Genomic DNA, 72,089 nt, shown 5'->3' with positions numbered 1-72,089 from the left:
GCTTCATATAATTAATATTCGCCTTTCTTCTCATAGAACAGCTTCAATATAAATTGCAAATCATCAAATAATACTACGTGGTGGCATCATTGGCTCACACACAACGAAATCCTCATCATCATCATAAAAACTACCTTATAAACTAAAATTCACATCCATTCTTTCACACTCATTTCAGCACAATCATTCACTCATGCTGGCGTATAGTATAGCATTCTGGTGGCTCTCAAATTCATCACAGTTATTAACATAATAAAATCTTTTTTCTTGTACATAGTTTCCTGTTCTAGAAAATGCCTGTTTAAGGAGTAAGTTTGGTCGCTAACTTCGTTGTCCTTGGCTAGTAGTCAAATTACTCGCAGCATAGTAAATATAACGTAGATTAAATAGTTCTTGGATTGCATGTAATGTTTAACGTAGATTTGATATAGTTTACTGCGTTATGATTCTTTGCATTGACTAACAATTAACACTAACATTTTAGCTGTAACTAGCACATCCTTTCTCTTTCTCTTACTTTACATACTGCTTTAAGTGGTGGTGGGCGTAAAGTCCTTTAACTTTCTGTGTTGTAGGGTATGCTAATAAATAACATCCATGGTGAGGAATATCGACGATCCGGTATGGACCTGAGTAAACTAATTGCCATTTCTTAAGCAAACGTTTTAGCCTCGTAGATTTGGGATGGGTTGTGAGCAATACCAAATCATCAATTTCGAACACACGTGTCGGTCTGACCCGTTTATCAAATTTTTTCTTCCGGAGCTCCGCAGTGTGTGCCAGGGTAATGGCAGCTTGCCTTACCTTTTCCTGCAAAGAAATATCGTTCGAAGACAACTTAGGCAGGGGACTTGACCATGAGTTTTTTTCTGGTTCGTCTGATAATAACTCGGCAGGTGAGAATCCGGTTGAACTATGTGGCAAATTGTTCACAATGTACTCGAACGGAGCGAGGTATTCTATCCATTTGGAATGTTTTGTAGAAGAATGGATGCGCATAAATTGATTAAATTCTTTAAAAATTCGCTCAACGGGGTTACCCTGTGGGTGAAATCGGGAAGTAAGAACATGTTTAATATCGGAATCTTGCAGAAATGATTTCCACTTTGCACTCGTAAAGTACGATGCATTGTCCGTTAGGACAGCGACAGGTTTTCCGACGCGGGCTAGGTAGTCGGCCGAAAAGCGTCGAATGATAGCCGCAACAGTGGCTGTGCGCAAGGTGTACAATTTCACATACTTAGTAAAAACGTCCAATATAGCCAAAATGTATTTAGCACCACCGCGGGATTGTGGATAGGGTCCGCCAATGTCTACGGAAATCAAATCAAGCGGTTGCTTTGGAAGAATGGGATGCAATTCAATTGATGCATGTTTGTTCAAATATTTTGCCTTCTGGCAAATGATACATTTGCGAATGACCTGCAGGACTCTACGTCGCATGTTAGGAAAATAGCAGAAGCGTAGGATCTTGGCGGCACATTTATTAATGCCATAATGTCCCCAGGCTTTGTGGGTGAACAAAATGAAGTCGTCAACATAAGCTTCCGGTAAACATACCAACCAACGCTCTGACACGAGATGGGAACGATGAAACAGTACACCATTGTTGATCTTGTAGTAATTTTGAAGATTAGAATTTGAATTCTGACATAATTTTGTTTTTACTGTAGACCACCTAGGATCGGCATCTTGTAACTGTGCAAAATCCCTGCTGATTCGGTGATAGTAGCGGTTGTAGGATTCGTCATACATTAACATGACCTGAAAGTCGGAAGTTTGCTCATGCAAATCTGAAAGATTTTTCGCATCGTGCGGAAGACGAGAAAGAGCGTCCGCAACAATATTGGTTTCGCCGGAGATGTAAATAATTTCGAAATCGTATTCTTGTAACGACAAACACCAACGAGTGAGCCGGGAATGAAGTAATTTGCAAGACAGTAAAAATGATAAAGCTTGGTGGTCTGTATAGATGCGTGTATGTTTTCCCCAGAGAAAATATTGAAATTTTCGCATAGACCAAATAATTGCAAGAGTCTCGCGTTCCGTAACTGAATACGATCTCTCGCATTCAGTTAAGGTGCGACTGGCAAAACTGATAGGTTTTACTATTGTTCGATCATGTTCAACAGACAGTTGAAACAAAAAGGCCCCAAGTCCATAAGATGACGCATCGGTCGATAGGCAGAAGTCTTTTGACATGTCCGGATGACAGAGGAGTGGTGCGTGGATTAATGATTGTTTAATTTTTTCAAAATCGGCTTGACATTCTGTAGTCCATCGCCAAAGGGAATTTTTCTTTAGAAGATTTAGAAGATGTGGGCTGTTAAGAGCTTGCTGTGTCACGAACTTTCTGAAAAATGACGAAAGACCCAAAAATGCTTTAAGTTGTTTTTTGGTTCGGGGTGCAGGAAAGTTGCGAATTGCTTCAGTCTTTTTAGAGTCCGGCCTGATGCCTTCCGACGTGATGATGTGGCCAAGGAACTTAATCTGTTGTCGGGCGAACCTTGATTTTTCCAAATTGATTGTCACGCCTGCATCGGCGAATTTAATCAAAATTTGTCTTAGAAGATCGACATGTTCTTCCCAGGTGGCAGTCGCCACAACTAAATCATCCACATAGGGAGTGATTTGTGAAAGTAAATCTGGCCCGAGGACGTCGTCAAGCGCCTCGATAAAGATTCCTGCACTTATTCGCAACCCGAATGGCAAAACACGGAATTGGTATGATCGTCCTTCGCACAAAAATGCGGTATATTTACGTGATTCAGGATGTAGAAGAACCTGGTAGTAGGACGATCGCAGGTCGATATTAGTCAGAAATTTGGCGTTGTGAAATTTCAGGAGTTGTTCGTCCAGATTTACAGGGCGAGTATTTACCGGTATAATAATTTTGTTGATTTCGCGTGCATCGAGAACAAGACGCACGCTTCCATCGGGTTTCGAAACTGACAACAAAGGGTTGCAATACGGCGAGTGCGAATTTTCTATGATTTTCCAACGTAGCATTCTGTTAATTTCCTGCATAACCGCTGGTTTTTTAGACCACGGTATATTGTAGTGTGTACGACAAAATGTTAGGTGGGGTTTGACATCCATCTTGTACACTTACCCACGGTTGATACCAGGTTTATCTTGAAAGACTACTGAAAATTGTTGAAGAAGGTGAAACAGATTCTGTTTTTGCAAATCAGTTAGATGGTAGTCTTCGGCACACTTTTCCCACAGAGTTTTACTATCAGCATTGTAAGAAGAATTGCAATTGTTTGTCATAGAAAAATTAGTGATGGGCACAGATTGTACTTTCAAGTGACGTACGTCCCGATAAGAATTGTTGTTATTAATTGTTTTAGATAAAGGTATCAAAATTCTTTGCTTTTCAACCGTCAATTGACAGATACCATTCCCTAAGTCAATCACTGCTCGATACTGATTTAAGAAATCGATGCCGAAAAGACATGGAACTGTTAAATTATCCACAACAAGGAAATGATAACGAACATGCACGTTGGAAACAACAAAAGTTAGAAGAGCTTGTAATTTGACATTTTTTGATTTGTTTCCAGTGGCACCGATGATTCGGCAGTTCTGCACTGGAAACGTCGGAAGTTTAGAACCTTTATCTAGATCCAAGTACAGGGAACTAGAAATCACGCTTGCTGACGCTCCAGTGTCGAATAACACTTCTACAATGGATTTCTCTAACGATAAAACAGCAGTTGCCTGAACCGCTACCTTTACTTTGTCGTTATTACTAGACTTATTATTCTCAGCAAGAAGGTCATGTTCCATAGTGTGTCCGTCTTGGAATCTCAAAAAACAATTTGCAAGATTATTTGCGCCCGTGCTCACGTTCTCGACCGGGGGTTGGGCGCTTACGCCGGTCTGCTCATGTTTTCCGCCGCGTTATTAGGCGACGCATTTTGGTCATCACTTACCTCAATAATATTTATCCTTTGTTCATGGACATGTTTGGTATTCGGTGGAGTTTGATTACCGCAGTCCTGATTATTAGCATTGTTTGTTGGTACAAAGTGTCGTGCATTCGGAAACATATAATTGTAGTTGTGTGGTGTATAGTTCGGGTTTCCCCACTGCGGGGGTGGATAACTGACTCTAGAATTTTGACAATTTGAATTATTCTGCTGATATGGCGAATTTCTCTCAAAATAACCAGGGTTGTATCTTCCATCCTGACGTCTGTTTTGATTGTTGTTGTTTCGGTTACGGGTTGTTGTTGCCTCTGGAGTACTGATTGTTGTTGAAACTACCATTGCGTCTGTTGCCATTACTATTACTTTTTTCGGTAAAATTGACCATTACCAAAACTGTTGTAATTGTTGGAATTTTGGAATCGGGGATCGCAAGATTGCTGCGAATATTGTGTGAAGTTGGGCTGTTGTGATTTTTGCCCCTGATTTTGAGGAAGCGGGTTTGCATTCCACATGTTACCGCTGTTGTTATTTTGATTGAAATTATGGCAATTGTTTTGGCGAGAGTTGGAATTAGCATTATAAATATGTGGAGTGTTCCCTGAATCTCCTCTAAACACAAGGTCTACTTCATTCAAATAATCTAGAAATTTCTTGATGTTAGTTTCCGGAACACCAATTAATTGTGTCCGGTAATGCAGGGGTAAATGACTTTTTAAGGTGTTAATCACATCGGCAAGATCGGCCGGTTTTGACCAATAAAGTGTTTTGTCCAGGTATCTTTCAAAATATTGACGCAAAGTTTCTTTACGAGGGTTGTATGGTTGTGAACTTCACGTCGAAGTTGTTTTTGCTCATGTTCTGACCAGAATTCCTGCAGAAAAGCCTCTTCAAATTGCTTTTGCCTTTTTATTTCAGCTCCCCATCTGGATGCTCGCCCCCTCAACAGATTACTTACAAAAAAAATCTTTTCCGCATCTGACCAGTTGTGCGGAAACATTCCGTCAAAAGATCTAATAAAAACAATCGGGTGCACCGCTTGGGTATCATCGGAACTGAACGTTGGAAAATAGGCATGTTTAATCATGTTACCGTCAACAATACCGGCAGGCACTATAGGGCCTGAACTATTGTTCCCTGGTGAAACTTCATGGCACAAGGGTGGTTGAGAATTACTGTTTTGTGCGATCACTGAGAGCGGCTCTGTTTGATGTTTTTCGCTCGCAAGTGATTCGCTGTTAGACTGTGGAACAAACTGCACAGTGAAATTAGGCGGTGAACTCGTTGTGAGTGGGGTTGTAGGCGGAACAGTAACTACGTTAGAATCGGGAGTTAATAACTGAGAAATTTGGTTTTTTAAAGTGTTGGTCTCGGTTTGCACCTGCGACATGGCCTGGTGTAAAATCTCTTTTGTAGCGGTTTCTACCCTTTGCTCAATGAGCTTGTTGCAAATACCACATTCGTGCACTAATTTTTCTGCAATGTTTGCGTTACACTCTAAAGAAAGCGATTCTGTTTTTTCCTGCAAATGGGAAATTTTTTCTTTCATTTCTAATTGTTGTAAGCATACTACGCTAACTTGTTGAGTAATACCTTCGATATCCATCGAAATTTTATTTTGTGAGGTGGTTTGATTTTGCACGAAATTCTGAACTAGATCATTGACCTGAGCCTGAGCGTTCGTGACCTGATCCAACTTGGTTTTACATGACTGCATTTCGGAATTTGTCACTGTTTGATATTTAACAAAGGAATTTTCGTGAGTGTTTACACGACATGACAATTCGTTGAAACTTTCGGTCAATTGTGTCGTTTTTGAATTAAGTTCTGAGATTTGGTTAGCCTGTTTTTCCAGAGTAGATGTTACCTCAGAAGACAATTGATCGATTTTGCTGTTTAATTCTTTTGTACTCTTCTCCTGTTTATCAAATCTAGTGTCTAGTTTATTAAACCTTTCATTAAGGATGCTATCCATACTTCGCGTAAGAAGTTGTATTAAAATTCCGTACTGATTCGGATCAATGTTTGGATCATTGTTCCTTTCACTAGAGTTGTGCAAATTAGGATCGGAGTGGGAAATCCCTGGATGGACACGTCTACTATCGTTTTCCATAGGGTCAGGATTATTGGGTGTGTCACCTGATGAATTACTTTCGTTACTTAGTATTATTTGATGTGATACACCTGCAGTAAATTCCAAAGATTCCGGGCTGGAAAAGCCTAGGAAAGGGGATGCTGATGATACAGTAGCATCACCGTTATCAGTTTGCTGTTGCTGTTGTTCCATTTTTGCCAATAATTAACAAACGTGAAATATACAAATAGTACACCCAGAATGGCGATGGCTTGCAAAGTACAAAAGATAAATAAAATTTAAATAGTTAGACGGTAATAACTATTACTTGATAGAATTTCCAAAAATGTCTGAATTATTATTGTGGTTGTAACCGTATTCGCGTAGCTAATCTGAAAGTGGTGACATGACGTAACAAACAGGATTGACTCATAACAATGACTTCTGCATATCTTACTGTTGAATTTCAATGTTACAATAATAGAAATTCCATTGACAAAGGGTATGATTCTTGTTTACGGAAAGGCATGGGAAATGGGAATAAAAGTTAGCATAGGCGGGAGGCGCACGCTGGACAGTGGCATAGCAGAACAATTGCTTTTGCACTACTCACCGCGCTGCGTTGAAGCTTGCAGAAATCTTGTTAATCTTGAAACAACGTTAGCTCTCGTTTTCATATTGGGCATGAAAGAGAAAATTACAGTTTTTTAGCCAATGTACAAGACAACAAATATTACTACACGTATGATTTTACTTTAATTTGCCCTTGTTAAGTTCATTCCAGTAAAATCCGAAGATTGGCGTCCTGTCACGGTCGCCAGTGTGATATCCGGAATTAAAAAAAAAAAAAGGGTGGGTGGTAATTTTTTGTTTTTTGTTTGTTGAAAGGAAAGAAAGAAAAAAGGGTGAATAAAGGTGAAGGGATGTGGTTCTATTTTTACTGGAATGAACTTATTGATGGACATCACAAAAATTTATTTTACCTATATTTTTTTTTACTCATCGAAGAAGACAACACAACACATATAAAAGAAATCATCACACTAATATTATCCACAGAATGATCGTTTCACAAGACACTTTCTAGCTCGACTGACTCTTAAGACTGAACAAGACTCGACTGACTCTACTCTCTCTCTGGACCACAGCCTCTTCACGTCCCTCTGGACCAGAGATTTCAACTGTGATTAGCACGCCGATTATTTAATTAATCGTACAGCCGCTGGGCGCGCGCTTGGCGCGTCATTTAAATGGGGTTAAACGCACACCGCGAGAAGCGTGGGCTAGCGGTGTGTTACAGGTATCGCCACACCGGACAGGTGTAAAGAGTACATTGAAAGGCTCTACGATAGAAGAAGAAACAGAAGTGGATTTAGAAGAAATACGGGATTCACTATTAGAATCAAAATTTAAAAGAGCTTTGGGGGTCATGAGGTCAAATAAGACAGAAGCGATAGATAAAATTCCACCAGAATTTCTAAAATCGTTGGGGTAAGTGGCAACAGAACGACTATTCACGTTTCGGTGTAGAATGTATGAGTCTGGCGACGTACCATCCAACTTTCGGAGAAATATCATCCACAGAGTTCCGAAGACTGTAAGACCTGATAAGCGCTATAATTATCGCACAATCAGCCTAACAGTCCATGTATTCAAGTTGCTGGCAAGATGAATATACAGAATAATCGGAAACAAAATTGAGAATGTGTTAGATGACGATCAGTTTAGCTTTACGACAGGTAAATGCACGAGGAAGGTAATTCTGACGTCGCGTTGATAATGGAAGCAAGCCTAAAGGAAAAGGCAAAACACGTTTTAGGATTTGCCGACCTGGAAAAAGCTTTAGACAGTGTAAAATGGTGCAAGATGTTCGAAATGCTTAGAAAGGTAATGATAATCTATCGGGAGAGTCGGGTAATATACAATACGAACATGACCCATGAGAAAATAGTAAGAGTGGACGACCAAGAACGAAGTGCTCAGATTGAAAAGGGTGTAAGACAGGGATGTAGCCTTTCTTCCTACTGTTCAGCCTGTATATCGAAGAAGTAATGATGGAAATTAAGGAAAGGTTCAGGAGTGGGATTAAAATTCAAGGCGAAAGGATATCAATGATACAATTCGCTGATGACATTGCTGTCTTGAATGAAAGTGAAGAAGAATTACATGATATGCTGAATGTAATGAACAGACTAAAGAGTACGGAATATGGATTTAGAGGAAATCTAAGAAAGACTAAAATAACGAGAAGTAGCAGAAATGAGGACAGTGAGAACCTTAACATCAGGATTGATGGTCGCCAAGTTAAGGAATTCTGCTACCCAGTCAGCGAGATAACCAACGACGGACGGAGCAAGAAAGACATCAGAAGCAGACTAACTGACAAAAAGAACATTCTTGGCCAAGAGAAGTCTACTAGTGTCATAGTCCTTAATTTGAGGGGGAAATTTCTGAAAATGTACGTTTGGGACATAGCATTGTTCTATAGTGAAACATGGACTGTGGTAAAACCGGAGCAGGAGAGAATCGAAGCGTTTTGAGATGTGGTGCTACACAAGGATGTTGAAAAGTAGATGGAATAATAAGGTAAAGAATGAGGAAGTTCTGCGCAGATCGAAGAGGAATGGAAAATTTGAAAAACAATGAAAAGGAGAAGGGACAGGATGACAGGAAATCTGTTAAGACCTCCATGTTATTAGAGGGAGCTGTAGAGTGCAAAAATTGGGGAGGAAGACAGAGATTGGAATACATCCAGCAAATAATTGAGGACGTAGTTTGCAAGTACCACTGTGAGATGAAGATGTTGGCACAGGAGTGGAATTCGATGCAGGAAGCATGAAACCTGTCAAAACACTGATGGCTCAACAAAAAGAAGAGAGAGACATAGAGAGAAAGCAAGCTGCAGAATTCTAACCTCGACCTTGGAATGAGATAGTTGAGCTTTGCCTTGAGAGTGCATAGGTTGTAATAGACCATGACAAAAAGCTAACTTAGTGTGCACCGCTTCGATCTGATGGATGTTACGTATATTCATTTGAGATATGTTGCGAGTTGGGCTGGTCCTGGCATTTTACTATTATACCATTTAGCGCACTGAATGTATTACAAATCAACACTTTTGTGTAAAAATTAAGGGTGAAAGGAACTTTCGCATGATGTATCGGTGTAAAGTAACATAGTTTGATGAAACATGGACCATATGTAGAAAGAACTGCTACAGTACTGTAAAGAAGATAATAGAAAGAAATTGCCAATAAGACGGTTGGCAATGACACTTTTACTCAAAGCCACGGTGGTTCCTTATGTTCACGTAGACATTGAAAAAGTCGGGACATGGTTCTTAATAGGGTATATGATCACCATGGATGGCAATGGATGCTCTAAAATACGCTCTCATGCTTGCCATAAGATTTTTAAATTCTTGTGTCAGGGCGTTCAATTCCTCCGCCAGCACGGTTGACAATTGTTGTGTGGTCGTCGTCGCATGTGGACGTACTGCAATACGTTTCCCCGACGCATATCATATGCCCTCGATGGGATCTAAGTCAGTGGAACAGTAAAAAAAGGCGAGTCCATTCGCTGAATACCATCTCGTTCCAAGAGCTCCACCATCTGCGCTGCTCGATGCGGTCGCACATTGTCATCCATAAAAATGAAGTCAGAGATACATTCATTCCGAAGATGCAAATGGGGAAGGAGCACAGTGTCGCGATAAGGTTGACCGGTGAGTGTATAGTGTTCAAAGATTTGGAAGCCACTACGCCCATGCAGCATAAGTCTTCTCACATCATAACAGCTGGACCACCAAGACGGATCCTCGTGATGGTGAAAGGCGGGAACACCTAACACATCCAGAAACATTAAGTTTTGCACATGAGAATAGTTTAATTCATTCACGCTCATTTGTCCATGTCTCTATAATTAGCCACCACTACCACTTCTCAAACGCTACAGTGTGGCATACGCCCCCGTGTATGTCAGGACTTCCTCAAAATGTTCCATAGCACCGTGTCCACTTTTCCGGCTGGTGATGTGGAGGATGAACCTGAACTCCACCGACAAAATTTCGAAGATTGTCGTGGGACTTTTTCTATGCATTTTGATACAAGTGACTCGTTACAGAGAAACTGCAATTCGTCTGATTTCTTATCCCCAATTTATGTTTGTATCCGCGTTGCACTTAAAGTATCTGCACAACGCTTCAAATTTAGCAGGTTTCCGCTGCGTGCCTTGTTTGTTCCATTCAGTCAGCCAGCCGCTGTGGCCGAGCGGTTCTAGGCGCTTCAGTCGTGGACCGCGCTGCTGATACGGCCACAGGTTCGAATCCTGCCTCGGGCATGAAAGTGTGTGATGTCCTTAGGTTAGTTAGGTTTAAGTAGTTCTAAGTCCAAGGGACTTATGACCTCAGATGTTAAGTCCCATAGTGCTCAGAGCCATTTGAGCCATCCATTCAGTCACGGCACTTCCTGTTGACAATCTTGTTATCTATACTGCTCTTAACCTTCACGCTTCAGTACTGCTCTAATATCTTGGGTTCGTTTTTAGACAATGTTGCTTGTGTCAGCTTGCTATTCACGGAATGGCCCAGCAAACCATTCAGAGAAGCTAACTGAATCTGGGTGGTGTTGCTGATACTCTTCTACCTGTGGTTTCCAGTATTGTTGACAAACAGATGACGGAGGTCGTCAGTGGGCGTATAACGTCACCTCTGCCTCTTTTCCTGAACTCAAATATACTGAGGTGACAAATGTCATGGGGTAGCAATATGTACATATAAAAAGGCGGTAGTGTCGCTTACACATGGTATAAAAAGGCAGTACACTGGCGGAGATGTCATCTGTACTCAGGTGATTCTTGTAAAAAGGTTTCCGACGTGGTTACGGCCTCACGACGGGAATAACCGGTCGTCGAACGCGGAATGTTAGTTGGATCTGGTCCCACAGGGCACTCCGTTTCGGAAATTGTTAGGGGATTCAATATCATGAGATCCACAGTGTCAAGATTGTGACGAAAATGCCAGTGGCCGACGGCCTTCACTTACCGACAGAGAGCAGCGGCATTTGCGTAGAGTTATCAGTACTAACAAACAAGTGAATAAACAAGCAAACGTGAAATAACCGCAGAAATCAATGTGGGACATACGACGTAGATATCTGTTAGGACAGGACAGCGAAATTTGGTGTTAATGGGCCATGGCAGCAGACGACCGAAGCGAGTGCCTATGTTAACAGCACTACGTCACCTGCAGCGCCTCTCCTGGGTTCGTGGTCTTATCGGTTGGACCCTAGACGACTGAACACCGTGGTCTGATCAGATGAGTCCCGATTTCAGTTGGTAAGAGCTGATGGTAGAGCTCGAGCGTGACGCAGAGCCCACGAAGCGATGGATGCAAGTTACGAAGTCGTTGTGCAGTCTGGTGGTGGCTTAATCTGGTGTGAGCTATGTTTATACGGAATGGACGGGGTCCTCTGATCTAACTGAACCGATCATTGACTGCAAATGGTAGTGTTCGGCTACTTGGAAACCATTTGCAGCCACCCATGGGCTTCATGTTTCCAGACTACGGTGGAATGTTAATGGAAGACGATGCACCATTTCACTGTGCCACAACTGTTCTCGGTTGGTTTGGGGAACAATCTGGACAACTCGAGCGAATGATTCGGCCACCCAGGTCGCCCGACATGATCCCAATGGGACATACTTCTGCATCTACACTTACATGATTACTCAGTAATTCGCAATCAGGTGCCTGGAGAGGATTCACTGAACTACCTTTCAGTTATTTCTCTAACGTTCCACTCTCAAACAGCGCGCGGGAAATATGAACACTTAAATCTATTCGTACGAACTCTGATTTCTCTTATTTTGTTATAATGATCACTGCTCCCTATGTAAGTGGGCGGCAACAAAATATTTTCACACTCTGAGAAGAAACTTGGTAATTGAAATTTGAAGAGAAGCTCCTGCAGATACGAAACACGCCTTTGTTTTAATGACTGCCACACCAATTCGTGTATCATATCCGTGCCACACTCTTTCCTATTTCGAGTTAGTGCAAAACGAGCTGCACTTCTTTGAACCATTCCGTCAGCCCTACCGGATGCGAATCACACATCGCACTGCAGTTCTCCAAGACTGAACGGACAAGCGCAGTGCAAGCAGTCTCTCTGGCAGACGTGTTACACTTTCTAAGTGTTCTGCCAATGAATGGCACATTATCTGCATGACCGTTCCAATTTAAGCCAATTTAAGTTATTCGTAATTGTAATCCGTAAGTATTTAATAGGGTGTACAGTCTTTAGATTTGTGTGATTTATCAGGTAACTGAAATTTATCGGAGTCTTTTTAGTGCTCATGTGGATGACTTCACACTTTTCGTGATTTAGATTCAATTGTGAAGCTTTGCACCATACTGGTATCTTGCCCAAACCATTTTGCAATTCGTTCTTATCATCTGCTGACATTACATGATTGTAAATGACAGCATCATCTGCAATCAATCTAAGAGGACTGCTCATATTCTCTCCTAAATCGTTTGTGTAGATCAACAGAGGCCTATAACACTTCCTTGGGGAACGCCAGGTGTTACTTCTGTTTTACTCTATGACTTTCTGTGAGTTAATACGAACTGTGACCGTGCTGACAGGAAATCACAAATCCTTTCACGCAACTGAGACGACACTCCATTTGTATGAAATTTAATTAGTCGTTTCTGACAAACGGTGTCAAAATCCTTCCAGAAATCTAAAAATATGGAATCAATTTGACGTCCCCTGTTAATAGCACTCATTACTTCGGGATGATAAAAAGCTAGCTGTGTTTCACAACAACGATACTTTCTGAATTCGTGTTGGCTATTTGTGAATAAATCGTTTTCTTCGAGGTGATCCACAATATTCGAGCATATTATAAGTTCGAATACCCTACTGCAAGTCGACGTTAGTGATACGCCTCTGTAATTCAGCGGATTACTCATATTTTCTTTCTTGTACTGATGTGACTTATGCAACTTTCCAGTCTCAGGGTACAAATCCTTCTACGAGCGAACGGTTCATTATGACTGCTAAGTATGGAGCTATTGTATCAGCGTACTATGAAAGGAAACTAACCGGTATACAATCTGGACTTGAAGGCTTGTCTTTTCTAAGTGTTTTAAGCTGCTTCACTATACCAATGACATCTGTTAGTAAGCTATTCACGTTGGCAGTTGTTCTTGATTCGAATTCTAGACTATTTACTTCGTCTTCTTTTGTGAAGGAATTTCGGAAAACTGTGTTTAGTAACTTCGCTTTAATGGCGCTGTTATCAATAACATCACCATTGTCATCGCGCAGTGACGATAATGGAATGCGTCTTGCCTCTGGAATACTTTACATACGACCACAATCTCTTTGGGTTCTCTGACAGATTTCTTTGTAGACACAGTTAAAAACATCTCGCATTCAAGTTCACGCTTAATTTCGAGCTTGTGTGAATCTTCGCCAATATTCGGGATTTGGCATTCTTTTAAGTTTAACATGCTTTTATCGTTGCTTCTGCAGTAACGTACTGATCTAGTGACGGAGTCCAATGGAACAAGAAATGATTAAATTCACCTTGAGTAATTCTTTCTGAAATTAAAGCTTCTGCTTGCTGTATACGGTCGCCACGTTCTGAAGGAACGAATTTTGAAAAGCGAAATTTGTTGGTTCGTTTGGAACAGCTATCAAAGTTAGTTTTTAATAAAGTTAAAATTTGCTTTCGAGGACCAGATATTTACTGCATGTTTACTGGCTTCCTCTCACTACTATAATTCTTTTCAAAATCCTGTTAAAGTTAATGCTTGCCATTCGCCTACAGAAAAAATATTCTCGAAACTTAAAGAAAGCGACTGCATGCAAATGAATTTCACTCAATTGATGTACCAAAACAAACCATCAGAAATACCTCATACTCTGGCTCTTTAAATTTGAGCACTGCTGTTGCTGATATTATTTATCGTTGCATTTGAACATAACATGTAAGAAAAATGAAATGGATTTTAAAAACAAACAGTAATACTCAGTAGTTGTAAATGACATAATGTTGAACAAAAACACACCTGACTACCGAACTCGTTGAATAAAGGTTAGCTCTCCTTTACAGTAACGAACATTAGCTGGTTCGTAGCTGGCCTTGTTATGTGCAGTGCTGTTGAGATTGTGGAACCAAAAACACATCTTTAAATTCTTCACGGGTCTGGTTACGACGATATAACAATGGCGTCGCCAAGACTGCACGCATTCAGTCTGCTTTAATACCGCTGCAAACCTATAACTGAGCCTGGTAATTCTTGCAATCACCTCCGATAATTACCAGAGACGACTTTTTACTATAGAAGTGTTAATAAACCTCTTTCTCCAATAATTTGTCCAGATGTTAGCCGAAAGGGTAAAGTCCTGTGGAGCACACCAAAAAACATGATCCTTCACTGCCACTGGTGTATTGCCACTTCTGTCCAGCTCAGTCCAGCTGTGGGAAACGTTTTTCCTTATAATAGGTGTCCCCAAAACGGAACCCGACAAGGCCACCCATTACCCCTGTCTCAGCGGTATCCCCTAGGTCTACCTACTCCACCTTTACCGTTGCAGGAAAGATGTTTACGAAATGGGCACCTCATTCAAGCCTAATGGCTTCCTTCTTACTTATCCATGTTCTTATTTTTATTGCAATAATAATTAATAGCAAGTTAAAGATGAGCTCAGACCGTACCTAAATGATATATTTAATATTCTTAACTAACTGAGTACACTGTCTGTTTATATATTTATTCAAGTCTTCTATCAGTCCTTCTTCTCCTTCCTCTCTGCCTGTTCGTCTCCTCCTTTCCCCCCTCCCGCACTCCATACCGCATTCTTTCCACCTCCTCCACCCCCACTCTCTGTTCACGTCCTGCACCTCTATTCACTACTGATCTCCCCCTACCCCTCTCTCTGTGCATCTCCCAGAGCCTCCTCCATTCTCTCTCTATCCTTCTCCTCCTCTCCAACTCTCTCAATCTCCTTTTACTTCCTTTGCCTGTCCATCTCCCCCTCTGCCCTCTCTCCCCACTTCCCCCTCCTCCACTCTCTCTCCATTTTCTCCTCCCCATTACATGCATCTTCCCCTTCCCCTTCTCTGTCTTTCCATATCCTTCTCGCTCTTCTCTCTCAATGTTATTAGTCCCACCCCAGTAGGAGAATAATCGTTCTTACTCTAAAGTATATCTTTCCAGATCTTAACTAATATGTTTGCTGAAATCCTTCCAGGGACTTAAAATAATCTTTCTACCCGTTACTTACCATATTTCTTACATACTTCACGCCTATTTGTACAAATATTTCATACGTATGTCCAGCGAATGTCTCCCTACAATTTCATTTTCAGGCAATTTATGTGTTATATCTCCTGAACTATGTGTCGTTGAATGATATAATTTTGCTGGTACATTCAGTAGCATATGTGAATACTTTGTGCAAATTTTGTCGCTAACATGATCAGTAGTAAACAAATGTTAAATTAAAATGTTGTGCTCCGTGTGGCAGTTTTAATGATTCAACCACGAAAATGTAGTAAGCGATAATTTATTTTCCTTTCATCATTTTGTTGAGGGTTGTCAGGGAGAAAAAGTTTCGTGAAGGTTCGAAATTATGTGTAAAGTTGGTTGCAAGTCATTAAGTGCTCTCATCTAAAATACTGTATGACTAAATTATGGGTATTCGTGCGTCGTGGTCTACACTGATTTTTCACTCCCACCCCGACCCCTTTGATAGGTACATGGTTCATAACCAAAAAGCGATTCTTTCCGGACAGTAAGTGATAGCTTGGTTGATATCCGTCCAGTGGTTTAGGAACAGATGTGTAGTGGAACATACACATGAAGTTACATTTAAACGTATGCCCATTTTCACAATATGTGTAGATTCTATAAAAACAGTTTGACCGTGTATTTATCATTGTAATTAAACCTTTACAGAGCTTACCAAATACCCACTTCAAATTTGGACAACAAACTATACTCATGCACATAAATTAAGGATAATTACAGAATGTGGTGCCACAAAACGTGGCACTACACAAAACTGGTGCTAATAGCATAAGCACATAGTGAACACACATGACACACATCTGTAAGTATACGGTATTGGTGATAAGTTGAGAAAACAGACCCGAAACACTTGTGCTGCAAAACTCCTGAAGTGTCGTAGGGGTTTTACGTCGACCGAGAGGATCCCAGACATTCTCGATGGGGTTTAGGTCTGGAGAACAGACAGGCCACTCCATTCGTCTGATATCTTCTGTTTCAAGGTACTCCTCCACGATGGTAGCTCGGTGGGGCCGTTCGTTATCACCCATCAGGACCCACTGCACCCCTGAAAAGGCAGACTTATTGGTGCAAAATGACGTCCCGATACACCTGACCTTTTACAGTTTCTCTGTCAAAGACATGCAGAGGTGTAACTGCATCAATCATAATCCCACCCCACACCATCAAAGCACGACCTCCATAAAGGTCCCTTTCAAGGACCTTAAGGAGTTGGTATCTGGTTCCTGGTTCACCCCAGATGAAAACCCGGCGAGAATCACTGTTCAGACTATACCTGGACTCGTCCATGAACATAACCTGGGACCACTGTTCCAATGACCATGTACTGTGTTCTTGACACCTGGCTTGATGGGCTCTCCTGTGACCAGCTCTCTGGGCGAATAAACCATGTCTGTTCAGTCATCTGTAGACTGTGTGTCTGGAGACAGTTGTTCCAGTGGCTGCTGTAAGGTCCTGAACAAGGCTACGTGCAGTACTCCGTGGTCATCTGCGGGCACTGATGGTGAGATATCGGTCTTCTTGTGGTGTTGTACACTGTGGACGTCCCGTACTGTAGCGCCTGGACACGTTTCCTGTCTGCTGGAATCGCTGCCTTAATCTTGGGATCAGACTTTGTGGCACACGGGGGCCTAAGCTACAACCTGCTGTGTTTGACAAGCCTCCAGTCACCCCAGTATTCTACCCCTCGTAACGTCATCAATATGTGATCTTTGAGCCATTTTTAACACACAATGATCATTAGCACGTCTGAAAACGTCCGCACACTTACTCGCTGCACCGTACTCTGACATGCACCAACACACCTCTGCGTATGTAGACTGCTACCAGCGTCACCGTGCGATGACCGCAGGTCAAGTGCACCGCGCGGTCATACCCCGAGGTGCTTTAAACTCGCAAACCGCCCACCAGAGCGTTGTTTCACCAGGTTTCAGCGTTAACCTTAATTTATGAGCACGAGTGTAGATAGATAGACACTAACATTGTTTCTTTATAGGCAGACAGTGCCGAAGCGGATGACAACGCCATCCTCACATGGCGGGAGACGGCGGCCTCCGTTCTGAAGGTGAACGTGCGCTGTCTATTCCTGTTTGGGTCGTGGCCACTTGTCGATTCGTGGCTGTACCACATCTTCTTCGCCGTCGTCTTCGTCTCGAACCTGGGAAACATGACGGAGGCGGCCCTGGGACTCTACCTCGGGCACGGCGGGCTCCAGGAGATCACGCTGGTGCTGCCCAACACGCTGACCGTGGCCAGCGGCGTCTTCAAGATGGTCTTCTTCTACCGCGACCGCGGCCGCTACTACGGGCTGGTGAGGCGCACCGACCGCCTGACCGTGCTGCAGCTGGCCGCCCCTGGAGAGGACGCGGCGGCCATCGTCCGCGACGCCGGCAGACACTCGCTGAAGCTATCCTCCTCCGTGTACGCCTTCGTTTCGCTGCAGATCATCGTCTGGTTCCCGATGCCGCTGATCGCCTATCCCGGCCAACGCAAGCTGCCCTTCGTCCAGCTGCCCTGGAACAACAACACGGAGATCCCCGTGTACGAGCTGTCCTACGCTCTGCAGTGTTTCTCGTCCTTCACCATCATCTTCATCACGCTCGGCATGGACTGCCTGTTCGCGGTGATCATGATCCACGTGGCTGCTCAGTTCGAAATACTGATCACGCGTATTCGGAATCTGCGTCTTGACTTATCAACGAGTGTAATGCAGCAAAAACCAATGTTGTCTCAGCGCAGCCGAAATTCTGGGACGTCCATGAATACCCCAACTGAGTCTAAGGAAATCTTAGAATTCCAACATCAAATAACAGAAGCTCATGATAAAATGTACAGCGACCTATGTAACTGCGTCGAAGTTCATCAAGAAATTATCAGGTAAGTAAAATACTTTACATTTTTTCCTAGCAGCACTCATTCACAGGCAGAAATGTGGGCGTCATAAATATTGTTGTTGTGGTTGGTCTTCAGTCCGAAGACTGGCTTAAAGCAGCTCTCCTGTTACTCTGTCGTATGCAAGCCTCTTCATCTCCGAGTAACAACTGCAACCTACGTCCTTCTGAATCTCCTTACTGTTTTCATCTCTTGGTCTCTCTCCATGACTTTTACACCTCACGCTCCCCTCCACTACAATATCGACGATCTCCTGATGTCTCAGAATATGTCTCATCAACCGATCCACTCTTCTAATCAGGTTGCGCCTCAAATTTCTCTTCTCCCCAGTTCCATTCAGTATTTCCTCATTAGTTACGTGATCTACCCATCAAATCTTCAGCATTCTTGTGTAGCTCCACATTTCAAAAATTTATATTCTCTTCTTGTCTAAACTGTTTAAAATCCATGTTTCACCACCATACAAATACTTTCAGAAAAGACTTACAAACAAATGAATTTTAAGTAGGCTGTTTAGGTTTTTATGTTGGTAAAGCCACGTAGCGCTCTATATGAAAATCACTGGATGGGCTGTGTGCAGTCAGTGGCTGGTTGGCATTGTTGTAATATTCGCTTTTGTAGCGTTGGGTAGTTGGCTGTTAACAGCGCGTAGCGTTGCGCAGTTGGAGGTGAGCCGCCAGCAGTGGCGGATGTGGGGAGAGAGATGGCGGAATTTTGAGAGCAGATGATCTGGACGTGTGTCCATCAGAGGCAGTAAATTTGTAAGACTAGATGTCATGAACTATATATATACACTCCTGGAAATTGAAATAAGAACACCGTGAATTCATTGTCCCAGGAAGGAGAAACTTTATTGACACATTCCTGGGGTCAGATACATCACATGATCACACTGACAGAACCACAGGCACATAGACACAGGCAACAGAGCATGCACAATGTCGGCACTAGTACAGTGTATAGCCACCTTTCGCAGCAATGCAGGCTGCTATTCTCTCCCATGGAGACGATCCTAGAGATGCTGGATGTAGTCCTGTGGAACGGCTTGCCATGCCATTTCCACCTGGCGCCTCAGTTGGACCAGCGTTCGTGCTGGACGTGCAGACCGCGTGAGACGACGCTTCATCCAGTCCCAAACATGCTCAATGGGGGACAGATCCGGAGATCTGGCTGGCCAGGGTAGTTGACTTACACCTTCTAGAGCACGTTGGGTGGCACGGGATACATGCGGACGTGCATTGTCCTGTTGGAACAGCAAGTTCCCTTGCCGGTCTCGGAATGGTAGAACGATGGGTTCGATGACGGTTTGGATGTACCGTGCACTATTCAGTGTACCCTCGACGATCACCAGAGGTGTACGGCCAGTGGAGGAGATCGCTCCCCACACCATGATGCCGGGTGTTGGCCCTGTGTGCCTCGGTCGTATGCAGTCCTGATTGTGGCGCTCACCTGCACGGCGCCAAACACGCATACGACCATCATTGGCACCAAGGCAGAAGCGACTCTCATCGCTGAAGACGACACGTCTCCATTCGTCCCTCCATTCACGCCTGTCGCGACACCACTGGAGGCGGGCTGCACGATGTTGGGGCGTGAGCGGAAGACGGCCTAACGGTGTGCGGGACCGTAGCCCAGCTTCATGGAGACGGTTGCGAATGGTCCTCGCCGATACCCCAGAAGCAACAGTGTCCCTAATTTGCTGGGAAGTGGCGGTGCGGTCCCCTACGGCACTGCGTAGGATCCTACGGTCTTGGCGTGCATCCGTGCGTCGCTGCGGTCCGGTCCCAGGTCGACGGGCACGTGCACGTTCCGCCGACCACTGGCGACAACATCGATGTCCTGTGGAGACCTCACGCCCCACGTGTTGAGCAATTCGGCGGTACGTCCACCCGGCCTCCCGTATGCCCACTATACGCCCTCGCTCAAAGTCCGTCAACTGCACATACGGTTCACGTCTACGCTGTCGCGGCATGCTACCAGTGTTAAAGACTGCGATGGAGCTCCGTATGCCACGGCAAACTGGCTGACACTGACGGCGGCGGTGTCCGGAGCGAGTATGGTGGGTCTGACACACCAGTGTCAATGTGTTCTTTTTTCCATTTCCAGGAGTGTATATATATTATGGCTTTTGAACACTATTAAGGTAAATACATTGTTTGTTCTTTATCAATATCTATCATTTGCTAACTATGCCTATCAGTAGTGAGTACGTTCAGTTTTGCTCAGCTGTTTGAAAAGCAAATAATGTAAGAAGTTTATCAGCACAGTCATTTATAAATTTTTCTAAGGGGACGTTTCAAAATCTATTAAATGAAACAACAAGTTTACTGTTACCAGTCACCTTTTTATTTATTTCCGCGGCCCGTTTCGAAGGTTTAAAACTCCATCATCGGGTGGATTTACATTAGGCTATTTTCGAGTACAAAAACAGTGCAGAAAAGGTCACAATGACGAACCTTGCACCCAGCAGGTTTCAGACGCCATATTTGTTTACATATATGACAGTATACATGTGATGTGTTACGAAAGCGAAATGAACCTATGACCACTGGAGGTACTCTAGTTAACTTGTTTTATGTTTACCATTAGAACCAGTTTAATTTTTTTGTCAGCAGAAATCCAAAACCATGTTCTGTAATAGTGTCTTGTTTCTCCACTAGACAGTGCCACAAGTTCCTCCAAAAAATCGTAACACAACACACATACAAATGTCATACTAACTAATGTAAATCTACCTGATGATGGAGGTTTAAACTTTCGAAACGCGTCGTGGAAATAAATAAAACGGTGACTGGTAACAGAAACTTGTCTCATTTAATGTCAATAACAGTCGCGGTAAAGCCTAACCTAAAATGTTCGCAGTTAGATTTAAATCTATATTCAGTGATAGCAAATTTCTTTTATTCAGAAACGCTTCTTTTGCCATTGCCAGTCTGTGTTTTATATTCTCTCTCCTTCGGCCATCGTCTGTCATTTTACTGCCCTAATAGCAAAACTCATCTACTACTTTCGTGTCTCGTTTCCTAATCTAATTTCCACAGCTTCACCTGACATGATTCGACTACATTCCATTATCTTTGTTTTGGTTTAGTTAATGTTCATCGTAATTATCCTTTCAAGATACTGTTCATTCCGTTCAACTGATTTTCCAAGTCACGAAATCACAATTTCATTGACAAACCTCAAAGTTTTTATATCTTCTCCCTGAACTTTAATTCTTATCCCCAATATTTCTTTGGTTTCCTTTACTGCCGGCTCAAAGTACAGATTTAACAACATTAGGGATGGCCTACAATCCTGTCTCACCCTCTTCTCAACCACTGCTTCGCTTTCATGCTCCTCATTCTCTATAAGTTGTATATAACCTTTCGCTCCTTGTATTTTACGCTTTACACCTTCAGACTTCAAAACAACGTATTCCAGACGACAATGTCAAACGTTTATCCCAAATATACAAAAGCTATAAACGTAGGGTTTCCTATCCTCAACCTATCTTCTACGATAAATCGTAGGGGGTCAGTATTGCCTCACGTATTCCTACAATTCTTGATAAATAAATGGAGCTATTTGATCTCTCAGGTTTTCTCGGCCTGATTGATCGACAGTGTACTTCCGGATTGTTCAGTCAATTTGTGTTTTCCATTTTATACACATATTTTTTTCTGCCTTCAACAAAGATAAGAAATCTTTTTTGTAATGTTATGTAATTAAAAAAGGGCCCGAATTGCATGCGAACGTAGCATGCCTTACATGGAGCAGTCTATTAGAACTGTCGAAGAGAGATGGGAGAAACATCAGTGACACATCCGACTAAAATAGTGAAGCAAATCAGTTGTTCTCAGAGTATTGTTTCGAATATAATCGTGAAATGAAGTATTTGAGATAAGTATGGTGCAAACGTCAGGTTGCTGTGACAATTTGCAATCTTACCGTCGGTGGTGCTTAACGGATTTCATGACTAAATGAATTTCAGATAATCCCCAATTCTTTCATAGTTTTCGCTGAATTCATACCCCTGCAACTTGTACTTATACCTTTCACTACCCTCAGATATTTGCTATGCGAATCTCAACCTCTTACAGTGTGTCGCGTTTGTTGGTACCATCGTTTTCTTTGATAAGAACGACCCGACTTTCGACTACATGTTTATTGAATCTACATGGAATCTGAAACTCTAATCAGTTTAACAATCCAACGGATAACGCTAACTATACCTCGAGCCAACATATTCAGTAGAAAACGAGGTTACCATTTTCATTTTTTTTTTCATGAGCACAATTAAGCTACTATTGACTTCAATTCCATTAGCTCTCTAAATTTTTCTTTTCAGTGCTGTTGAACACACTCTGCAGTGAATGAAGAAAGGGAGCGTTAATTTGGTTATACAATAGAAAAATGTGATTCTTTACAATTATCTACTTTTATTATTCTGACAACAGCTATGAATATGGGGTTACATAATGAAGATTCTTGGTATGGTATTACAAAGTAGAAAAGTATGGATTCTCGGTATGGTAACCACATTTGAAATAATGAAAACAAAATTTTTACCTTCTTTGGTCTTCTACGTACAAAAGAGACTTCAGTCACAGTATAGGACAGGGGCATGGATTAACCTCAACGTTTTTCAGTGTAACAGTAAACAGTATATAACATTCACAAGCAAGCCGGAGTGGAGTGACCCAACAAATAAAATGTAACTCGAAGTTTAAAATATGAAATATCTTAATGAATTTGGCTTTGATTGGCCATTATTTCATACCAAGGTATTGAAACAAACTACTTGAAAAAGCATGGGAAAAGTAACACACAATGGTGGGGACACATGGAGTCCATTAGAGATCTCAAAAACAAATCACCGAAAATTGCCAAATTGTTATGTGAAACAAGGCTGAGGGCCATCAGAATCACTATATTGAACATCTATATGATTGTCGATTTCGGTACCACATGAACTACTACTACACATATGGTCAGATCTCGCTTCCAACCAAATAAGTTAAACTTGAGCGAAAATTCTCACAAAAAGGACCTTACATTTTTCAGAGTCGCTTATGGGAAACATTATAGCAATTTAACACAGTCTAAACCTCACATGAGGTTAGAACAGATTTTACACCTACACGTGGTGATCGCTTTAGCTCCAAAAAAATTCTCAGAGAAACGATACAAAATTCACGAAACAACTGAATGAAAATTCTCTAACCCCGCTTCCATTCACTTTCGCAAACATTTGGCATGATTTAGCACTCGCAGTGCTACGAACATCTACTCGGGGGTCTCTAATCCCAGAGCTGGCGTGAGCATGTGCTCATGGCCACGTTATAAGAAAACTTGGATAAAATCCAACTATAGTTAAAATGCCACGTCCTCACACGTTCTCTCAAAGGGACCAACAATTATTCACAAAATAGGGTGCAGGGCTGACAGCCAACACTCAGTCTCAACGGTCACAACCACAATTTTGCCTTTTACACTATATCATCAAAATTATGACAATTAAACCAACCATCTTCCAACGCTTCCCTGACTACACTCACTTTTAAGGACATTATCGTTGGTGATATAACTCATTTTATACCTTTTTTTTCGCTATACCAGCAAGAGTTCCACAAGAGCGTCCACAGTTCAGGTCTGCCCGTCTAACAGTACCGGAAACATGGCGAACTTCCAGAAACAACGTCTCTTTGTTCAGGCTACTTGGAGGGAAACGCCTCATATTTGCTGTAGCCGCCTGATGCTCTCTAGTCTCAATTCTGTCGATCTTTAAGGAAGCCCTCAGGCAATCTCTTCGCTTAGTTTTTCCCAACCACCCTTCAACTATCATTGGTTAGTCCCTCACCTATCTGTACCCCATAATATTCAAACCCCATGTAATCAGATATTCTTGGAAAGGTGTAGGCAGGACACGGGAAGTGTGACGCATTAAAAATAAAACGACATTACAAGAGTTTTAAATAGAGAAAATTGTTATTATGCTATTGAGTACCACGGCAATCAATCTAGTGACACTCAAACATCATCGGCAAGCAAAAGTTGCAATGGAGAGTACTAACGGCACCGTTTCAAGTGTAAATAAGGAGTCTCTCGAAATTAATGCTTCGGAAAACATAATGAACAGGGATGGAGGTTTCATTGTAAACATGACTGGGAATCTGGCACCCAATTTACAAGAATTAAGATCTCACTGGCTATCACATCCACAAGAGCTGGGAAACGTAGCCGGCCGGTGTGGCCGATCGGTTCTAAGCGCTTCAGTCTGGAACCGCGCGACCGCTACGGTCGCAGGTTCGAATCCTGCCTATTGCATGGGTGTGTGTGATGTCCTTAGCTTGGTTAGGCTTAAGTTATTCTAAGTTCTAGGGGACTGATGACCTCCGATGTTAAGTCCTATAGTGCTCAGAGCCTTTTGAACCATTTGGAAAACGTACGTTTCACGGGATATCAGCGCGGGTTCTGAAAAGCAAAACAGTATCAGAGGGTGTATTGGACTTCGGGATTCAAACTCACAATCCATACTACTATTGTAAATGTGAAAGCATGTTTGTCTGTTGCCTTTACACGACGAAAGTACCGAACCGATTTTGATGAAACTCGGTAGGGAGCTAGCTTGAACACCGATGAAGAACATAAGCTACAATAGAAAGTTTATAGTACAAGGCATGTATTGATTTCAAGAATATGACACAAATTAGAAAAAAAAATATTCTTTGAAAAATTATTTACTCGGTGACTTTTGAACTTTACCGTATTTCTGAAAATATTTTATTGGTTAATACTGTATGTTCTACATAATACGATTCAACGTAATGAATACAATGCTTATACAATCCTTAACGTGTTCAGTCCATACTTCCAAACATGTAGTCCAAATGGGGAAGTAACTCGGACTGTTACGTTTTCAAGACTAAATCGCTGAACCGATTTCTATGAAATTTGGTGCAGAGATAGCTTGAACCCTGAGGAAATCGAAAGTAACAGGCTGACATATAAAATGGAATATCTTTTTTTACAGCAGTTTACATAAACCGAGGTAAATGTAGGAATTAAAAAAGAATTCAACCCCCGAGCGGATGAAGTATGGAATATAATTTCTTTTTATTTATCCTCACTGAAATAAGCCAGGTTAGAGAATTATTAAATTTGTTGCATAATGTACGCATTTTATACGATAATGTGGAGCCACTTCACTAGCTCCATGCGTAGATGCTCACTCCTGCCCACCCCTCTGCACATACTGGTCGACAGCTACACTGTGCGTGGCTTGTCGTCTTTCACTGTTAGATTAGATTAGATTAGTTTTCGTTCAATAGATCCGTGTTGAAGAGATCTTCGTGGATGTGGAACATCTCACCTTTTTTTATTTTTTATTTTTTATTTTTTAAGATGAAATAACAATACTAATAGCAAAAATACACTCCTGGAAATGGAAAAAAGAACACATTGACACCGGTGTGTTAGACCAACCATACTTGCTCCGGACACTGCGAGAGGGCTGTACAAGCAATGATCACACGCACGGCACAGCGGACACACCAGGAACCGCAGTGTTGGCCGTCGAATGGCGTTAGCTGCGCAGCATTTGTGCACCGCCGCCGTCAGTGTCAGCCAGTTTGCCGTGGCATACGGAGCTCCATCGCAGTCTTTAACACTGGTAGCATGCCGCGACAGCGTGGACGTGAACCGTATGTGCGGTTGACGGACTTTGAGCGAGGGCGTATAGTGGGCATGCGGGAGGCCGGGTGGACGTACCGCCGAATTGCTCAACACGTGGGGCGTGAGGTCTCCACAGGACATCGATGTTGTCGCCAGTGGTCGGCGGAAGGTGCCTGTGCCCGTCGACCTGAGACCGGACCGCAGCGACGCACGGATGCACGCCAAGACCGTAGGATCCTACACAGTGCCGTAGGGGACCGCACCGCCACTTCCCAGCAAATTAGGGACACTGTTGCTTCTGGGGTATCGGCGAGGACCATTCGCAACCGTCTCCATGAAGCTGGGCTACGGTCCCGCACACCGTTAGGCCGTCTTCCGCTCACGCCCCAACATCGTGCAGCCCGCCTCCAGTGGTGTCGCGACAGGCGTGAATGGAGGGACGAATGGAGACGTGTCGTCTTCTGCGATGAGAGTCGCTTCTGCCTTGGTGCCAATGATGGTCGTATGCGTGTTTGGGGCCGTGCAGGTGAGCGCCACAATCAGGACTGCATACGACCGAGGCACACAGGGCCAACACCCGGCATCATGGTGTGGGGAGCGATCTCCTACACTGGCAGTACACCTCTGGTGATCGTCGAGGGTACACTGAATAGTGCACGGTACATCCAAACCGTCATCGAACCCATCGTTCTACCATTCCTAGACCGGCAAGGGAACTTGCTGTTCCAACAGGACAATGCACGTCCGCATGTATCCCGTGCCATCCAACGTACTCTAGAAGGTGTAAGTCAACTACCCTGTTCAGCAAGATCTCCGGATCTGTCCCCCATTGAGCATGTTTGGGACTGGATGAAGCGTCGTCTCACGCGGTCTGCACGTCCAGCACGAACGCTGGTCCAGCTGAGACGCCAGGTGGAAATGGCATGGCAAGTCGTTCCACAGGACTACATCCAGCATCTCTACGATCGTCTCCATGGGAGAATAGCAGCCTGCATTGCTGCGAAAGGTGGATATACACTGTACTAGTGCCGACATTGTGCATGCTCTGTTGCCTGTGTCTATGTGCCTGTGGTTCTGTCAGTGTGATCATGTGATGTATCTGACCCCAGGAATGTGTCAATAAAGGTTCCCCTTCCTGGGACAATGAATTCACGGTGTTCTTATTTCAATTTCCAGGAGTGTATATACAACACATCATTTGTTTCTACTAAATTTTTTAATGTTGTCAGTTCATCTTTATACTACAAAGAACATTAACTAATAGAAGGATTGGGAAAATAAGGTAACTTTTAAAAATTACTGAATGAAATAAAGTTTCTGAACTTCAAAACATTTATATTCAGCAATATTTCACACTCTGAACAATCAACACAAAAAATACATCTGCTCTCTCAGCAGTTTTACAAAAGCATTTGACCTACAACCCCTTTCCACCTAGTCTGACCACAACATAGAGGAGCAGAGATACTTTGCAAGGTAAAGAGTTTACATCTTCATCAATGATAATTGGAGGTACACATTTAGCAAAATTGATGTAATGAATTTAAGAAAATGTGTGTAAAATATGACAACGTTGTTTTAAACACATGAAATATAAATACTTAAGCACATAATAACACATTTTTATAAACGTGGATTTACATGAATTTATTTTTTATGTAAACGAAGATACTGATACCCTTCTGATATTGTAGGATTTTTAATGTATCATTGGCTTGATTACGTTAAAAATTCAACATTAAGGAAGATGGTTTGTTGGGTTAAGAAGGATCAGGTAAGTGAACGAGGAAAAGGTGTTGAGGTTCTGGAGGACTGTAGATAGTATCCACGCCCCCAGGTCAAATCGCAAAGATGTCATCAATAAATCCAAACCAGGTGAGGAGTTTGGGATTCTAGATGGTTAGGAAGGATTCCTCTAGATGAGTCATGAACAGACTGGCACAGGATGGTGCCATGTGGGAGCTCATTGCTGTACCATGGATTTGTTTGTAGGTGATTCCTTCAAAGAAGAAGCAGTTGTGAATGAGTTTATAATTGGCCGTGATGATCAGGAAGGAGGTAGTAGGTTTAGTGTCAGGTGGGCAATGGAAAAGGCAATGTTTAATAGTCAGAAGGCCATGGATGTTCAAGAATGCTTTCGGACAACGTTCTTCCTCTGTAGTAGGAAGCACACAGACATTCATATAAGCACAACTCGCGCGCATACACACACACACACACACACACACACACACAGCCACTGTCTCAGGGCACTAGTGTAATAAGTGACGAAAAATAACTAGATTAGTTGGGGCAGCTGGACGAAGGGGAGGGGGGAGGGGCGTGGAAGGGAAGCCAAGGGCACATCTTGGGATATACTTACCTGAACAGGCAGGCACATGAGGGCAGCATACATGAGCTTGTTAATCACCATCACTAATCATAACAAAACTACTGATATGTGAGCACAGCTGCTGCTAACAGCTAATCATCTATAAATGGCAGTGCGAACCGACAATGGTTGACAGTCTGACTAGACTTCATCCAACAATTATACCCAACAGCATAGCTTGCAGCATCCAGAGATAGAAACTACAAGTCACCTGAACATCTGGAAGTATACCATTAATAAACTGAACTACTGCTTTGTGGCTAAATGGATAAGACTACAAATCCAGAAGTGCAGAAGTCATTTCTAGTTCCTAGGACGTTTCTGGCACTTATCAGTTGTTTTCTACTGGAAATGATTTCTAAATGGTATGCACCATGTTTCCAGTCGACTTCAGACTTGAGGTCCACAGCTATTGGCAAGGTTAGTCCCACACACCGATACATACGACACATTACGTTCATTACCCTGAGTTGTCAGTCTACTACTTTTAAGGCGTTTAAGAAATGTTTCAACACTACAGACAAAACTTTCTTGAGAGTTCATTACTCATATTATCTTTTTCTTTCAGATTCGTCAGGCACCTGGAAACCATGATGAGTCCTATCGCAATGACGCAGTTTGTCTTCAGCGTGCTGGTCGCCTGTGTTGCACTCTATCAAGCTACCTATGTAAGCACTTACTCTTTTATTTTCTTTTTTTTTCGTTGCTCTTGTCAGTATGTTGAAAATAATTAGCGTAGTTTTGAGATAAAAAGTTAAGTTCATTTAAAAATTGTTTAAAATAACGAACTGAAGGCACATTTCAAAAACTATGAGAAATAGGACTCTGATATTAATTCCATGTGTACATCCTCAACTTGCAGAAGGGCTACTATAGATTTTCTGTTAGATATTAGTCCTAATTTTGACTAATATTCATGTCAAGTTAATTTCTAGAGAGTAAAAGGAAAACTCCTAAGAGTAATAACCTTCCAACATTCTAAATAGTAAATTCCAATGATTGGTATAACTATGCTTCATATATGAACCGTTGAACCACAGATAGACGTACAGTATTTATGTAAACAAAACAAAACGCAGGCTTCAACGAACCTGAGCTACAAAGATTACATTCTGTGCAGATACAAACTTTAAACTAATTGGATAACAGCATAGGAAAATTATTTTTTCTTAATATCTCTGTAAGCAACTAAAAGTTATCTTTGGTTTACCATTCTCAGACGAAGAAAGAGCTGGACGTCCATTTGCGTCCACTCCTAATGTCAACAATGAGAAGCGTCTACACCACTATTCCAAAGAAACAAGTTGCTAGTGAGGTAGCAGAAACCACATAAAAACCAGTCATGATTCAATCTGCTCAACTTCCATAGAAGCATTGTGAGGTCGGTTCCAAAGAGAGCGCAAGAGTAATAAACCAAACATTTATCAGAAATTATAGGTCCGTCATGTTGAAATATTTGAAATTTCACTGAATGAGTCATCACTAGAGACGGAAGATAGATTCATCACGTCGAACAAGACGGCAAACGCAAGAGCAGTAAATTTAACAACTCAGATATGAAGTCAGAAAGGAATTCAAGTAAACTCTTGCACGATAAATTATACAGTTTTTAAACCTCACGAGGCCATTTCTGGATCATTGTCTGGGAAAGTGTAAATACAGTGATATCATTTCCAACAAGCTTCGGCTTGCAGTTAGAATCAGACTCCGAGGTCGACGGACGGAATGTATTTTCTTTTAGCATGGCAACACGCTTCCACCAGCCGCCGCTCTGCATTTCAGTGTATCGAGGCATTCTGCGTGTATTTCCGATCTTACTCCGCCGGATCGCCATTTGGTTGGTCCATTCAATGATGTGTTTCTTTCTCGCGATACCATAAAACATTATCAATGATGGCACAAATGTGCAGAAAACTACGGTGAAAATGTAAAAAAAACGATGTATAAAAATTGAAAGGGAATACTTTTAGACTTGTCCTCGCAAGGCGATAGCAGTCGCAACTACGCGGAAGGCCTATGAGAAGTAATGCTAATGTTCAGATTTTGCATCACTTCCAGTTACATAGCAATTGTGGAAAGGATTTGCAGTATCACAAGCATAACTAACTAATGCTGCTAGGCTGGAGACCACTGTGAGCCATAGCATGGTCACAAATCGGAAAAGCCATAAATTTTAAATAGTCATAGAGCTGTGTTGGTGGTTTCATATTATCATGAAACGCAAACGGCAAATGAAATGAATTCAATGAGGGTGCGTCTTCTCCTGTAATGATTTGAAAAAAAAGAAAAAAACACCATACCACCAGTTCCTCAGTTCCTAGTTCTTTGTGCAGCCCCTCGTGGATATCCCTGTGTTTAGGGCACTACATAATTTCTGGATACAAGCCAGCCGACAGTATCGACTGTTTGTATAAGGCCTGGTAGAACTATTCTGTTGCAGCAAAGCAACAGGTGATCACGTTGCATTATTCAGGCGCACTAGTACACATATGTGCCCGAAAACATAACTGCGGATCATTCCCAGCATACCATCATACTGGCTCCGTCCCTGTAAGGACAAAAGTCAGCGAAATTGTGTATTGTAACATAGATCCCTACAAACTCTAAAGGCATTTGTCGTGCAATGTGTAGTGCCCACACTTCAACACGGAGCTGAGACTTACTCGATTTCGGTGTCGAATACTGATGTGAATTTCACTGGTCACATACGTGACTCTTCGTACCGTATAATGTTCCACCAGTCCAGTGACCTATCGGAACGTTGCGTGCGAATACCACACACGACATGATTCATTATGCCAGGCAGAAAACATTATTTTTTTACTTTTGTTTTGATTTTCTCATACCAAGTGACGTAGAGTCGCATCGGTCAACACACAACACAGAAACAAACGATTTTGGAATATAAAAGAAAAACAAACTGTACGAGGGTCACTCCAAATGAATTGCACACTATTTTTGTAAAAATACAGTTTTCATTCTGCATGTCTGAAAGTTTTACAGTGTGTAGATATATCCTTCCCGCTTGTTTTCAAACATAGTTCAACCTGTGATGTTTGAAATTTTCCCGGCGTACTGATTGTTACATACAAGCACGGGAGAACTGCCGTAAGTCAGTAACATCTTGCCACGATATTTCGGCACAAAGTCTTTTGGCCATCTTCAGGTGAGTACAGCTGGAGAAGTATTGGCGAATAGGCGCTGAGCTCTGCTATTTAAAGCCAAAGGGGGCTGCATTGCGCATGCGCTGTGCATGTACTGTATAGCGTGCACGTTCACAACTCCGTGCGCTGCGCCTGGCGCCATCCGCGGTGAAAACTTGGCATTTCGATATCAGATCGATCTTCATCTTTATACCGATAACTACGTTGACTCCGAAGTTTCTCTACAACGGGATTCCAAGCTGAATTTAACTGGTAACCGCTATCTCTATTGATAAGAGTCGCTGTATTTCATGGATTCATTTATTATTGAACTCCAGAAATTTGATGTTTGAGCCACAATTTTTGTATCATTGTAATTCATAGAATTCATGGCATGGACCGTCTCCAGGAAATTTTACATCATATGATTTCCGTACATGAAAATATTAAGTTCACTATGGAAACTGAAAAAGATGGTTGTTCGCCATTTTTAGATGTTTTGGTACGGCGCAAGAATGATGGCACACTTGGTCATTCGGTTTATAGGAAACCGACCCATACAGATTTGTATCTGCAAGCTACCAGTTGCCACCATCCGGCACAAACAATGGGTGTCCTCAAAACTTTAATCCACCGTGCCCATACTATTTCTGACGTCGAAAATCTTCAAGCGGAACTGAAACACATGCAAAAAATATTCCTGCTGAATGGCTTTTCAACTAAGCAAGTGAACAGAGCTATGCAGACCTACAAACGACGCAACAAGGAAGAAGAAGAGGTTTTCAGATCAACGGCTTATCTACCTTTTATTGGGAATATCTCGTCACAGATAGGTATAATACTGAGGAAGCATCAAGTTAGAGTCATCTTTCGCCCTCCGCCTAAAATATCATCACTAGTGGGATCCGTTAAGGATGACCTGGGCCTACGTAAATCAGGTGTCTACAAGATTCCGTGTGATTGCGTCAAGTCATATACAGGGTAGACAACAAGAACGATGCAGGAACGTATTGTGGAACACCAGCGGCATACTCGCCTTCTCCAACCCACCAAGTCCGCAATCGCTGAACATTGCATTTCTACTGGCCACTCTATGAATTACAATGATACAAAAATTTCCGGTAATGGACAGACGCCAAGCGTAAGGACTCACAGTGCTTTGGTTTAGTGTCAAGTGTCCTTAGACATTCTGCAAGCGCTTATGAATATCTTCGATGCTCCAGTTTGCCGGCAAAAATCTTAACGACAGCTCTTTGCAGGCGGCATTTTGAAGCCTACTTATAGCGCCGCCACCTATCGGAACTTCATTAAACTATAGGAGCTAAAGCGAGAATATTTCACGATGTCCCACAATACATTGAACATTTTTTTCGCCAGGAATTGTCACGGAAAAATATGATGCTGTACTTATTGAACGTCATCATATGTTTGGAGACAGTTACCTCGAACAATGGCCATTGCTCACTGCAACGCATAAAATTGCACGTCTTCAACGAGTCAAACAAGAAACTAGGCATCAGCTGACTGGAGTCGTGTAGTGTGGTCCGACGAGTTGCGACTTCTCCTCGTTTCTAACGACTCAGAGACTAAAGTGCACCAACTACCCGAAGAGGCGTTTAACCCGCGGACGTGTTCCTGTGAAGTTTTGGGGTCTTTCTTGAAGCATAACACAGAGCCACGCATTCATGGTAACAGTGAAATGAACCAGGACGTTTCTTCCAACATCCTCGGTGGACAAGAGCTACCCTGCAAATTCTGTGGTCCAATTGACAGGGGTATACAATACTGTGAGAGAGACAGGGATGCCTTGGTTCAATTCCTAGCATGTTAAAACCTGAATTTTGCTGTTGATTTGAGACTGTTTTTGGATATTTCTCATGTTCATCTAATCCTATACCGGCCTTGGGCTACACTTTACCTAACCAACCAAATAAGTTGTTAGAGTTTTTCCGTAAGTTTAGTAAACACAACAGATACACATAACAGAGGCTTTAATCATCAGTAATCTAGGCTAAAATGAATTCAGACACCTTTTGAAACAAATTTATTAATAAACAATTATTACTCAACAGTTACTAGAAAACATATTGCCCGACCCCGTTAATTCGTTTTTTGTTAAAGAGTACCCGTGACAAGGGTTACTCTAGATTAATAATACTTACATTGAGCCAACATCGAGGATAAAATACCGATGATACAGCAGTGCCAAATTTGAGCCCAAACCAATCATTACATCAATTAAATGTTTCAACTCACACTCGATAAGTATTTTTGTCAAAGTTTAAAATGCCCAATGCTATTTAAAAATGTATGTGATAACTTTTAAACAAATTTATAATAATAAACTGACGGCAATTCAGACCTAAAAACACTATTCAGATAAATATAATTTAACAAAGCACTTGAAATACACAACAAATTGCAGCAGGACCACCTTAATCACAAGTTTCGTAAACACCAGTTTTTCTCGTGCCACTGTTTAAAATTTGCTCATTTACTGTACAGGAATACCAAACAATTTCAAACAAGTTTAGGTGAAAACTTCCTGAGATGTACGCCAAAGTAAGAGGCGTGAATATTTCAATTACAAAAGATGATTACTTTACTCAATAACAAATCTGTAGGATTACAATTGATCCTTTGCTACCTCAGTGAGTTTACAGTCATTTTATTTCACACATCAGTCATGCGCATACTTCCTAGCAGTACATTACACAAATCATTAAATTGGTCTGATAAGACCTGAAACATGGACCAATCGGTACTGTTCCCACAACATGCTTATAAATAATGGGCCCCACCACGGCAAACTCAATGACAACTTTGTAACATGAACAGCTAAAGCAAACAAATGACCTGTCACTAAATAGTGAAACTAATGGCGCCCCACAAGAGCACACTCAATTACAGTTTTGCAAAATGAACGACTAAAACACACAGATGGGCAAGTATTCAATAATAAGGTTGCTCAGCTTTATGCCGGCCGTTGTGACCGAGCGGTTCTAGGCGCTTCAGTCGGGAACCGCGCTGCTGCTACGGTCGCAGGTTCGAATCCTGCCTCGGACATGGATGTGTGTGATGTCCTTAGGTTAGTTAGGTTTAAGTAGTTCTAAGTTCCAGGGGACTAATGACCTCAGCAGTTAAGTCCCATAGTGCTCAGAGTCATTTGAACCATTTTTGAACTAGGCACGCTATCACTTCAGGAGGGGCCAAGTCGTTTTCTACCACGTACATGGCTTGTTCTCCGCACAGGGCCCCGCTCGTCAACTTCCTTGTGCCACTGCTAACTCATGACTCACTGCCGAGCCACGCCGCTTCTCGGACCACATTCACACCACAAGCCTCTCCGTCAAAGAGATTCTACATAACCAGCGATTCCACCAGAGAGGCCCAAAGTCGAAAAATACCAAACTTTGTGGGATGTTTCGACGCACGGCACAAATAATATACCTATATCTCCTTCACTATTTATAACTTTTCGATTCGACGACTATAGAAATCACGTGATTTCGAGGCGAAGAACTCGTCGATCCCTCTCCGGAGCGCTTTTTCATTCTGAAAGGACGGTCCTTGAAGACTGTTCAATAGAGAGCGGAAAAGGTATCTGAGGGCGCAATATCAGTATCAGGTGAATGAGATGGGTGCGGAATCCACTTGCGAACCTAACTCCTGTATAGTGTTTTCTGTCAGTGTAGCAGTATGCGGACGAGCATTCCGTGGAGTAGCATCACATCACGCAGTCTTCTGATCGTTGTACTGTACTTGGATCGCGTCTGCAAGATGTCTCACTTGTTTGACAACAAATGTCAACAGTGACAGGTGCGCCTCGGCGAAGCATTTCATAGTAAACCACACCGTCGCTGTCACATCAGATGCACAACATTATCTTTTGTGGGTGCGTGCAGGCCTTTGTTCCTGCAGCTGCTGCTTTGTTTGAGCTCAACCATTCCATTCTTTCCTTGTGTTAGTATAAACACACCATTTCTCGTTACCAATAACGTTACAGGATAGATATGTTCGGTGCTGTTCACGAGCCAATTGTTGACGAGCAAGCAGAGGGCCACCCACAGATTTTTGTGACTTTGGCATAGAGCATGTGGTACCCATACACTCGATTTCTAAACCTTCTCCATTCCATGCAAATGTCGCAAGACCATGAAATGATCACAGTCTAACACATTTGCCAACTCTCAAGTACACTGACGTGAACCATTTAGGACTAATGCGTTTAAACGGTCATCAAACACCAAAGGTCTTCCTGAATGTGAAGAGTCACTAATGCCAAAATGATCCTCCTTCAAACGCTAAAACCATTTTCTTGCCGTGCTTTGTCTAATGGCATTACCCCCTTAACACGGAGCAAATGTTTATGGCTTTCCCCGATGCTCTCACCCCTCTACTGAATGCAAACTGTAAGTTCTCCCTTTGCTTCTGATAATGTTTATTGTTGTACATTTCGGCCAGTCAATTTGAAAACCGAAAGCTTTCCGACATATTGCGTAAAGCAGAGGAGAGATTAAGATAGGGAACGAAAGTTACTAAAGTATGGCACCGGACTGACTGTAAGAATAAGAGATAACGTACATTCGCGATAAAATCAGACCAGAAGTAAAAAATAATGCTATGTTTCTCAGACGTTCATACTGGTTAGTTACGTGTCCCTATGTGAAACTCGCGAACGTACACTTCGTTCAGAGGCACGCACGGACTGTCCCTTGTGGCCTATGTAAGTAAAAGTTGGGGGAAGAATACATTTATTTTATCTTTAAAGAAATAAACTCGATCGGACATCGTAAAAGGAAAATAGTTACAGGTTCCATGTGGCTGCTTACCATGCCCTAAGAACAAAATTAAATAAGGTCGCCACAAAAAAAAGTAGCTAAGTGCATGCACGTACCTCAGTTATTACAAAGCGTCGTTTCGAAGATCGGCGCCCAATCTTACATGAGAGTTCCAAGAAATAACTTCACTGGATTCCAGGTTGTGGATTCGTTGGACCGTCAATGAAAAGCAGTGTCGAAACGTTTTTGTATGGTAAATATTCAGCATATTGCATACAACACATTCTCATACGTATTTACAGTTCGACTCACAGATACAGAAAGACGACTCTTCATCGAGAAAAAAAAACTGAAGGTGAAGCGGTTCTTTGTTTTTCCTACAGCTTACATACATCTTTGAAAATAATTATAATATTCACGGAAAAGAGAAAGGACAATAAACAAAAATAAAAAATGAATATTTAAACAGTTCTTCTTCAAAACAGAAGAATATGTCGAAAATGTTCCGATTTCTCCAATTGGCACTTCATTTTCTAGCGGCCACAGCTCCATTCACTATCTCCAAAAGATAAAGTGACAATATGTAAACTCAAATAGCGGCTACGAACTACAAATGGACATGAAATCATTAAATAAACCCATAGCAACTGGAGTACCAAAATGAAAAAAAAAATGCTACGAACTTATGCATCAACCTAATACATTTAGTTCAGTCTTCATTAAAAATTATAAAGCATGAAAATTATACAATAAATCCATTAACTTAAACAGATTTGTTGGTTGCAAGCTAGTGTGCTAAGGACGTGAAAGTTCAATAAACATTTCGTAATGTTTCTTCCCTTTTGTCCATTTCGAGGATTATTTATGTGCTAATTTTTGTTGGTTATCTTCGTTGATATCCAACGGATTTTTCTGAGTGGTTCTGATTTTTTTCTGCTTCAAACTTTAAATTTTCAATCCACGTTATCCCAATACGACTAAATTATTTCTATAAATATTTTCCAGCTTTCTTGTAGCTTTTTGTATAGACTACAGTTAATTATATGAGGATGCAATTTCAGATCCTTGAATAAAAAATGTGACGTCTATAATCACGTTAATAACATAAAAAGATGTATTTCCTATATACTACTGAAAAATTTTTGCATTTTAGCTACCACAGTTATTTGCCTTAAAATAGGAAACGGTTAACTATAATTTGACTGAGATGGAATAAATTTTCCTTACTTCTTGGTAATTTAGCTCCTAGGGTTCGATGCGTTTTTAGACTGAACGTATCAAGTATATCAACGCAGCTGTTTTAGAATCTTGGTCCCTACTGAAAAAATTTATTCGGTCGTGCATGAGTATACTATTCTGATGATCTTTTCCCTTTTCACACTTGGCTGTACTGCTATTTCCTGTATTGCCGATGTGACTTATCCCAATTCATCATAGCTCCACTGCGATGGAAATGTTCTCTAAACGTAGAAAATATCAGTGCACATGTTCTGAAGCATAGTCATGTACTACGTTTTTAACGTAATAGACTTAAATATTTATAACACAATTCAGTAGAGTCTACTATACAAAGGACAACTGGACGGTTTTGGATTAGTATTTATAAGACGTGTGGTTTATATTTTTTACAGCCTAAATTTTTTTCAGATTTTGACATTGTTTTAATAATATACTTAATCTGCCTTATTTAATAAATAATTGACAGTGTTGTAATAATCTATTTTCTATTCTGAGATAAAAAACATCAAAATTATAGTTTACTATGGAGCTAATGCACTGAATGTATGGAGTGTAATGTAACTTACCACTTATAACGACAGCTCAGTGTAACTCTCTGACCATTAAATAGACTCAAATGTACAACCCAGATAGATACCGTTGTATTCCAAACTTGACGATGCTGTATCATTCGTCGGGTATATTGTGACTGAATGTGAAATGTAGTTGTTTCTGGCACGTGACACCATGGTTAATTTGCACATCATATTGTCCTTATAAGGTCACATATATGCACAGTAATAAATAATCATTAACTACTTTTTCATATTGTAGACACCAAAATTTTTAAATTTAAGTGCTTAGTGACTTAACTGAGTATCATACTGCATTAAATATATCTTGATAAAATTGTATGTTCTTGTTCTTTACTTCCTTTACCGTATCCTGGTTCCGCCAGATCATAACCTCAAGTTTGAAGCTGGTTTCTGGATCATAAACAATAAAAATTACAGCTCGGAATGTCATGTAAGCGTCTCTGTTTTCAGAGCGAAGACTTCAGCGCAGTGTTCCGGTGTGCTGGATTCCTCCCCGTTCCAGGTGGCCAAGTTTACCTCTACTGCTGGGCGGCACACCTTATTATGGAACAGGTAGTTCATGCTGCCAGTAATTCGGGCGAGATAATTTATATTCACACTTAATAATAAGAATAATCCTAATCCATCCCCATTTCAGTACTGGTCTACATTTATGGTGTAATGTAACTGATAAAATACTGATTAAGAAATAAATGTAAGAAAGTTCTCGTGAAGTACTTCACCTTCAAGCCCATGTAAGTTGCCTAAATTTAGGACATCCCACATACGAAGAGCGATCGACAGGTTCTCATTAATGAATTACACAATGAGCAAATGTAGAGTAACCCTGAAAATGTTTTTCGGAGAGCGCTATCAATTACAATATTTCCTAGACTTATTTAAATGACTTAATGTAACAACATGTTTCGTGGTACACGTCTCATCTTCAGCCTTCAGTTAGCAACACAGAAACTATTAACAAAAGTACACATAGATATTATAGTTGTTCGTACAGTATTCGTATGCGCTGTAGTCATCTTTACTCATATGAAATGACTATCATCCTGTAGTAATTTCATTTACCTCACCATTGTTCACAAACATGTTAATAACACTTATAACGCGACGTCACAATCAACACTATTGTGCAGTAGAAACAAGATGGAGGGAAATCGTCTAGTAAACTGCAAAGTTGTGATGTCGTGTTTTAAGAGTCCTTTGCAAGTTAGTGAACAATCCAAGGTGTATTAGCGATGGAGGTAACTGAACAAATCACAAGAAAATAGTCATTTCATATGAACAAAGGTAGCGTTCTCGCTTCCCACGCACGGGTTCCCAGGTTCGATTCCCGGCTGGGTCAGGGATTTTCTCTGCCTCGTGATGACTGGGTGTTGTGTGCTGTCCTTAGGTTAGTTAGGTTTAAGTAGTTCTCAGTTCTAGGGGACTGATGACTATAGATGTTAAGTCCCATAGTGCTCAGAGCCATTTGAACCATTTTTATGAACAAAGATGAGCACAGCAAACGGCATGAAGGCAGAAAACAAATTTAATATCTATGTGCATTTTTGTTAAACTTTTTTATTGCCACTGTAGCCAAGAGATGAGGTTTATACCTCGAAACATGTTACTTCAGTAAATAAATCATTTAAGTATGTCAACGACTCATGACAAAATTTTACACGGAAACAAAAATCTTTGCACATCTTGAAACAGTCAGAATCGATTAAGAGTCAATATGGCTTTAAACTGTAGGATAACCGTCATCAACAATTTCACAGTTACTGCGAGATGTCATATTGTTCTAATTTCTCCGCACATCACGAAAGTCAGCTTCATCCAGCAGTGTTACTGTTTGTTGATGTCGTTTACTCAAGCTTCATTAGTCGATCGACTGGAACTTTTCTTATCCTGACGAATCCAAAGAAGAATTCCCTAAGTGAATATTTCATTTCCTCACGCTATATTCTCAGCTTGTATCTGTGTCGCACAACAGTCGTCACTTTTCTCTTTCCGGTATTTGTCTTTCTTACAAGTGCCCCCCCCCCTCCCCCAAGCTCATGTACTACGTCAGAATGACGAAGAGATATGGTTTGAGACAGAGGGATGACTCACGCCGAGGCGTGGAGAGAAACACAGGCAAGAGTGTCATTGACTTTATTGCACTGAAGGAACACAGCCGGCTTTGCGCTGAACTCGGCACAGAGTGTGTGGGTCAGCGCCAATTCTGGAATCTGTAGCGTCGGTGTTCGGTTGCCCACCCTTACGGACGCAGCGATCCTACTCGCGCCACGGCGTTAACTGTGCCCGTGGCCCGGAACTCCTCTAACTGCTTGTAAAGCGCCCGGGGGTACAACTGGGTGGGGTGGGGTACCTTAAATTGGTTGTCGTTCCTGCTTTTCTTGACCGTGCGCCCTGTCCACACCCCGTACCTGGTAATTCCGCGGCGGTCGTACGTTCTGCTCCACACTGCTGCTGGCTTGCCTGAAATTATTTATCGAAATACGCTAGCGAATAAGGGAAGCCACTCAACGTTAAGCACAACACTGTTCTACGTCTGGTATGAACATCTTTATCCTGAGACGATACGGAAATCAAAGTTTGCACTGGTTACACTATAAGTGGTAAATGTTTATCCCAAGTGACAGTCTTGATGATTATCTGTCCATTTGGACGAGCGTACGCGTACCGAACACGGCGTGGATCATTGTTGATGATGCGGAAGCCGAATGGTCGCACAAAAGCTCTTACGGTCGTGACGCGTACACAGATATTTGCTACCAGTCCTCCTTGACATTAGTAATAAATTTTATCACTGTTCACAAGGTTAAATTAACAGTTCATATTTCTTCAGTAGTATGAGCGTCGCGCCGCGGCTGATTGTTGATAATGCGGAAACGATGATCGAACGCACGTCCTCAAGCTCGCTACAAAGCACTGGCACTTGACTGCACTCTTTTATGATAACTAATTTGTTACTGATTCACATCAGTTCATTCAGGGAGGCCGAACACGGCGCGGGTGATTGATACTGTACGGTACGACACGCAACGAGAGGATACACATATACTTTATCAGCAGCACTGCTCATTTTTAAATTACTTCATGCCGCACTATCCTCTGAATCATTTACATATTTTATCACTTTACTGTAATAACACTTGTAGCAACACTTCAACTTCCATGCTAACAATGCCTCTCACATGCAGAGCTACACACTACACAACATAACAGTTCCGTTTCCCGCGCTCTGCTCTGCAGACGCGGCTGCCCCCAAAGATACTCCACAACGCAGCCAGCGATATGACAATACGCTTACATGCTCCAAGCGCGACTCGTGGACCCCATGTAGAGTGCCGGAGGGAAGCAGCCTTAGAAGCTCCGGCTGTCCGGACAGAGCAGCTCGTTCAGTGCCCGCAAACAGCTCTGCACACGGGAGGCTGCGAGTTCGCGTCCCGCTCCAGCACCTGCTGACGGCAGCGTGCTGTCTGCCGGACGATGCCACCCAGAGAGTGGAGACCAGCAGACCTCTCGCTCTCGCGCCAGTGCTGTTCCAAGGTGCGACGCGCCCCGCCACAGCAATGACGTGCAACGGAGGTTGGAGATAGCTTCAGCGGGCCCTTTGGCCGCCGATATCCATCACCAAAAGGCCGTCGTGTTTGGCCTGCAACTTAAACAATAGTCATTCTCTCTGGTTCTAGACGTATACAGAATGGAGACACGGCTGCCTCCATTGAGCCTCCGGGCTCGAGTATTTGTGCATATTTTTCCTATGCCTCTGGCATAGTTCCTCTGGAGGGGAGTGCTCTTTGATAATTACAATGTCCGTTTTCCTCAGCCCACTTCGGTCCCTACACACAGGTCACTGGGCGCTATTGTAACTGCAATGTATGGGTTCTTCACAGCATGTCAGTGCCCTGCACAGTCCTGATTTCTTCACATTTGTATACAGTGCTCGCCGTCCCATGCCTTCTATCCTGCTAGCGGTGTCGCAACCTGCCTCGCAGAATCATCTGCAAAATATCAACGTCGACCGCGCCTGCCATCTGATGTGGCAATCGCTCCCTTAGCTACTGCCTTCCAGCCATTGTTGCGAGAGATTTACAAGAATTCCCCAAGTATTTCTCCAAGGAAAGCAGTGTCATCAGCATACTGAAGGAGGTAGACTGTCGAGGTGGTTTGAGCATATCAGCAGTGCACAGGAGATAAAGTAGAGGAGAGAGGACGAAGCATTGTGGTTCTCGTGCAGACACTCCTGCAGAGGGATGAAGGGTATGGGAACTGGTATTGTTAATAGTAACAAAGGATGAGCATACATAGGAAGGATGCAATAAGGTGGACACAGCTGATTGGAAGTATGTAAGTCTGGAGTTTGAAAATGAGATTAGAATGACAGACACAGTCGTAGGCCAGGTCAAGGGACACAAAAACAGCAGATTCACGGGAGTTGAGCTGGTGGGATAGGAGATGGGTTAGGTGTAGGAGCAGGTCATGAGAAGAGAAACTGGGATGGAAGCCACACTGGTTAAGTGCGAAAAAGTGGTGTTGGTTCAGGTGTTGATGGCTGTGTTGAGAGAGAATGGATTCGAAGGCCTTGCTGAACACTGAGGTGAGGCATTTGGGGCGATAGGAGGGTGCATCAGCAGTACGGTTTGAGGAAAAGGAGGATTTTGGAGATTTTTCAATGCTCAGGAAAGTCACTTGCGGGGAGGATAATGGTGTGAAGGGTCGCAAGAGTGACGAGAAAGAAGGTATTTTTTAAATTATCAAGAAGTGATGCGTTTGTCGCCAGGGGATGTGTTGCATTTTCTCTGAAGTACAAGTTTTATGTCATGTGTTGTGATTGTCGTATTTCATTCTGTGTGTGGTATGTTGCCCAAGTACTGAAAGCCGGAAGCCAGGGCCGGTACAGCAAAGTTAGTACATTTGTGAATGGTGAGGCACAGGGAGTAATCAAAATGAGAGTCATCAGAGATGGTGAAGACGTCAGAGGGATAGAATACAAAGTGCTCAGGTATTCTCAGGTTATCAGGTATGAGGTGGTTGTTGTGGAGGAGCAGGGAATGAGTTATGGGGTTGTTGCCTATGAGTCGATGGAATGCTTTCCAGTACTTGGAAGAGTTGATGTGGCGTGTAGTGCTGAATCTGGCGCATGACTGGCGCATATCCCGAGGTTTTTTTTGCATTTAATAAATTCCTGATATGTCTCCATATTTGCCGGCGGTGTGTGAGTGTATTCTAGTGATGAGTCTGCAGAAGTGAGCGGTACATACGACGGGATTCTCGAAGAAGGAGTGGAGTTTGTGGTTTGGGGATGGTGGGACGGTGAGGATACATCGTAATGATAGGGAGGAGCGTGGATATAGTCTGACAAGTTCAGCTACAAGAAAGATACGGCGTGCTGGATATCGTCAGGCACTTGGAAGGTCAGGGGCTGGCTTCAAGTCGGAGATTGCTAGATCACGCCGCTATCTTTACACCAAAAATTAGCGCGAAGATGCTTTCCCAAAGGCAGCCGGTAAATGAGAGACTAAAAATGTACGATCCACATATCGTCAGAAGACTTTTGGTTTAACTAATGCCGAGTCAAGTGCCTTCTTCTCAAAATATTCCATAAAAAGGTTTGTTACCAGAGCAGAGAGAGGATTATCCAAGTTCAAAATATTCACTGTTGAATAAAAAGTAGGTTGGGGAAAGGTATTATGAAACAGCGCTATTATATCAGCTTTGAACTTACTGCTGATGAATAGCAATGAATCCATCAGAGGGATCCTAGAGAAGAGGGAGTCCTCTCTCCCCCTTGGCAGCAAACTTTTTTATGGAAGCTTTGGGGAAAGGGCACTTGATCCGGCAGAACTTAAATCGAGAGTCTTCTGGCGATATGTAGACGACACTTTTGTAGTGTAGCCTCAAGGTAAAAAGAACTGCCTCTTGCAACGTCTGAATTCAACCCACAAGAACATGCAGTTTTCGATGGAAATAGAGAAGGATGGTTGCTTACCGTTTTTGAACGTCTTGGTTACTAGGAAAATTGACCATTAGGACATTCTATCTACTATAAGCCCACACTTACGAATCTTCATCTACAAGTGTCGAGTTGCCATCACCATTCTCAAATTGCCGCTCTGCTTAGAATCTTGGTGCACCGGGCTCAGCCTTACAAAGGAGCTAGAACATCTACAGTCGGTGTTCAACAATAATGGTTACCCTCTACATCAGATTAGTACAGTGCTAAGTAGCTGCTCAAGGTCAGGGCGTTCCTTCCATATGCCGGCAACCTTTCGTCTAAAGTAGGCAGGATTCTAACGAAACATCAAGTTAAAGCGATTTTCCGGCCAACGGCGAATTGTAGGCCTTTCTCGGTTCGGTAAAAGACGATTTGGATCTACGGAAGACCGGCATTTACCAAATTCCTTGCCGCCGTGGCAAAACTTACAAAAGATCAGATGATACGCGCAGTACATGAAAGGTGCGTTGAACATCAGCGCCTCACTCGCCTCTCGCAACCCAGTAAATCGGCCGTAGCTGAGCACTGTATTACCCTAGGACACACTCTATGGATTTTTCTGCCACAAAAATCTTAGCCACAGCGAGAACTTTTTGGGATTCAGTAATTAAAGAAACTTATTAATCATGACGGCGGTTTTATACTGGACAAGGCATGGGACCCAGTGATCTCTCTAATTTCCTCTGAGAGAAAACATTTTATTCATAATGACACGTCTGGCGACGTCTGACGTTTATTTTTAGCGATGTGAGCGCGCTTTCGACAGAAGGCGGACATATAGTTTGATTGATTGATTTAGGTGAGGGGACCAAACGATGTCATCGGTGCCAGGAACTCTGCCGTGGCCCTTCAAAGGAACCATTCCGGCATTTTCCTGAAGCGCTTTTAAAGAAATCGCGGAAACCTAAATCAGGATGGCAGGACGTCGGTTTGAACCATCGTCCTCCCTGTAGCGGGACTTTGAATTTCGCCGCGCTACACTTGTTCCCGCAGATAAAAATTATACCGTCGTAGCGGTATGAGCCCTCGACGGCAGAGAAAATACTAAAATTGTAACTCTTTTTTGTATTTCTATCCGTTTCAATTGTCTCTCGAGAGCGGAAGCTTAATGCAGATGTGATTTGATTAAGACGAAAAAATTTATTAATGTGTAGACATTGTGGAAGTTGTTATGAAATTCGGATGATGGAGAGAAGCAACTAAAATAAATTGCATTTAATATCAAGACGGTTTTGGATACATTAGAAATTCCTGGACAATGAAACTTATTGCAAGATTTCGGAGCAGACTTTTCACGCAGAAATGAAGGAGATTTTTGAAGGCCTGGACGCCGCACGAAAGAAGACATATTAACCTGGCAAAGGATGAACTCTTATCTACGCCATTTCCCGCTGTTCGTTACATTTGTTATTATCTGTCTTTTTTCAAATAATTTTTGTAGTGGAAATTGGTTTAACGTTTGCTCAAAAACGCCACAAGGACCACTCCAACAATAGCTTTTCCGAATCACAAAGTCCGATAGCTTTTCTGTAATACGAAGTCCGATTTGCTTTTCATTCTTTCCTTTTTTCACTGTCATTTACGATTTTAAAACCCCCTTTTTATTCACCATTTCTTCCCACATTTTCAACCTTTTCTTTTTCTTTTCTTTTTTTTTCTTTTTTTATTAAACACTACATCCCGTATCTGAGTCCAGTGTGCTAAGGACTGCGACACAGTGAACATGTAGTTTCACCTTCACACAAGCGCCTGCATGTCACGAATAGAACAGTACTTGCAGAGGGCGTGGATTTAGTAAATGATGCTCCTGTGACGGCAATCAATACAGATGCGTTTCTCCGAGGTCTTCTGCATTCTTGATGACACCCATTTTGACTATTCCCTCTTCCCCCCATCCTTGAACGCATTGATACCTCTGTCCCACTGCTCGGTCCTAGTTTCTAGTACTTGGATCATTTATTCCCTCAGACATAGACACTCCCATCACCACACATTACATCACACTCGTCCTCCACTCCAAACACAACACTGTCCCTGGTCATGATGTTGTCACCTACTGCCACCTTAAGGAATCCCCCTCTCCCCCCAATTCTTCCTGGCTGCTCTTGCTACCCTGTACAACATGCTCCTCTCCACTGGCTTTTACCCTGACCTGTGGAAGACTTCCCATATCCCGCTGTTCCTAAACAAAAAAACCCTATTCTGACACCTCTTTCTTTCATCCCATCTGCCTCGCCTCCATGTTCAGTAAGGTCTTAGAGTCGATCCTCTCCTGCAGTACTCATCACCACCTTAACCCGCACCACCTCTCTCTCCTTACCCAGTGTGGCTTCTGGCCCTCCTTCTCAGCTGATGACCAGCTCCTTAACCTTACCAATCTCCTTTCCCTCCAATTTAACTCCCGTCGCTTCATTATCTTTGTTTCCCTCGACCTCCAGAACGCCTACAACCATGTCTGGCATCCTGGGCTCCTCTTCAAACTCCAGACTTATGCTCTCCCCATCAATTTCGTCCGTCTCATTGCTTCCTCCCTTTCCCACTGTCTCTCCTATGTCACTATCCACAATTCCATCTCCTGTACCTTATATCCCACTGCCAGCATTCACCCGAGCTCTGTCCTTTCCCCTATCCCCTATCTTCTGTATACTGCCGATATGCCCAAACCTCCCACACGTGTTCACCTCTTCTTCGACCAGTTCACTGCCTGGTGCAACCAGTGGTGCCTTCGCATCAACCCTTCCAAGACACAGGCAATCAACATAGGTCATACCACCCACTGCTTCCAGCTCCACAGTTTTTAACTCACCATTTATGGTCGTCCTTTCCACCTCCCTCTAACACCGAAATAATTTGGCCTCACCCTCGAGCGTCACCTCACCTAGGCTCCCCATTACCTCACGATCCAACAAAAAGCCCACAACAGACTCTGCCTCCTGAAACTCCTGTCTGGCCAGACAAGGGGACTGTGTTCTTCCACCTTCCTTCACACCTACAGATCCTTGATCTGCCCCATCCTTTTTTGTGCCAGCGGCACTTCGATTTCCGCCCTTCCCAGATTCTGAAGCCCTCCAAATCCTAGAACACCACACACTCCATCTCACTTTCTGTATCTGCCTTCCGTTCCCCAAGCGAATCGTCCATGAACTCATCCCATTCTCCATCTTCTTCTTTTTCTCGAACACATCTGCATCCTGTACATCAGCCATCGACGTGATCCGCCCACCCCTGGAGTCTTCACTCGTCTCAACCCCTGGTCGTTGCTGCACCTTTACCATTGCGTACTGCCCTCTCTCCATCTCCACACCCTCGACCACCTTTCCCAATGCAAACTTCAAGCACCTACCCCTCCCAGATGTTGAGCTTTGGTCTGATCTCTGGCAACTGTAAACCCACCTTCCCCCTCCTACTCCTCAGGGCTCCCTCTCTCCTCCTCTTCCCTTCCCCTGAACGGTTTTCCTCCATTCTGCACCCCTCCCTTTCCTGTGGCCCCTTCTGTGTTATCTGTGCTCCCTCCTAACTTGCCTTACATCTCCTGCCCCACCCATCTCCTGTCTCTTGGTGACCCCCCCTCCTTTTCCTTCTTCTCCGCCCACCCCACCAGCGTCCCCTCCCCCAATGCAACTTTTTCTCCCTTCTTTTTCCCTCCTCTCAGGCCTCCCATCCCTCGGCAGGCCCCTACCAGCGGTTTTCATTCTTTTTATGTGCTCCATCACTTACAGTGGGTTTTTTAAGTGTCTCTCGCTCTCTGTGTTTTTCTACTGTGGGCGACTTTTCACTAGTGTGTGTGATCCCAGTGTATTTTAAGTGCCCCATAACTCGCCGACTGTGTTATTTTATGTCGACGTTTTTAACTGCCCCCCCCCCCTCCCCCCGCCAGAGAACATCCCCATTTCAGTGTATGATTCAACTTCCATTGTCTCCATTTACTGTGTTTTTATATCCCTTTTTCTGCCCTTTTTTATGTATAAGTTTCCATTTTTTATATTTTATAATGCCATTTGGCTGAAGAGCGGCAGATTGAGAACATATAGGGCAGGGGCATAAAATTACAATAAATAAAAACAAAACTTATAGTCTCTAGAGAAGGGCACTCACCTGAAGATGGCTGGACAGTTGCCATCCGAAACATTGTGGAAAGAAGTCAACTTGATCCGGCTGCAGTTCCGAAGCCTGATAAAATACACAGTAAGTTCATCCCAATCAAGCCGCCACTTTTATTTTTCAGTGTTTTAAGCTGTCTTTATTTATCATTTTCGAACCTGTAATGTCATAGATACTTTTCAGGTTTTCTCGCCATAGTCATATGATGCAACCATATATCTCATAGCTATATCGACTGGGAATACTCCAAGTATCCCAAATAAGGATTCAGCTGGTTTAATTTTGAAGACTCCATAGATTCCTAGACATATCCTTTGTTGTAGTCATTTCAGTATGATCGGTAGTTGTTTAGCCGCAATTGATGTGTCGGCACACTGCATAGTAAATTGACCATTGCATTTACGATAACGCTATTATGCAGACGCCCAGATTACAACGGTATTTTGTAATCTGCACCGCTGACACGGACTAGAATGTGTCCAATTTTGATGCTTTTTGCGAACCTGTGGCTGTATGTGTCGAAAAAGGTGTTTTGTCCTTACATTGTATACAAAGTTACCTGCAACAATTTTTTTTTTGAAATACCATCAAAGTAATGGCAAGATTCCTGGTTACAGATAACTTACAATTAAGCAGCAGATACGTAAGTTTCATGCAGCTGTTTTCAATTTTCTGCTCACACACCGTTGCTGTGGACGATCCGCTGTCTCTTCTAGCTTTGCTCTGGAACCCACAGACATCACAATTTGAATGCTATTTGCATGGGGAACTGTTCCATCCACCGCATTCTAGGCTCCTAATAGTTCCTAGAGTGGTTAAAACGTCCGCATACCGATCCCTGCGGACAACTTCTGGTAATTTATTTGCTCACTTTGAGCGTCCAGCAAGAAATTCTATTGTTCAGCCTGTGGTATCAATTCCTACTTAGCATAGGTCCTAAACGGTTTGCCACTCGGAGCTCGGAAGGCCGGAGCAAGAAATCGGAACTGTTACCTGGTCATGCTGCTTTGGCAGTCGTAAGCTGTGCAGGAGACCTTCACGATGGTTACCCTCGTCGGCTACGAGAGTCATAAACTGGTGATCTCCCTTAGCTCGTGCACGTCACAGCCCATATCTGCTTAAAAGGAATAACACGTACAGTTGCTGCACCAAAATTCAATAACACTGAACTCATTAAGAGCCAAACCTATTCATCATGTCGATTTCTTTCAGGTCCGAAGACTCTGCTATTTGATTCCAGCTTTGCAATTCACAAACGCTGCAGCGTGCCATTCAATGAAAGAAAATGTCGTATGCCTCCGTTGACTGAAAGACACTGACTGATTGTTTAACAGCCTAACTGGAAACGGTATTGTTTGTGCATCCACAATCGGCCTTTTCCAGGCAGCATGTGAGACTTGTATCTTTAGCGGGTGCTATGAATGTAGGTGCTCAACATCCCGACCTGACGAACTGCCTACCGTCAACAGTGTCGCATACGCTCTTTTCTTGAGACTCCTTTTAAACGAACTTTACTCCCCACCTCTCCTCTACTTGCCGGCTACATAGTGGAGTACCCCCCGGTCGAACGCAAATGCATAAGCGTACACACAATTATTACACTCCTGCGTGTACGTTTGCGACCCTGGCTACAGAGCCACTCAACTTCACCTCTCGTGTATGAGGCTAGAGAATAAATGAAGCTGACTGGAGATCTCGCCTGCCGTGAGTTTAGGGTTTTAATACTTCTCTTCTCCTCCATCCCCTTCCACCTCCCCCCTCTTTGTTCTCAAGCCAGTTCTTGCTTTCTTCTGTCCCCCGAATTGACGAAATTCAAATCTTCACCTCGTGTTAGGAATATCTGAACAAAACGAGTATACAGGGATCCTGCAATGTCTGATGGTAGGATACATTTGGACCCGAGACTTCTACGAGTAGCATTAGGATCTTCATGCTCCCAAGCACACGTTGTACGCCACTTACAAGTTCTGCACATTTATTACAGTGCCACTGCTTAGCAAACTGTGGTTTTGTGTGGCATAACAGTGGTGAAAACTACACAGAACTTGCATGTCAATTTATTTTCTTTTTAATTACACTCCTGGAAATGGAAAAAAGAACACATTAACACCGGTGTGTCAGACCCACCATACTTGATCCGGACACTGCGAGAGGGCTGTACAAGCAATGATCACACGCACGGCACAGCGGACACACCAGGAACCGCGGTGTTGGCCGTCGAATGGCGCTAGCTGCGCAGCATTTGTGCACCGCCGCCGTCAGTGTCAGCCAGTTTGCCGTGGCATACGGAGCTCCATCGCAGTCTTTAACACTGGTAGCATGCCGCGACAGCGTGGACGTGAACCGTATGTGCAGTTGACGCACTTTGAGCGAGGGCGTATAGTGGGCATGCGGGAGGCCGGGTGGACGTACCGCCGAATTGCTCAACACGTGGGGCATGACGTCTCCACAGTACATCGATGTTGTCGCCAGTGGTCGGCGGAAGGTGCACGTGCCCGTCGACCTGGGACCGGACCGCAGCGACGCACAGATGCACGCCAAGACCGTAGGATCCTACGCAGTGCCGTAGGGGACCGCACCGCCACTTCCCAGCAAATTAGGGACACTGTTGCTCCTGGGATATCGGCGAGGACCATTCGCAACCGTCTCCATGAAGCTGGGCTACAGTCCCGCACACCGTTAGGCCGTCTTCCGCTCACGCCCCAACATCGTGCAGCCCGCCTCCAGTGGTGTCGCGACAGGCGTGAATGGAGGGACGAATGGAGACGTGTCGTCTTCAGCGATGAGAGTCGCTTCTGCCTTGGTGCCAATGATGGTTGTATGCGTGTTTGGCGCCGTGCAGGTGAGCGCCACAATCAGGACTGCATACGACCGAAGCACACAGGGCCAACAACCGGCATCATGGTGTGGGGAGCGATCTCCTACACTGGCCGTACACCTCTGGTGATCGTCGAGGGGACACTGAATAGTGCACGGTACATCCAAACCGTCATCGAACCCATCGTTTTACCATTCCTAGACCGGCAAGGGAACTTGCTGTTCCAACAAGACAATGCACGTCCGCATGTATCCCGTGCCACCCAACGTGCTCGAGAAGGTGTAAGTCAACTACCCTGTCCAGCAAGATCTCCGGATCTGTCCCTCATCGAGCATGTTTGGGACTGGATGAAGCGTCGTCTCACCCGGTCTGCACGTCCAGCACGAACGCTGGTCCAACTGAGGCGCCAGGTGGAAATGGCATGGCAAGCCATTCCACAGGACTACATCGAGCATATCTACGATCCTCTCCATGGGAGAATAGCAGCCTGCATTGCTGCGAAAGGTGGATGTGTGCCGACATTGTGCATGCTCTGTTGCCTGTGTCTATGTGCCTGTGGTTCTGTCAGTGTGATCATGTGATGTATCTGACCCCAGGAATGTGTCAATAAAGTTTCCCTTTCCTGGGACAATGAATTCACGGTGTTCTTATTTCAATTTCCAGGAGTGTATTTCTGAAATGTGTTCTTTTCTCTACTTAAATGGAAGCAATGTAATTAACGTCCCGTCTCCGTTGTTAAGTGGTCATCGTATCTGACCGATATGCAGAGGTCCCAGGTTCGTTTCTCGGTACTACCAAAACTTTAGCTTTCTTTTAAGTGTAATTAAAACCAGTCGATAGTAAGTCCGACTCCTCCCTCAATCTGTGCAAGACGTCCCTTTCATTGTCAACACCACCTTTTGTCGGGACCCCTAACTAACCATAAGGAGAAAAGTGTTGTATATGAAAAGTTGCATTTGAGGAATTTATGAGGGCAGGATGACAATTTATCGGCCTGGCCGTGACGCTTCTCTTATGTAAAAAATTGACTTTTTAGGACATTAGGAAAGAGGTGTAAGTCAGTTCAGTCTCAAGATGTGATAAAGATTGACGTGAATTCAAGCAGTTGTGTAAGGGAAAAAGAATGGTACTACATTATAAAATTCTTTATAGGCCTCAGTTGACTGGGAATGGAGAGAGATTAAATCTGACAGTAATGAACAACGCAAGAGCTATGAGCCTCAATAGCAAACTGTAGAAGGGTCTTTGGAAAGAAGCAGTGCTCATACTTACATGTTTAACCAACAGAAGCCCAACTATCAATCAAAATGTTACTCTATGAAAGAAGTAATCCATACATTTTATGGTTTCCCTCCTAATGGCTGCAGAACGTTTTGCACAGACGTCAAGAGGTGTTTTATCTCAATGAAAGAAGTAATCCATACATATTTTCGTTAGCCTCCTAATGGCTGCAGAACGTTTTGTACAAACGTCAAGGTGTTGAATCTGAACAGAGAACAATAAAAGAAACTGTAAAGAAAATCTTTTTATTGGTGAAGAATCAAATGAGGCTAACGATAAAGTAAACAAAATTCCAAATAAAGAAAATGACGGATAAGAAATTCAAGAAGGAAGAGGGTGGATTAAAGAGAGAAGGAACTACCATTTTAGAGGTATGGTCAATTTGAAGAAACCATTCAAATATGGGTATTATGAGACTGCATCACTTTCACGTGAACAAGATATTAATGCTCCACATAAGAAAACAGAATGCAAACAACAGAAGAAGAAAAGAAATAATTTCATCAAAATGACGCACGAAATTGGTGAATCCAAAGCAGGCAAAAAGTTAACAAATCTTGACAAGCAAATGGATCTTCATAGTCAAACAAGATGGTTGATATATGAGTAGACTGTTCTCAGAAACTGTCAGCAGTAAAGTGATGTAGATTTCAAGGAAGTATTCAGAGCAATTGGAGTCGTCTGCTCACTGAGGCTGTTGGTTGCCCTGGAACAGAGAAAGATTTCCATACGAGAGTGATGTAAAAGCTGCCATTCTCTATTGCAAACGGGGTTAACAGTTTTTCAGGAAGTTACCTAAAGAATACAAGAGGTTAGAAGAGTTTGTGCTTTGTAGAATCTCTGTATGGAAATGGGCGAGCTCCATCATGGTGGAATAAAGCTCAGACAGATTTACTAAAAACAAAAGGACTAATTGAGTTTGAGTCAGCTCAATGCCTTTTTAAAGATGAAAACAAAGAAGTGCACATGCCAATACATACTGACGATCGAATCATTAGAGGAAAAGAATGGGAGAAAATTGAAAATATGATGACGACACTGAAGAAGAATTTTAGATTGTCTGCAGTAAAAAGTGGAGATGTCTACCAAGGCAAACAAATAATTAAAACAGAGGATGGAATATTTCTACATTAAGAACAGTATGCGAAGAAAGCACTGGGTTAGTTCAGTGAGACTGATTGCAAGTCTATGAAGACTGTTTTAGTTTCAAATGGGAAGTAAACTGAAGAATATCAAGAGTACGAAACGCATCGAATTTTCCATCTTGTACCCATAGAAAGTTTTCTTTGTGTGTCTTGCCAGAACAGATATTGGTCAATGAGAATCTGCTCACAGAAGATCCAAAGAAAAGGAATTACCAAAATGGCAAAAGGACTCTGAAATACCTACAAGATGCTAAGAGTTACGGCGTTTCCTGTGAGAAGGAAGATGATGATACTACAAATTGTGCACAAGACTTAAGAGACATAAGAGTACTGTACGATTACTCAGATTTATTTAAAATAAACATTGTATTTTAAACGTGACTGTTGCACCTTTAGAAAGTTGTTAAAACATAATGTTTGCTGCTTATATCCAAAGGCTGGAAACTGCAGGAAACGCAGAATGCGAATTGTCTGGGATGAAACGAGATTTGCGTGTTATCTGTATACATGAGGTAGTTTATAAAAGTAAGGTTGTTTAATCTGTATTTTTATAGTATTCAAATTAAAGTGAACACAATAGAGAAAAACCGCGACTACGAGTAACGTACAGCAGGTAGGTGAGCAGAATATTTGCGAGGGCTGAGGCCGCCCTGGGGCTACCCACAGTCTGTTCTACTGACCGTCCGAAAAATATTACATTACCAGTAGACTTCCTTGCAAGCATTGCAGTGCTTCGTTTGTCGGCGTTTGTGGTATTCCATTTTCGTTGATGTACAGTACCAATGAGAGAGATGAAAGTTCTAGTGAAATGCAGAAATGATGATTACATTGTAAGCAAGTAACGGACGAGAAAATCCATTAACGAATTAATGATACAAGTGTTACTGATCCCATGCATAGACGATTGAAAAAATTTATTTACATTGTGTGTACAGCAGAGTAGGCGTACTGTAGAGGAGAGACAATTGAAGGCCTTCAAGTCATGTAAATGAGTGACTTTTCTAGCACACACGTGCCCAAGTGAAGGGTCACAACCACCGATTTGTTCAGCCTGACGAAGGTGAAGGACATGAAATAAATATTTGAGTAATTCAAAATCCAAATGTAGATTCTGACTATAAGAGACAGGATTATCATATGAGAGTAGCCACATGGGGACAGCATGTACAGTCAATGAACTGTTAAATTTGATAGTCAGTTTTCACTTTGACAAAAAAAATTCTGAGCTGTTCTGAGGTGACCAATCATTTCCCTAGATAAAGGTTTACTGGGCGAAAGGTGGCCACTTTACGTAGGCTGGCCCTGATGAATAGCACATTTTAGTCATAACATTCAAACGTGATTCACGTTAACGGTTCGGCAGAGAGAGACGCTGTTTTCGCGGAAGTGATAGTGGTGAGAGGAGGAGGAGGAGGAGGAGGGGGGGGGAGAGAGGAGAAGTGTTTGGCCCCTCTTCCAAACGGAAGACGTGAAAGCTCTAGGCGACGGCCACGCTATTTATCTGACCGACGCCGGAAAAGCAGCGCTAGCCCGCTAGTCTGGTTGGCAGTATAGGACTATTTTTCTCAAGTGTAGCAACGCTAGTGTGTCGTCCCCAATGCGATAAAATCAGGAGTCGCACGCTGCGGGTAGCCACTCTGAAGCAGCTCCAGGTTCACCAACGGCCGGTTGCAGTTTATCGAAAGACAGGCGGGCAAGTTGGCGGCAATCTTCGTCGCAACACGTCTGGACATCATTACCATAAAGCCAGACGTGTTCCGCAAACACGCTTATAGAATCCTGTGGCATTTTTCAATAATGCGCAGCTGGATAGCGATTGCGCCGACAACAAGCGCTCGTTTCCAAGACTACGGGCTGTCCATAGGCTACGCTACAGTGCACTGATGGTAAGCATTGCACTCCTGTTCTCGTCTGCTCGTATTTTTCATGGCCCACTGATTATGTGTGTACAGCTGCTGTTGACAGGTTCCCTCGAAATACTTCGTGTACTTGTTTCGAAAGGCTCGACAAACTCACGTAGTTGTTTGCTTCTGTAATTCTTGTACCAGTCTTCCGTGAGTGGGTTCCTCGGACCATCTGAAGCCCAGAACTGTGTCGTATATTTTTAAAGGGGCTTATGCCAACGAACATTTGCTGGAAACTCAAAAAAATTGTTTAATTTGTATAATAACATTATATGGGTATCTTTCTTGGCACTGTTACGTCGTGTGACGCAAATGTGAGTGTCAGACAAGAGGATGAATTTCGAATGCTATATTTTGATAATGTAATTAGTAATTAAAAGCTGGAAACTGATGCCTTTTTAAAAGATACTGAAATCGGACACTTCTTTTAATCCTCGTTAGCATTATCATGATTGCATCAATGTAACCAGGGCAGGTTCGAGAAAATTTTTCCATGTAAGCAACATATCATTTAGAGCCCCTCCCCCCAACCCCCCCACCATTCCAGCTTCATTTCTCCACACAAGAGCCCCATTATCCTTACCCTCCCTCACACGCTAGGTGCATTCCTTGAGCTCTTCGTGTGACCTTAAAACATAAATCTAAAGCTGTTGAGCGTCGAAATGGGTAGTTTTCACTGCACAGACTATGTAAACAACTTTGCACTTCGGCATTTCTGGCAGCCCTGTCAGCTTAGCTGCTTTTTTTTGCATAAAACTTACACCGATCCTGAGTATAACATCTAAGAGTTCTACATTTGACAATACTAATGGGCCGTTATACAACAATAATCAGTGTTTGACAGTCCATTCACTCGTCGTCTTGAATACAGTTCTCTGCAGCCCACTTCAAATTTTTTTTTAGAAAGGTGCAGTAGTAGCGAAACAGGGACATCATCAAACTCTCATCATTGCCAGATTTATTAAAGCTGGAGGACCCAAGATGGCGGCCATAGATGTGGTAACGTCGCACTGACATCATGGTGGGAAACTCGAAATTTATCCGGAAATATGTCATTTGGGCTGTCTTCATTAACCTAAATCCACCCACTATTCTTCCTCCCTTCTTTCCCCTCCCCTCTTTTGTAGCAAACTGTCCCTCCACCTGCGTCCTTTCGTGCTTCACGTCAGGGCTTTTTCTAACCAATGGGAGTGTTTCTTTCATTTGTGGAAACTACCTCTACCAATCACAAAAGACCTACCTTTAAACAAAATTACGCCACTTTCTATTCCTTCTCAGTTTATTCCAGCTGATCACACATTTTGTGCCTGCTCCTGATGCCTAAAAGTTATACATGTACATCCTGAGCGTACCATGAGCATTTCACTCAATCAACTGCATCGCTGATCTGCTGGTATCCATCTGGAAATTCCTCAATACATTTTTCTAAGGAATTTCTCATTGCAAGAATCACTGGCCTGCTACCTGCTCCTCTTGATGTATCACACAGCGCATTCATTGTCCCTCTCATCGGGGGTCACCAACCCCTTTTTAGAAGTGTTCCATTGTACTCGGGCTGTGACGGCACAACTCGAATCTGCCTCCAAACAAAAACGTTTCCTCCCGCAGCTTTTTTCATCTTTTGCTCATTGACATGCAGGATTTGGGTTTAGTGTGTTAATACCATCGAATTGAGTGTCATCCCTGTGCATTACATATTGCACATTTTGATAGGCAAGTCTGCTCATTATCGCTGAAGTACGTTAGGTGACATATTCCTCTACTTGTTGTGACATATAAAATCTCTCATGTAAGGTGCGAAATTTAGATTCATTCAATCTGGCACCTTACAGGCTTTTCACCCTTTTGTGTGATATACCACATTCTTCCCTTGTCCTTGAGCACAAGATGTCTCAAGAGTTATGAAATCCAATTAAATATGTCTCTAAATAAACTCTCAAAAAGATTGCTGCACAGCAGTGTGCTTCAGTTTCGCAATGTGTACCACCACACTCGAACATAGACTCTAAAAGGATCGCGGTAGGTTCTGACACACCTGTAAAACCTCCCAGTCTGCATCCCTGAGACACTTCGTACGCTTTTGTGGGAAATAGATCGTGTATCCGATCTCAGCAACAATATCCGATTTTACATGCCAAAATCAAGATATTGGTAGCTGAAATACATATCTCTTCAACTTTAAACAAGACTCTCACCACTTTTGGAGTTTTAGCTGCCAGAAAGCGAAAAATTTCAGAGTCCTGCAGCTGCTGTGGTCTTCATCACTTTTCTGAAACGCTGAGTGGGCTTATTTTATATTTTCTGGTGCAGTCACGGATGTTAAGGCTCTAATTTTTTGTTTTTGTCACTTCTCGAAGTACACTGGTGTCTACACAAAGACAGGAATATTAGAGCAATTACACTTCTAAAAAAAAAGCAAAGTGATAGGTGTTTTTGAGGTATTGCAATCCCTGTGTATACATCTGCCTAATAGAAGACAGATGTCCTGTTTATGGATCTAGTGGTAGTACAGTGTGAAATTTCACATGTCAAACACTGCTGGTGTGTGATGGTTTCCTTGTAGGAGGCATTCTCTGTTGCTGATGATCATTTTATAGGATTGACACGAGCATAGTGCAATTTCTGAACCTTGATCTGATGTGAGCAATGGGCGCTATATGTCTCTGGACAAATATATTGAGCGTCTATGACAAAGACTTAATGTTTTTTTTCCCTTTGATGTAGGATGAAGTAGTTTTATCATGTTGAAGTTTGTAATCACAGTGAGAGGCATAGAAAATTTGCAGGGTGGATGTGTCAGATGTTGGACATTAATGTCCTGCATAGAGTGCACGTGTTTATTTCCTACAAACATTTCTGTCTTAGCAGTACCTTCCTGGTACTGAGCCCAAACCCTATAACAATACTTTAGAATTGATAGCACAGTTGATTTACGTAAAATGCTTCAAACTCCATTCTTATGGAGCTCCATCATGCATAAGACTATATAATTTCTTCTGCACCGTCTGTTTTATCATTACAACACTCTAAGGTCTACTATACACCAATAAGGGGTGATAATCTCCTCAACATGCATGGCCTTGGATGGGTGCACCACAAAGAATGAAAGTACGCCAGGGATGAGGAGGAGCCGCCCGCGATTGCCATGTGGTTCTAGGCACTGCAGTCCGGAACCACGGGACTGCTATGGTCGCAGGTTCGAATCCTGCCTCGGGCATGGATGTGTGTAATGTCCTTAGCTTAGTTAGGTTTAAGTAGTTCTAAGTTCTAGGGGACTGATGACCTAAGATGTTAAGTCCCATAGTGCTCAGAGCCATTTTTGATGAGAAGGAGGAAGGCTGCAGGTATTTCCCTAGGTCAGCCTACTGTTGTGAGGTTCTTCTAGCCCAGCAGGTAGACACAGACTGAGCGAATTTCCCGCCATTTTTTCCCCACTGCCTATTTTTATTACGTCACAGGAGGTGAGGGGAGGGGCACGGTCAACAGTGCCCTCTGATTGTGATTTTGTGAACTAGGTCAGTTGGCCTCCAGACCTCAAGGTGAAAACACTGAATGAAGCTACTGTCTAGTGCTCAATCTATGACAACTCAAATTGTTCAATTAAGCAATATACTGCACTGCATACAAAATAAAGGCTTAAGTCCATCATATCCAGCAACCCAGCACAGATAGAGAATGTCACCTGCCTTTGTCTTCCAATAGTTTGAGTTTCTTCACAGATTCTGGTTTTCTTGCAGAACAGCTGCTGCCATAATTTGAGACCTAATATTTCAGAAGCAGCAACCTCGAGACATTTACCTTCTTCCGAACTTGTAAGAATCATGTCTTTGACGTCACGCACAGTAAACGATCTGCATGTCTGTTTTCTTTTTATAATGCCGAAAGCCCTACTGCAAGGCAAAAAACTGTGTCCTCTAGCTGTTTCTTAATGTTGAATTTTCCAAAATTGGTTAGGTACGACAGAAATCTACTGATATTGTGATTCTTATTCTGAGGTGAGCAACTGTCTGGGGTTGGATGAAGTTAGCTGTATTCTACTTGTGTGCTGCTGGAAGCACCCATTAAATTACAAATAATCGGTAAACAGTATTGCCAAAACGCCAACTTAATGGGTTGGTGCATAAGTACGTTGCGTTTTTCATAAGTTTAACAAACGCAACAGGTACATACAACAGAGACTTTATTGATGAATAATACATTCTCCTTCATTATGTACTACTGCCTGCCGTCGATGGGGTAACTTTTCAATTCTGCGAATGTAGAAATCACGTGGTTTTGAGGCGAAGAACTTGTCGAGCCATGTCCGGAGCACATTTTCATCCGGGAAGGAAGTTCTTGAACTTTATTCGTTAGAAAGCGGAAAAAGTGGAAATCTAAGGGCGAAAAACAGGTGAATAAGATCGATGCGGAATGACTTCCCAATCCAACTCCACTATAGAGTTTTTTGTCAGTCTAGCAGGATGCGGGCGGAAATACACTGTCTTCCTGGTCGTTGTTCTTGGACTGCGTCTGCAAGACGTCTTAGTTGTTGGCAATAAATGTCACCAGTGTGGTCATACCTCGGGGAATCAATTCGCAGTACACCCCACCGTCGCTGTTCCACCAGATGTATAACATTATCTTTACTGGATGAGCACAGTTCATAGTACGGAGAGTTGCTGCTTTGTTTGGGCTCAACCATTACTTTCTTTTCCTTATGTTAGCGTAAAGACACCGTCTCTCGTCACCATTAAAGATACAGGTTCGCAATCGCCAAACCCCAAAGGTCTTCCTGAACGTAGAGTGTCTTTAATGTCAAAACGATCCTTCTTAAAATTAGAAAACCATTTTAAGACCATGCCCTGTCCAACAACATTATCTCCACACATGGTGCAAATGTTTCTGCCTGCCTCCGCTGCCGAATTATTGACCTCAAACAGAAGAATACCTGGCAGGCCATTTTCTAGCGTCCGCAACTGCGGTCTCTGGTTCCAAATGACAAAACGTAAACTGAAGGTCGGTAAAAAAGTAAACTTGGGCAGTAAGCGTTAAGTGCTGCTATTGGCTGACGCTTTAACATCACTAAGGAACAGCGTCTGCTTCGGGAACAGCGCTATGGCTTGTGTGCCGCGCTTTTACGCGGTGTGTTTTTGTTTCTACTGAAACAACGAAATGTAAATTGACTTTCCGCTATTGCTAGAATGTTACCTCTACATCGAATAATTTAACGAGCTTTTAAACATACACCACTCATTTAAAAAACAAAAAATTAAGTAAATGTATGAATAAATAAAACATCTCTTCATTAGAAAAGTACAAAAAACGCAAAAAATAATCTGTTTTTTCAGTTTTCTGCCGAAATAAATGTTCGATATAAGCTTCTGAAAACAGTTTTCACGAATAACCACCACCTACATAATGTTCGTGTTCATTTTGTATTTATCGCAACTTTAAAGGTACTTCAGTTAACAGATGGACATTGTCATTTTCACTCAATAAAATTGTACAAGTGCCTTATTTGTAGAAAGCATTCGAATCAGTTAATCAAACCAGAACATCTTTCAAAATACCTGGTGGCAACTGAAACTGTGGTTTATCCAGGAACTCAAGGTTGTTACTTCAGGTAGAGAATACCCGAATTTTTTTCCTGAAAACATTGTAACTTTCCTACGCAACGATGAACAAGGAAATCGACTTGCAAAATAATTTCCTCTTTGGTTGATGACAATTGACTTCGAAGATCTTCAATACGCTCTTGCAATTTTTGCACGTGTTTTCAAGAGCATTTCCCCTGTGTAATGCCATTATGTAATTCTGTAAACTTGCAACATCTGAATCACGTAGATTTGCCATTGTTTTTCTTCCATGGAGAAAGCATCTGCAAAGTCCTTAGTTTCTTCTATGGATCTATGCTGAAAGGTACCTTCCCTCCGTCTGTTAAACGTGGTGTGCTAGCACTGGCGCTAATACTACGCTGTTAAGCGTTCCTTTCCGCGGTAAATTCAGCAGCTTATTTGAAATGATGAGAGTGTATTCCAGCATTTACGACATTCAAGCCGTCTTTTCTACGGCATTTCGACAGCGAAACCCTGCACAGACTTGCATCGCGAGCAAGAAGCATTATTTCTATCCCTCTAGTATATAAATGAAAATACAGTATTTCAGGTACTTCACTGGTCGCATACAGATAATTATGATCTTACGTATATAGACTGAAACGGCGACTGAAAGTTTCTACCAACGCCGGCAATCGAACTCAGGTCTCCTGCTTAGTAGGCAGGTACGTTAGCCACTGAACCACCGTGCACACTGGTACAGACAACTGTAGAAATTATCCTGGCACGCTTCCATCCTTCTTCCAAGTCCTCATTCTTGGTCCAGTCTCCTTTGAATCACCACTTACACACTAACAGAATTACTATGGCTCTCCATGTACTGAAATAGCACCACAACATCAAATGTAAATGGGGGATTCAGCCTGAAACCCAAGTACAGGTACTGACACAAATGGAGCAACACAGTTTCAGAGACTTTACTAGACACATACAGATATGATTTGATACAAATAGAGTAAAGCAGTGAGAATTTAGATTGAGGAGGGAGGCATGCTAGGATAATCCGGTAACCCGTGTAGTTGTGAGAACCGCTGTGCCAAGATAGCTTAGCGACTAAACCACCTGCCTAGTAAGCAGGAAGTCCGGGTTCATCTCCCGGCCTTGGTACAAATTTTCACTCGCTGCTTCAGTCCGTGTATATTAAATCATCTCCCATTTAGTGTTGTGGTTGTGAGAATTACAGCGAACAACAGCACAACCTGGCATTGCTTTCACACACTCAAAACACTTTCATTTGCAAATAGCTGACTCTACAAAAGGAACTAAGCGAAAGCGACAACATTCATTCTATGCACTGTATCTGTGACCCCCACCACCACCTCCTCCCCCCTCACCCGTGTAAACTCAAATAGCAACAATGAAAGACCAATAAAACGTGATAATCGATAAATAAATTCATAGCAACCGGAATACCAACATACATAACAAATACGCTACGAACTTATTCACCAACCAAATACAAGGGTCGTTCAATAAGTAATGCCCACATTTTTTTCTCAAAACGTATTTACTGTTAAGAGTCAGAATGTGGTGCCAATATACATCAACATGTCTTGTCCATGTCCTGTTTTTCTATGTAGTCTCCATCACGTTCTATGGCCGTACGCCAACATTGTGGAAGAGCTTGTATTCCTTGCTGGCACAAGCTCTTGTCCTGTAGGCATAGCCATGTTTTCACTGCATGACTGAGACTCGCCTCATCTTCAGAGTGTGTTCCCCATAGAAAGCCTTAAAGTGGCTGAAAGAGATGGAAGTCTGAGAGTGCTAGGTCTGGACTGTAGGGTCCACTGTGAGCGTTTGTGAAATCCGTCGTGAGCTCTTCTTTGAACATCTGAGAATCTCGATCATTGCAGACGCACTTCCAACGCTGACCAACAACTGTAGCCAGTTGTCGAGTTGTGATGCGCAGGTCGGCACGAATAATGCCATTCGCACAGTTCGGAATGTCTGGAGCACTGGCTTTGACAAGACGTCGTGGGCGTGGCTGAGCACCGTTCCTGCATTTCCAGAGGCTGTAATTTTCTTTACCCATTGCCCAACTGTACTCCTGTCAACTGCAGCATCGCCCTGCACTGCACACAAACGTTTATGGATGTTCACCACGGTTTCTTGTTTTTCACATAAGAATTCAATAAAAGCATGCTTCTTGTAACATAAGTCGTATGTAGACGCCATTTTGACGCTGTACTACAACTCTGCCATCTGGCAGAATGGTTCCGGTTCGAAACTTTACCGGCGCACAGAACAAACATCAAATGTGAAGCATTGACAATGACGTCTGTCTATGTATATTAAAGGCTTAAAAATGTGGGGGCATTACTTATTGAACGACCCTCGTATAACGCAACATACGTTTAACTGCGTGTATAACAAAGGCAGTCGCCGAAGTGGCGTCAAATCGAAAGCCTTGCACCAGGCGAGCGGTCTACCCGACGGGAGGCCCTCTTCACACGCCATTTTTTTTTTATCAGTGTACAACAGGCAAACCACTGCAGCATACTGTTTTCTTGTGAACACTACTGGTAATGTGATCTAGGGGCGCGAGGAGAAATTATTAAATGATATGCTGCAACTTCAGGGCTGCTATCTAAGCTTCGTTTTCAAAGGGGTAGGAGTACGGCTGATATCTCTTTAATTGTAAAAGGGCATAAGTCACTGATTGATGTTTCTGTAAAATAAACTTTTTTTTACTGAATCCTATAGAATGAACACTAACTGACACACTAATTCACCTTTAATGTTAATTTGGTGTAGTTCAGATGTATTGTCTGATTCATACAGTTTGAAGTATTAACAATCTAAAAAAAAAAAAACAAATTGGGGATTGATATCCTTTTAAAAATATGCCTCTCAGTTGCGGATTCTAGACCATTCCCATTTTGTGAAGGCTGTGTCATTGTGTTCTTGAGAGTAATATACAGATGTTAATTCAAGTTGCAGTATTCACTTACTTCTGTGGTCCTTCCAAATAATTTTGACCATGATGCAACGCAAACACCTGTTTTTGTTTGTGAGGTATGACGCTAACAGTCATTGTGAGGCGGATTTACAGGTCAGGCCTCGTTTATCTGTAAATTACAGGAAGGAGTAGCCAAAATGCAAGTATCTTTTTCTGAACAGTAACTCACCTTCCTCTTAATTAAATCCGTCACGAAGAAGGACGGCTTTACGAGATAAATGTCCTCAGTACTTCACATGCCAAACCATCCCAAACATTTACCATGGCAGCACAAGTGCTACAGTCAGTCACAGTACGATGTCCACGTATTCATGAAAATGCTTTTTACCACCGCGCCACTTTTCTCTGAAGAGCACATCATCGACTCATCCTGCATTCCTGTTGCACGCATTCTTCTCAGCTACGAGCGGTACAAAAATCTCCCTTCTGACGTGCTTAACGCCAGCAAACTGTTTGTTCACAGTTTTAGACAACTATATCAAACACTTTCAACCGACGATTTTCCAATATCGTATTGTGCACTTTCTCAATAAATTCATCTGTTTTTGCTCCTTTTTTCGTTCTTGACTTGATCGTTTTCAAAAGGAGCAGGATACTATCGCATTTGAACTTGGCCACCCAATTCGTAAATGTTGTAAGTAAAAGAGAAATTTTTTTTATCAAGTTCGAGCATTTTCGGACGAACGACCCTCGGGAGGAATCGTACGAGACAAAGATTTAGAACGGTGTGCTATACCAGTTTATCCATTTGAGCAAAACGTGATTAGAATAGAATAGAGAATAGAATCTTCATTTGCCTTTCAGTATGTTTTCCATACAATTGGCATCGCCAGTGTGTTCAATACATTCTTTAAAATTACAATAATTATTATTGTACATAATTGTGCCTGTTCAGGGCAAACAGATACACATGCTAAAGTAATATTGATAATACAACAATTATTCATTCACAATAGTAATAATAATAATAATACATCATAACAGTTAAATATACAACAGTATCAACATATATTTATGGTACATCTTACGTATCCATGTAAAACTTCTTTATTGGTACATTACTGTCACAAACATATAGGTATAATTCATATGGCAGTTTTTTGTTTCATGTAGCATATCTGTTTTGTGTCACTGTTTAGAAACTCATCAAGTGAGTAATATGGCGTACATTTGAGCAAACACTTCCGTTGTTTGCTTAAAGTTATTCATCGGTAGTTCGCTCACAGCCTTTGAGAGTTTGTTATAAAATTTCAAGGTAAAGTGTTTATGGCTCTTTTGTGTTAATGTCAACCTTGTCTATAGTAGGTCTGTGTTACTATTATTTCGAGTATTATGAACATGCACTTCAGATCTTAAATTACCGTTCTTTACGTTCTCTTTCGCATATATTAAGCAAATATAAATGCATATACCCGGTAGTGTCATTATCTTTAGTTCTTCAAAATGATTTTTGCAACTTTGTCTTGGTGCTAGTCCTAAAATGCACCTAACTGCTTCCTTCTGCACTTGAAGATGGTACTTGAACCCACTGAGTTACCTCAAAGAAGTATCCCATATTGTAGTTGTGAATGGAAAAAAGGAAAATATGTGTAATAGAAAGAGAGTCCGAGCAAGTTTGTGACATAGATCATTTGCGTGTCTGGTTTTTGATCTATATGTAAACCTAGTAACTCGACATTTTCCGTATTCTGTTCAACTGGTGTCAGTGTGAAGTAAATTTCTTCAATTTTCAATTTGTCTATTGATAAAAGGTTGGCTCTGCACCAGTCACTGCTCATTTCAGTTACTACTTTGTTGTATTCTATGACATCTTGCAGATTTTCTCCATCCGTTATTAGTGTCATATCATCAGCATACAGTGCATTGTTGCATGGCATATAATTTGAGAAGTCATTGATGTAAACAATGAACAGGACAATGGATTCTCATTCGGGAGGATGGCGGTTCGAAGCCCGTCCTGCCATTCAGGTTTAGGTGTTCTATGGTTCCCACAAATCGCTTAGATTAAATGCCAGGATGATTCCTTTGTTAACAGCACAGCCGATTTCCTACGCCATCGTTTTTGATCTTCTAATGATCTGGAAGTCGATGGGTGTTCTACCATAATCTTTGTTTCTTCTGCCCTTGAACAAAACACACTTTAAAAATTGTAAACAAAAATATTATGCAGATTAAGTTTGAATTCGATTTACGCTACTGTGCAGCATGCACCAACATACAAAAACAAAATTTCACTTCAATCAGAACCACCTCTGTGTCAGGGCGTCTAAGCCGAGAACTTTTGCACACAGACCACACATTAGTCGCAGCAAAAAAGCGAACAGATCAAAGAATGAAAGCGCGCTCTCTCCATACCTAGCAGCCTGCTGTTGCTTCCAGAGTGAGGCGGTGTCGGCAGCAGCGTACGCCTGCTCCTGGATAGAAGCCAGCCCTCGTTTCAAGCGCACCCTTCGAATCCTCATGTGCCGCGCCCAGAAGCCGCTAGTGCTGACGGCAGGGCGCCTCTACCAGGTCCACAGGTCCACCTTCCTCTCGGCAAGTATTACGACATATTATAGCCACACACGTAAGATTCCGAGAACTATGTAAGGCGTATTCGAAAGGAGGAACACATTTCATTTATTGCTTCTAAATTCCAAAAGATAGAAACACAACTCCAACGTTCCTGGGAAGAGAAAAGTTCAAGTTTTTATTTATTCAATGTGAGCACCAAGTGTTACACGAAAATATAAAAACGGCGGCTCATTTCCTGCCACATACGAAGCAGCTGATCTCTCGTTAGAGAACTTCTCTAAACACATCCTATGTTACCTGAATGACACCATTCGAAGTCGTTGGATTGGAAGATGAGGAGCAGAAGATGAATTTCATCGCCGATGGCATCCCAGGTCCCCACACCTCGCACCTTGTGACTTTTATCTGTGAGGTTACGTAAGAGATCGCGTTTTTATTCCCCCTATGACTGAAAATCCATGGAGAAGAAATAAAAAACTTTGAGGTTCGTCGATGACATTGTAATTCTGTCAGAGACAGCAAAGGACTTCGAAGAGCAGTTGAACGGAATGGACAGTGTCTTGAAAGGAGGGTATAAGATGAACATCAACAAAAGCAAAACGAGGATAATGGAATGTAGTCGAATTAAGTCCGGTGATGCTGAGGGAATTAGATTAGGAAATGAGACACTTAAAGTAGTAAAGGAGTTTTGCTATTTGGGGAGCAAAATAACTGATGATGGTCGAAGCAGGGAGGACATATAATGTAGACTGGCAATGGCAAGGAAAGCGTTTCTGAAGAAGAAAAATTTGTTAACATCGCCAGGAAGTCGTTTCTGAAAGTATTTGTATGGAGTGTTGCCATGTATGGAAGTGAAACGTGGACGATAAATAGCTAAGACAAGAAGAGAATAGAAGCTTTCGAAATGTGGGGCTACAGAACAATGCTGAAGATTAGATGGGTAGATCACGCAACTAATGAGTAGGTATTGAACAGAATTGGGGAGAAGAGGAGTTTGTGACACAACTTGACAAGAAGAAGGGATCGGTTGGTAGGACATGTCCTGAGGCATCAAGGGATCACAAATTTAGCATTGGAGGGCAGCGCGGAGGGTAAAAATCGTAGAGGGAGACCAAGAGATGAATACACTAAGTAGATTCAGAAGGATGTAGGCTGCAGAAGGTACTGGGAGATGAAGAAGCTTGCACAGGATAGACTAGCATGGAGAGCTGCATCAAACCAGTCTTAGGACTGAAGACCCCAACAACAACAATGACTGACACTCCTAAAAATCTGCGACAACGCATTGTTGACGGTGTGAATTCGGAAACGCGAGAGCAGCTGCTTCGTATGGGCAGGAAATGAGTCACCGTTCTGATATTTGTCGTTTAAGACATGTTGTTCACAATGCGTGCATGGAAAGTTTGAGCTTTTCTCTTTCCAGGAACATTGGAATTGCGCTTCTGTCTTTTCTAATTTGGAAGCAATAAATGTTTGAAATCTGTTCCTTCTTTTTGCATAGCCCTCGACCTGCAACGGCCTACGCAACAGCGTTAGCCCGTTTCTCTACACAACACAAACCGTTAGCGATTTTGAAATGAAAATAATAGTAGACTACCGTTAAGGGCTATGCATGCTTGACTGTGCAGCACTGGAAATAATAGATTACTGGTATTTCCGAATGTCTGAAGAGAATATTCGTCGTTATTTCACTCTATTAAACCACATTTTACGTGTTAAAATCCTAGTTTACACGACGACTCTAGGTTGTGCTCAACTGCGCTATCAGCCACTGAGCTTTCGCAGCGCGTGTGTGCGCTACTCATCGGTGGAACCAAACAGTTTTTATTTCTTCCAACTTTGGCGACACTAAACTAATAGTCACATGTGTTTTCAGGATAGGTGCTGTATCAGTGGAGAAATGTAGATATGTAGTTTGTAGCGGAGGAAACAGCCCACTTCTTGAATGTCTATGCTATATGTAGGTTTTTGTGGGATTTTATCGAAGTGGATCATAAAACCAACTTGGCGTTTAAACATGAATGGGTTGACAGCATCTGACCTGCAGAGCGAAATTCATCCCTTCAGGATAAGTATACAACTGAATTAAGAAAATTCTGGCAAGCAAAACATCTCGCTATGGAACAGACAACATCTACAAGACTTAAGTCCCATAGATCAGGTTAGCAGATTCGTTTATGAAGAAAATAGTGTAGAGGAAAAAGGCTACGCAAATCGGCTAAACTTAATCCTTTATTCCATATTCATTAATATTAAACGTCATAGCAGAGCTTCACATTCACAAACTGTAGTACATATTTTTTTAGACTTTGGTGCATTGCGACAGTACAGATCCATCTTCAAGAAAGTAATCTGGAAACCATTTTCTTCTTAACGCGGCATGCTTGAAATAATTACTGCTGCATCTATGAGCCTCACTCCCCCCCTCCCCCACTCTGTCTGTCTGTCTCTCTCTCTCTCTCTCTCTCTCTCTCTCTCAGCATTTGTGGATCTCAACGTTCCTGATAAACTCCATCGATACGCTCCTGGTCTATTGTATCTGCCTGTATGTACATATTGCTGTAGAGCTGTTTCTCTGCCAGTTGTGAACTGAACGTGTAGCGCTGACAGTTTTGTCAATTGTTTGTGGGCCAAGTAGTGCTGACTTTTCATACAAGCGAAATTTGGAAACCAGAATGACAAAGGTATTTTCCACAACGCGGCGAGCTCTAGACTGCCTTTTCTTTGAAACTCAGTGGAATATACTTTGAAAATGGCTTCATTAAATATGATGTTAACGGAAATGCGCCATAAATAACTAAAACTGCATCTTCTGGCAGCCAGAGAATTCTGTACTCTGATGACGATTTTAGAGCAATCAAGTCAGTCAACAAATGACCGATATGGTAATGTCGCGCAAACTAGAGAACTACGTACAACAAACAGTTACTCGTATTTAATATTTGCTCCTGTTATGACGAAGCGGGGTGGGATTCCTCCCAATTTACGCTGGTCAAGGAGCTGTAAATGGTGAATGCAACACCAAAACTGGTTACTTGAGTAAACAGAATACAAATGAGATGACTGACGGTGTTTTAATTTTCATTTCACATAATAATGTGTCTCGCAGCGCTTCTTGCACATTACCCTTAAATTCGCAGTATTGCGCCGAAGATTTCGACCAAGATACGTAAGCAAGGCATATTGTGGAATAGATTCTTCCGGAAGTTCGTTTCTTGTGTGAAACTTACAGAGCTACCGGATCACTGGAGGTACTCGCTCTATATGAACATTCATTAGTTTCACCAATTGATTGAAAGTCAAGTCCTTTGATTTCTTAGTGTATGCTAAGCCCGTGACGAAAGCTGCATACTTAAATCCAACTAGTCACAGTAGGTAGTTGATTTTGCAGGTTTTCTGAAATCTTGTGCACATTGAACTTATTTTTCATAAACGAGATACACACACTCCACTGTAGGCCTACTTGTTTTACGAATCGGGTCATTGTGATGGCACCAGGATTACCCACAGACATTTCAATCACCATTGTTGCTTCCTTGCCCTCTTCTTTTCACACATATACTATTACATCAAAAATTTTTACATAAAGGCATATGCAATGAGCTCTTCTTTAATTTTTCATTGGCAGTTTATTAGGTTTTGCACTGGATTTCTCAGTAATACGTGGGCATGAAAACCACACACATTATTTCTCTAACACTCTAACACACACAAAAGATCACAATACAGGTGATAATATCACAGTAAAGAATATATGAAGGCAACTTGAATTAAGGTACCATTGCCAACAGATATCACAGGAATAAGGAGTAGAAAATGGTAAGACTGCAAATCACAAACTCAGTCTAACACTGTTCCTCAGTTTTATTTACAGATTACAACATAAAATAAATGATTAACACACACACACAAACACTCAAAGAGAGAGAGAGAGAGAGAGAGAGAGAGAGAGAGAGAGAGAGAGAGAGAGAGAGAAAGAGGGGGGCGGGGTGGGAGGGTGGAAGAGGAGAAGGAGGAGGGAGGGGAGGTGAATTTGCCCAAGAGAGGCAAAGACAAAAGCTTGAAACATGTGCCTATGGGGAACCCATCATTTAACTACAAGTGATTGTCCTCATTTTTTGTTTATCATTTCCATCCACAAGATGCCAGAATCATAATGGAACATAAACCAGAGACATCATTTCATGTGTGGTAGCAGAACTAGTGTGTGTGTGTTGTTACGCAAAGATATGAGCTCTACTACAAATTTTATAAAAGTCATTGGGCAATTACAAACCAGTAACTAAACTAGTTATTTTTTAACGTTAGCGTTTCTCATACTCATCAGTGCAGCACAATCTCCTTTTTGTTATTATATTATTCATATTATCCATTATTTTCAAATTACTTACATAAGTATGTGTCCACTCTTACATGACTATTACTACTGTAATATGACAAGTTACCATCATGTGTTACAGCTGGTGAATGCATCTTACTCATATTATGCATTGCTGGGGCAGATTAGTAAACGTTGAAGAAGACATTAGATTTATTCTGAAGACTATTGTGGAAGAGAAGTATTCATCGAAAATCTGTGGACACCCACTTGCACACCCATCCATCCACCCACACAAACACACACACACACACACACACACACACACACACACACACACACACACACACACACACACACACACACTCAATAGACAGACCAGACAAGTTTCTGTATGTCCTTCCTTCTGGTTGGTGGTTTGAATGACTTTGGCCATTCACTTCTGTAATAAAATGGAACACCTACAGCTGTCCTTATGATATTTGTTATATGGCTACCAGTTTCAGTGCTTCAGTGCAGCAGCTTCAGGTCTTAACCACACTGAGGGGCTTAATTCTAATTGTATACATGTTTCATCAATGGCCGACCTCTATGAACTGGTTGTAGTTGATGGTTGGAGACACAACATTGTCGTTCCAGGTAGTCCGTGAAAACCAGTTCATAGATATTGGCTACTGATGAGTCATGTATTCAATTAGAGTTACCCCCTCAGCACCAATTAAAGCCTGAAGACGGTACACTGATACACTGAAACTAGTAGTCGTATAATAAATAACATCATAAGGATAGCTGTAGGGGTTCCATTTTATTACATACGTAAAATTTAACCATACTTTTGACAATACTTTTCTAGGTGTATATATTTTTTTTAATTTCACAAATAAATACCGTATTTAAATAAATTTTTCATTTCTACTAGAAATACAGTTTACTTAAATATGAATGGTAAAGAGCTGTTACAATAGAGTCACCTGACTTCACACAACTATGTTCCATTATGTACTATGCCAAGACAGAAGCTACCCTGTAAATATTTTGAGTCACAAGCTCCAAACACTTTCAAAAACTTAAATTAGACAGCTCCTTCATATCTGCTGATCTGAGTCCTGAACCATTTGCAGTTCATTAATTTTATACTCAGCTGATTTTTTAATTTTTGGCTTCCATATTGAAATTAAAACTTTTTCAGTAAAAATGCCCACTTTTTTAATACATACATTTGTATTTCATCTTGAAAAATTTCTCACTTACATCCTTGAATAGTATGCCAATTTTATGGCTAGTAGTGATGAAGTAGTGACATAGCTAATTTTTCTTTAAGTTATTAGCCTATAAACTTTACCATTATTTTGAGTGTTAACTGTTTTGTTCAAGTAATCATATCATTTGTAGTTTCCATAAACTGAGAAAATCAAACCACATACTTGAACTGTAGTTGATTTTTATGTAAAGTGATTTCCTGTTGTAGCACTCTCTCAATAAAGAAT

At 42.3% G+C, this 72,089-nt stretch overlaps 1 protein-coding gene across 1 annotated transcript; it reads left to right on the top strand.

Annotated features, from left to right (window-relative positions):
* The first annotated feature begins 17,462 nt into the window (after positions 1 to 17,462).
* LOC126284631 (odorant receptor Or2-like) lies at positions 17,463 to 70,801 on the top strand. Its single transcript, XM_049983705.1, has 5 exons — positions 17,463 to 18,205; positions 28,816 to 28,915; positions 38,436 to 38,537; positions 66,150 to 66,305; positions 70,745 to 70,801. Exons 1-5 carry the CDS (start codon positions 17,496 to 17,498, stop codon positions 70,799 to 70,801), a joined length of 1,125 nt encoding a protein of 374 aa, XP_049839662.1. The 5' UTR covers positions 17,463 to 17,495.
* The last annotated feature ends 1,288 nt before the right edge of the window (positions 70,802 to 72,089 follow it).

The sequence above is a fragment of the Schistocerca gregaria genome, chromosome 8 (genome assembly GCF_023897955.1).
Source record: "Schistocerca gregaria isolate iqSchGreg1 chromosome 8, iqSchGreg1.2, whole genome shotgun sequence".
NCBI lineage: Eukaryota > Metazoa > Arthropoda > Insecta > Orthoptera > Acrididae > Schistocerca > Schistocerca gregaria.
The sequence above is the reverse complement of the archived record's forward strand: the minus strand, read 5'-3'. Positions and strand labels throughout refer to the sequence as shown.

Bases quoted from the DNA above. Each gene is read 5' to 3' on its own strand.
- LOC126284631 (XM_049983705.1), top strand. From the start codon at position 17,496: ATGACGGAGGCGGCCCTGGGACTCTACCTCGGGCACGGCGGGCTCCAG. The intron at 28,916-38,435 runs GTAAGCACTTAC...CTCTGTTTTCAG, and splicing joins CACTCTATCAAGCTACCTAT to AGCGAAGACTTCAGCGCAGT. The intron at 38,538-66,149 runs GTAGTTCATGCT...TGTTGCTTCCAG, and splicing joins CACACCTTATTATGGAACAG to AGTGAGGCGGTGTCGGCAGC.